This window comes from Panthera tigris, chromosome D1 (assembly GCF_018350195.1).
Source record: "Panthera tigris isolate Pti1 chromosome D1, P.tigris_Pti1_mat1.1, whole genome shotgun sequence".
NCBI lineage: Eukaryota > Metazoa > Chordata > Mammalia > Carnivora > Felidae > Panthera > Panthera tigris.
The window spans coordinates 14499809-14569900 of NC_056669.1; the positions used below are offsets into that span (position 1 = coordinate 14499809).

The window sequence follows — 70092 nt, forward strand, 5'->3', positions numbered from 1 at the left end:
TAAAGGCTTCCCGGAGCAGTAGGGGCATAAAGAGGACACAGAAGGCAAAGCCTCCTCCCTCATGCTGACGTCAGCACCTACTCACTAGATCCTCAGGCGAAGACCCCATACCCTGCAATTCTTATCAGAAAGACCATCTCCTGCAGAAAACTCACCAGAAGCCATCCCATCGCTCAGGCCTCATAGAAGGAGCCCCAGACCACAGACTCCATGAAGTCTCCGCCTATGGGAGACCCCCAATCTCACCAAATTGTTCCCAGTTTAGGGTAAACCAGTAGAAGGAGCCAACCTGTGAGCTAAAAATCCCTCTTGACCTCCAAAAGATCTCCCCCAGGCACAAGCAGCAAGCGCCAGTGGCTCTCCTCACTGGCCAGGGCATTGGCAGAGGCACCGTGGATTCTGATATGGAGAACGTGGTGTGGGCACTAACGGGATGGAGGGGTGAGCTTGAGTGAAAGATACCCTCCCAACTGCTTCAAGCCTCTGCTGCCCTGAGACAGCCTGGGACTGCTGACACACCCCAGGCCACCCTCCCTGTCCCCCTTCCCTTCCCTCAGCAAAGCTCCAGCTCCCCTGCCTTAGGCTAAGCCCTCTCCCCTCTGGACCCGACTTTCCCAAGCAGAATTCAGCCCCCTGAGTAGTAGCCAGAGTGGTCAAGAGCAGACCCCTGACCTCCCACCCAACCTTCTGGAGGCAACAACAAAGAGCAAAGTGGGAAACAACAGAGCACACACAAAACCCATACATGATCACATATGTGTGCAAGTATAATTATATGAAGTATGATATACTTCACATATGATATGCACATATGCACACAGAAAAGTGCATATATCATTAAATGTTTTAATTGAGCATTTACTATGTGACAGGTAAGTAACAGTATTAGCCACATTTTATGAAGAGAGAAACTGAGGTTCAGAGACCCTAACTAATATGTCCAAGATCACACAGCTATTATATGATGGAGAAGAATATGAACCTAGGCAGTCTGTCTGTCTCTAAACTGCCTAAATCCTAAACCTTCCAGTACATGTTTTTCAAAGATTCCACCAAAGTGGGAGTGGGGTGGGGAGGAGATGACTGGGGAGCCAAGATATACTAAAACATTCTTCTCCCCACCCTGTATGGGTAGGACAGCTGCTGCCCAACCCTGGACCAGAGTCACTCCTCCTCTCTTCTGCACCCCCAGGTGGGAGCAGGGCGTCCGAGTGCTTGGTGGGGTGAAGCCAGCCCACCAGCACAGACTCCCTCATCCAGTGCTCCCTGCCCTCTCTGCCCTTCCATCCATGCTCAGAGTAGAGGGACATAGCTAGGGCAGGGGAGGGAAAGGCCCCCACCCGTCTAGTTCACATTTCCCCACCTGCAGAGCTGCTCCCATCCCCCTTCCCGCTGAGTCTGCACTGTTCAAAGTCACCTTGCAAGTGTCTCCCATGCCCGGGAAGGCAGCCAGGGGAAGAGAAGCAGATGGGCAGCTGACATGGGCAGCATATCTACAGCTAGCATGAGGGAGGGGGTAGGGGAGGCTGGCGCTAACCTGGAGCCTGGCGCCCGGGGCTATGGCCAGGGCTGAGGGAAGGGCCAGGGGTGAGCCCAGAACCTCAGACTGTCCCTGGAACTGGGTATATCTGGACCAGTCTGCGGGTCTGGTGGGCTGCGGATAGAGCACCTGACACCTGAAGAGGGGTGTGATCTGACACCTGCAGCCACTTGAGAGCCACAACGTTCCCAGGAACCAGAGCTTCATTCCAAAAGAAGCCTAACCAGTCATAACCCCTTTCCTTCCTTTCCTGGGAACCGAGAAAACAACTGAAACAACTAGCAGGGGGAAGGAAGGAAGCCAGAGACCACTGACCCACCTCTCCCCACCCTATGCATCCCCGCCCCCTGGGATTTGCCTCCTCTGGTTCTCTGCAGGGGTGCAGCAGGACCCAAGAGAGCTGCCCTCAGGTCTCTTCCTGCCACCTAATGACTGGGAAAAATCAGTTCACTTCTCTAAATGAAATGCATAAGACATAGTTGGCACTCAACAGATGTTAGTTTCCTCTCCCTTCCCCTTCCCGCCACTTCCCACTGGAGGGAAGCCCAGGTGTCTTGCAGAGGCTGGGGGCAAAGAACCTCTCTCCCTTCCTGGTGGCAGGGCCCAGAGAGTGGAGGGCAGCAGATCCCCTTCCACTATTCCCAGCTGGCAGTGGTGCGGAGGAGGGGCACTTTGGGAACCGATGAACTCTATTGGAAATCCTGAAGAACACTGGGCTGTTGATACTAGAGTGTTCTGGGATTTCATGAGCGCTGGGGCCTTACAGGGATTCTATCAGAAAGATACTGGGGCATGATAAGAAAGCAATAGGAGTTGCTGGGGACATACTGGAAAGTTACTGGGAAACTCTGGGGTGTCCCAGGGAGCAAAGGCCACATGGGCATTCCTAGGCACTCTGGGATTTCAGAGGGCATCATGCCAACTAAGGACCTTTGGAGATGACGAGGCATTCCCTGTGGGGCATGCATGGGTTCCACTAAGTGCTACAGTCTAGGCTGCCCTTCTCTTGAAAAGGGGCATGGGTGGGTAGGGATGCAGCCTGCCCCAGGGGAGCCGCAGCAGGACTACCCTGCCCTGGAAGAGGGAGTAAGCAACTCTTTGAGCAGCAACCACCAAATTGTGCTTTCCCGGTGTGGTGGCTGCCTCAGGGGAATGTGCAGCCTGGTTTGGAAAATCACCCCTAAAGAGGGGAGCAACTCCCTGCCTGGCATCAGTCCCCTCAAACTCAGGCCCCAGGCCCTACATCTACCCCCAAGGTGAAGGGACATCTGGGGCACAGGGGAGGCAGGACTGAGGCAGTAAGACTCGGTGGGGCTAAGTAGGCACCTTGTCAACAACAAAGGCTCCCAGCATATAATTGGTTCCCACTCTCAGGAAGAGAAATCTGGGGACACACAGGCTGGACCTTTGACTTATGAAAACCTCATTTTCTTAGCCCTGGATGGCAATAGCTGTTAGGAAATCTGGACTCCTTGGGGAAAAAAATAAAGGCTTGGATAACCTACTCCCCTGTTCCCCATCTCCTACCCGCTTTTCTGAGTCCTCCCCATCCTTCAAAGACCAGCTCCCCATCCTAGTCCTCCCCAGAAGCTTTCCCCATGTCCAGCAGACCCTGCTCCTTTGATTGGCAATAGCTCTTCAGCAGGCCTTGACCTCTGCCTTGATCTGTGGTCTTCTCTGGACATGGAAGGCCTTCTCCCTAAGGCCCATGGTGATGGGGGCAGAGCAGCGGGCCACATCAGCCACCTCACCTTAGGCCTGGCCCCAGCTCCCCCTGCTCCTGCTAAGGGCTCAGGGCCTGGCAGGAGGCCACTGTGCTCTAGCTAGCAGGTAGGTTTTGTTAAGGAGAATGCGTCAGCTGTCGCCCTACTTCAGCGGATGGGGCCCAGGATGGCCCGTGCCCTGAAAAGCACCAGTGGCACTGTTGGGACAGAGGAGCTCAGACACTTCTGCCCCCAGCCTAGAACAACAAAGTCAACCGGAGCCAAAGCAGCTGCTAAGCGTGCCCGATCTGGAGGAAGCTTGCACGCAGGCTGGACATGGAGAAGGCAGGTCACTGAGCCCAGGGCCCCGACTTGGTCCCTGTGTGCCCCCCAGAGTCAGGAAAACAAACCCAGAGTAAGCACAAGCCCCCAGGCAACCTCATGCACCTGACTGCCCCTCACTCTCAGGACTGTAGTGATGCTCCATGGGTCCCTTCACTGGACCTCAGGAATCTGCATGGCTGAACCAGGATAAGCCTCCTCACCCTTGCCCCCGGCCCAGATCGGAGGCAGCGGCTGGTCCAGGCCAGCAGAAAGCAGCAGAGAAACTTTGCACTGCACCAGTCCTTCAGGGTGGCCAGCCTGCCTCCCCACAGCCCCACCCCACCCCACCCCACCCCGGCCCTTCCTCATGCTCAGCCAGCTCCCACCTGGCCACGGGGCGGTGAGGAGGAGCAGGAAAGGGACTGAGCACCAGCGCGGCCAGCCCCGGGGCCGGCCGCCCACTCCTCCACCGCTGGCAGCACTGAGCCCCATCATCAGGCACTAATTAAATCCCCCTAATGAGGAAATAAGGATGCAGGAGCCGGCTCCGCCGCGGCCTCCCCGGCCCACCGCCCTCGCCTCTCCATCGGACTTATCGCTCGTCACAGGATGTTTACAATAATTTTTAATTTGTGCAATTATTAATCACTTTTCTATCTGCCTCATTTGCATAATAATTAGTCATCTCACTGTTTGGCATGCCTGTGAATGACAGTGTTTTAAATTGAATTAAGATTTTAATATTCTATTTTCCTGCTTTCTTCCCCCCTCACACGCTAATCAAAGTCAGATTTGGCAGCCAGAGGGAGGGTGGGGAGGAGGCTGGCAGGCACTGGACTTGGCCTGCTCCTCGCTCCTGAGAACTGAGCTGGGAGGAGGGGCAGGTCTGGAGAGGGCAACAGCAACCCACCGGCACCCCAAACCTGGTGCCCAAGGGGTTAACTCAGCCTTGCCTAATGGAGGGAGGCAATGAGTGAGGAGTGGGCAGCGGGCAGTGGGGAGGGCAGGCGTCAGACTGTCTCAGTGGCGCCAGAGAGCAAGAAAAGCACTTTCATTTTCTGTCCAAACAGGCTGCTTTTTGCAAGGGAAGTTGGAAAGCACATTACAGGCCAGTAATTGATCCCTGGTTACTAGTCTAAGTTAACTTTGATGGCTCAAGGTCCCCCAGGTAGAGAAGCAGCTGGAACAGTCCAAAACCCATTGCCATTCTTTGGACGGACTGAGAAAACAAATCTCTGCAGTTGAGTTGGGCTCCCCTCCCCCCTCTAGAGCCACCAGCTCTCCACACACCAGCAGATCCTCTGCCCAGGCTGGGCACTTCACAGAAGCATGCAAGAGAGGGCGGGGTTCCGGCTGACCAGGGGCAACAGGAGGGGGCACACTGGCCTCTGTCAGGGGCAGGGGTGGGTTCATCTCTCTTACCCTCAAGCCCCCCTCTGACCACCCCAGGAATCCTGCTCCAGCCCCACCTCCTCACCACTAGGCTTGCCTTTCGTGTTGCCATGGTAATCCCTGTGGCTACCCTGGATACCCATTGCGGCTCCAGAATTCTCTGCTTAGGCAGAGCAGCTCTACCCACAGCCTGCTTAGAACACCTCCCCTTTTACCATCACTGAGGCCAAAGGTTGAGGAGCTAGGGTATGATCACCAACACATGGTCTGCAAAGTCAGATGCTACTTTTCCCTTAAGGTGAGTAGGGAGAGGAGATGGGACACGGGAGCTGGTGTGAGCCAGTACAGGACATCACAGGCTGGGGACCGGGGGATCAGACTCCAGCCACCAAGGCTTTCCCCAGGCCAGAGTAAAGGAAGGACCTCAGCCTACAGAGATCCGTTCCTCCCACAAGCAACAAGGTCTCCCAACTGTGCACTTAGGAGTCAAGGGAGGGAAGTCCTCCCGGCGGGGCGGATTGGATGGGGGGGGTGGGGACAGGGGGGGACAGGGAGACAGAAATGGAGTCTTGCTGCCAGAGTTAAAAACTAGATGAGGAGAGAGGGCTAGAAGTTTCCAGGAGAGCCCTTCTCCTTCATAGGACTCCATGGCTGGTCTGCATTCTCCATCTACAAGTCAGGCAGGGAAGATTCTAGGTATTCCTACAGTCCCCTCTGACACAGGATGTCCCTGGGCTGACCCCATGAGCCCTCTTGCTGATTCACCTAGGCAGGTGCCAGCCTCGGGAGCTGGTAGTGCCGCAAACCCACTTGCCCAGTCATCGTCTGAAGGGGCAGGACAAAAACTGCCGGGATTCAGGAGAGGCACGGTCCAATCCAGGAATTACAGGGAGCTTTTGAGAAACCAGGCCCGCAGGGGCTTGGGCTTTGTCCCCAGCTCCACTAGAAGGAACACATAGCCTTCTTATTAGTTTGTAAATCAGGCCTAGATGAGCCCAGACTTCACTGTCTCCTACCTCATCAGCAGGGGATGCACCCTTTACCACAACCAGCTTCACCCACCACACCCAGCCTCTGCTCCCCAGCCTTTCCTTCCCGCAACCCCTCAGTGGCAAAGGGAGCTCTCCAGGCTCAGAGACCTGTACACGGACCTGGTGCCACAGTTGCCTCTGCTGGCTGCCTTCACCTTCCACACCTCCCCTAGGGATGAGAGGAAGGCCAGCAGACCCTCAGAACCATGCTCACCATGAATTCCAGCTTACCGGGGACAGTCCTGGTTTACACGTGTTGTCTCGGCATAATTATTAATAGTACATGTGTGCTCATACACACAAACACACCATTTACTCTCAGAAGGGTCCTAGTTTGGACAAGAAAATAAATGGCTTCTCTAATCACAGGCCAGTACAGGGTCCCAGAGAGCCTGGGGAGAAAGTGGAGATGCTCTGAGCATAGAGACAAGCAACATTCTCTCAGTCCCCAAGCAGAGGTGAAGCTACGCCCTTTCAGTCAGCACCAAGAGCGAAAGTCAGAGCCCCTGTCCTGGGCCAGAGCACCAGCATGTCAACAGTCTAGCCTGGGGACAGAAGGGATGCAGGACTTTCCCAAGGCGGGAAGACACCTGACAAAAGGAACAGTAAAAAGGAAGACAGAAGAGCCAGCTCAGCAAAAAGGTAGAAGCCTGAGGGGAGTAAGATGCTATCTTTACATGTGTCCAGCAAATGGCAACAGGGAGCAGCGTGCCTCGGCCCGTCCACGTTGCAGCGGGACAGCCCCATCCAGCTGGCTGCCTCGTACTGCTCTGGCGTGTGTCCTCTTGCCCTTCCGAAAGGCCCACATAGATTGCAAAGCCTCTCTCCTTTACCCGCTTTCCCCAAGATGACTCCTTAGCCTGAATTGCAAAATCAGTACAGACATTTCACAAGCTCCCATCCCCAACCTAAGAGATGAGGAAGAGAAATCGGAGCAGTCAGCCCCAGGGTAGCAGGACTCTTGGATCCCTTCCTTTTGTGCTGTTACCTGATTGATGCAAGGCTCTTAGGGATCCCCCTTCTCTCCACCTAGCTGAGTTGGGATTCCTAAGTTCAGAAGTATAGAGACCACTGTGTTTCTTTGTAGGATGGGAATGGGGTTACAGATATTGGGGAATTTCTATGTCCTATCATCCAGCGAAGTTAATGTAAATTAGCTGCAAAGTAATATACAAATGCATACAATCTACATCAGGAACCAGTAGTTATGCATTCTGGGGACTCAGCAGCAACAGTCCCCACTCCATTTCTCATTGTGCTTTTGATTTGCATTTCCCTGATCATTAGTGATATTGAGCATTTTTTTATGTGTCTGCTGGCCATCTGTATGCCTTCCTTGGAAAAAAGGCTATTCGGATCTTCTGCCCACTACTTCATTGGGGTTTTTTTTCCTATTGAGTTGTATGAGTCCTTTATATATTTTGAATATTAACCCTTTCTCAGATATAAGGTTTGCAAAGGTAGGTGGCCTTTTCACCTTGTTGATGGTTTCCTTTGCTGGACAGATGCTATTTAGTTTGATGTAGTCCCACTTGTTTATTTTTGCTTGTGTTGCCTTTGCTTTTGGAGGTAGATCAAAAAATCATCACCAAGACCTAAGTCAAGGAGCTTACTCCCCGTGTTTTCTCCAGATTTATGGTTTTAGGTCTCACATTCAAGTCTTTAATCCCTTTTGAGTTAAATTTTGTGAATGGTATAAGGTAGTAGTCTAGTTTCATTCTTTTGTATGTGGCTGTCCAATTTTCCCAACACTAGTTATTGAACAAACCGTCTTTTCCTCATTGTATATTCTTACCCCCTTTATCATAAATCAATTCGCCATATATATGTGGGTTTATTTCTGGGCTCTCTATTCTGTTCCATTGACCTATGAGTCTCTTTTTTATGTCAATACCATACTGTTTTGATTACTATAGCTTTGTGATACAGTTTGAAATCAGGGAATGTGATGATTTTCTCTCTCAGTATTGCTTTGGCTATTTGGAGTCTTTTGTGGTTCCATACAAATTTTATGAGTTTGTTCTGTTTCTGTGAAAAATGCCATTGGAATTTTGATAGGGATTGCACTGAATCTTTAGATTGGGGTAGGATGAACATTATGACAATATTAATTCTTCTAACATGAGCACTATAGATCTTTCCATTTATTGGTATCCTCTTCACTTTCTTTCATCAATGTCTTACAGTTTTCACTGTACAGGTCTTTCACCTCCTTGGTTAAACTTATTCCTAGGTGCTTTATTCTCTCTGATGCAATTATAAATAGGATTATTTTCTTAACATCTCTTTCTGCTAGCTTGTTGTTAGTGTATAGAAATCCAACAGATTTTTATAAATTGATTTTTGTATCCTGTGACTTTACTGAATTTATCTACTAGTTCTAATACTGTTTTGGTAGAGTCTTTAGGGCTTTACAAAATCATGTCATCCCCAAATAGTGACAGTTTTACTTCTTCCTTACCAATTTGGAAACCCTTTTATTTATTTTTCTTCTCTAACTGCTCTGGCTAAGACTTCCAATACTAGTTTAATAAAAATGGTGAGACTGGACCTCCTTGTCTTGTACCTCATCTTAGAGGAAAAGCTTTCAGCTTTTCATCATTGCATATGGTGTTGGCTGTGGACTTGTCATGTGTGGCCTTATTATGTCAAGGTACATGGCATCTATCTATACCCATTTTGTTGAGTTTTTAATCATGAATCGAGGTTGAATTTTGTCAAATGCTTTTTCTGTTTCTATTAAGATGATCATATGATTTTTATCCTTCATTTTGTTACTGTGTACCATGTTGATTTGTAGATGTCAAACCATCTTGCAATGATGGGATAAATCCCACTTGGACACTGTGTGTAATTTTTTTAATGTATTGTTGAATTCAGTTTGGTAGTATTTTGTTGAGGATTTTTTTTTTCATCTATGTTCACCAGAGATAATGGCCTGTAAGTTTCTTTTCTTGGTGTGCCCTTGTCAGTTTTTGGTATCAGAGCAATGCTAGCCTTATAAAATGAGTTTGGAGGTGCTCCCTCCTCTTCAATCAATTCATATTTTCTATTTCTTCATGATTTACTCTTGGAATTTTGTATGTTTCTACAACTTATCCACTTCTTCTAGGTTGTCCAGTTTGTTGATGTTCAATTGTTCACAGTAGGCTCTTATGATGCTTTGTATTTGTGGTAACAGTTGCAATGTCTCCTCTTTCATTTCTAATTTTATTTATTTGAGACCTCTTTTTTTTTTTCTTGGTGAGCCTAGCTAAAAGTTTATCAATTTTGTTTCCTTTCAAAGAACCAACTCTTAGTTTCACTGATCTTTTGTATGATCTTTTTAGTCTCTATTTCATTTATTTCCACCCTGATCTGTTATTTTCTTCCTTCTACTAACTTTGGGCTTCATTTGTTCTTTCTCTAGTTCCTTAAAGTGTAAAGTTAGATTGTTTGAGATTTGAGGTAGGCATGTATCACTATGAATTTTCCTCTTAGAACTGCTTTTGCTGCATCCCATAAATTTTGGTATGTTGTATTTTTCCATTTTCATTTGACTCAAGGTAAGTTTTTATTCCTCCTTTGACTTCTTTGTTGACCCACTGGTTCAGTAGCATATTGTTTAATCTCCCCATATTTGTGTTCTTGTTTTCTTTTCTCCAGTTTCCTCTTGTAATTAATTTCTAGTTTCATACCATAGTGGTTAGAAAAGATCCTTGATGTTATTTCAGTCTTCTTAAATTTATTAAGACTTGTTTTGTGGCCTAACATATGATTTATCCTGGAGAATGTTCCATGTGCCCTTGAGAAAAATGTGTATTCTGCTGCTTTTGGATGGGATGTTCTGTATACATAACTATTAAATCCATCTGGTCTAATGTGTCATTTAAGGCCTTATTGATTTTTTTTTAATGTTTATTCATTTTTTGAGAGAGAGAGAGAGAGACAGAGAGACAGAGAGAAAGAATGTGAGTGAGAGAGGCACAGAGAGGGAGGGAGACGCAGAATCTGAAGCAGGCTCCAGGCTCTGAGCTGTCAGCACAGAGCCTGACGCAGGACTCGAACTCATGAACCATGAGGTCATGACCTGGCCAAAGTCAGATGCTCAACCGAGCCACCCAGGCACCCCTCCTTATTGATTTTCTGTCTGGATGATCTATCCATTGGTGTAAATGGGGTATTAAAGGACCCCACTATTATTGTATTGCCATCTATTTCTCCCTTTGGGTCTCTTAATATTTGTTTATTGATTTAGGTGATCCTATGTTGAGTGTATAAATATTTACAAATATTACATAAATAGGAAGCACTTAATTCAGCCATTCTGCCCATAGCAAGGAAGCCAGGGAAAACTCCATAAAGGAAACACTTGATCTGGGATGAGTAAGGTTCTGCTATGGGGAGAAAAAAACAGAATAGCAGAAGCAGCTTGGAAAAACACAGAGATTGGAACCAGTGGTGTTTGATCAAGCAAGTGAGAAGTCCAGAAATTCCAGGGAAAGGGTTGATAGGTCAGGTCACAAAGGACTTTGACAGAATGCTGAGCAGACTCAACACATGTTGTAGATAAAGGCTTCCTCCTCAATTTGCCTCCCACATGACCCTGGAGGCATTCCTATCCTCAGTCTCTCCATCAATACTGGGATAATCATGCTTCCCTTACCCTGTTCCCATGAAAGCTACAAACTCCCTGTCACTGGTACTGGGTTGGTTGGCAGAGCCACTCCATGAATATCTGACAGGAGGTCCATGTACTAATTAAGCATTCATCTAATGCTGCATACATGACAATCAATTATTAGCTCTGCTAATTAGAAACCTCCACTAAGAAGTTTTGGGGAGCAACCGGAAGGCAATGAACCAATTTTGGCCTACTCTTACCCAGAGTAACCACAAGACTTATTCATTCAGTCATTGAGACAAATAGCATAGACTTTAGAAGCTCTGTGGTCTGTAGCCTCAGCTTCCTTGTCTACAAAATGGAAACATTAGCATCAAATTTATTGAGTTTTTATGAAATTAATGTATAGAGGAGAGTGCCTGGCCCATAGCAGCACTAAATAAAGGACAGCTATTAGTTCTAAGGTATAATTCCTTAGTCTAGGAGGTTGGGATTTGAAAATGAGCAGAAGGCCTAAGAAAATAAGAATATGAATAAAAATAAGAAAATGACTAAGAGTCCTGGCCAGAGGACCTCATGATCCACAAAACAGCATGATGAATGTTGACTAAAAAATGCCATGAAAACTCAGAAAAAAGGCTGACTTGGTAAGCTGACCCTGCACTTACAGCAGCAGCACAAGTTTGCATTGTGAGTCCCTAAGCAGAACCGGGCAAGACAAGGCCCTTCTAGCCCCTGCCATATCCCCTAGAGGTCTCCCAGCACCTCAAGTGGTTGTTTGAGTTTGTCTTTGTCAAAAGTTTCTCTAAACTCCACAGTGAAAGACTTTCTAATTTGTAACTCAGAAGTTAAGTCCTCTCCAGCATGAGACCATGTTGGCTGAACCTTAGGAGAAGGAATGGGCCCAGATAACCCCCATTCCAGCCTCCTCCTCTCCTGCACCAAGAAAAACCAGGACAAGGTCCACCATCCCATTACCTTACATGATGAGAAAGTGTCAAAGAGCAAGACAGTGGGATTTCTAGGGGCTGGAGTTAAGTATAGTGGCCCAAAATGCCAACTGCACAAGTAGGCAAAGGGGGTAACGTGGCTCCATCTCCTCTCACAACACGTGTAAAGGAGCAGTGGGAACTTCTGACGATGGTTTTCTCAGTGGGAATCAATGGTGGGATGTGATCACCATGGAAGCTAATTCAACCTTAAATACATTGATTACAATATAACATCTAGATGCAGAGAAGTAACAGTCCTATGATCAGTCCTCTGATCAGAATACCCTGCGCCTTAGGACCCAAGCCAGGTGCTGTACTTTAAAAGGGGCAGCAAACCAGAGTGACTTCAGAGAAGATAGTATGGGACTCAAAGTCACAGTTGAAGAAACTAGACAAAAGTAAGATGGGCCCAGCAGCTTTCCTACAATGTCAACATAACTGTGATATTACTTCCCGATCATAAAGGAGGTGCCACAGTTAAAGGGGAAAATGTCTTACTGTCAGCTACTCAAACACAATAAATTCCAGAGATTCCTCCCTCAGTCCCTGCTTCAGGTTCATGTGATATTCCCCAACCCACACAGCACCTGCAGGATGGCACGTTCAAGAATAGTTTCTCTAGTCTATTCAGTCTGTCCCTGGGCTTCATTTATGACTCTAGGACCCACCTTGAGGCCACCCTCAAAGGTTCACAGTGAACATGCCTCCAGACCATCTGCACTGACCACCTCAGTCCTTCCCTATGGTCCTTCATCCTTTTCCTCCCGCCCCTCCTCTTGTGTCAGCCTCTGGCTGAATTGTCATGCTTCGTTCTGTTGCTGGATTGGGGATGGAGGGGAGGGAAGAGGCCCTATGTGAAGTGTACAGACACAAGTAGACCCTATGTATAAAGATTAATTTCCTACTACCTTTTATGCAAAAATTGTCTGCTTCCTTTCTGATGTAAGTTTCAGTACAAAACTCTCCTTATTACCTTAAACTTATGACTCTAGGAAGAGAAGGAAAAACTTATTTCAACACATTTAAAATGCTGTCAGGTAGAACAGGGGTTACCAATCTGTTTTTGTAAGCCCCAAGATGGAAAATTCAGGCAAATGGTGAAGCCACAGGGTTAACATAACTGCTAGAGTTGTCCAAGAATGGGCTACATATGTCCCCGGAAGTGGTGACAGGGGAGAAAGTGTTCAAACATGGGTAGGAGTGGCACTTCCTGAAATGTGACTTGCCAGGGGACTCCAGCAGTAGAGTGGATGGGAGAATTAGGTCTCTTTAAGACCCTAACTTTGATTCTAGGATTCATATAATTAGCAGTGTATTTCCATAGGACCAAAGGTTGGGATAGCAGTTGAACTAGTAAACTGATGGAAAATACTTTTAAATTAATTGGTGTGGGGAAAGTGTCATGAATAGAAGTTCTTTATGTTATCCTCCACCTCTGACATTCCTGTTTTATGATTCCAGGTTCTGAAAGAGTGTCAGCTACTGGCAAATCCATACAGCTGACAAGATGCAGGTCAACCTTCTGTCTCAGGACAACTGGTGAGTATGTATATATGTGCATGTGTGTGTGTGCGTGTGTGTGTGTGTGTGCGTGTGTGTGTGCGCATAGCGGACATAAGGGCAGGAAACCACAGACGTTTTCTGAAGGGCACATGCACATGCACACACACATCTCCCACACAGTGGAGATCCAGAAGTGGACTTGAGAAATGGTAGCAGAGATAAGATCCAACAATCTTGAGACCTGACCAATTCCAGAATCGCCCCCTCCCCTAGCTGCTGGTCCCAGGAGTCTGTTGTTAGGGAAGTAGCCACTTCCACCTCCCCTCCCAAAGCCAGTAGGGTGGCTTTCATATTCAGTGAGGAGGACCCTGGAAACCTAAGACACCAAACCTCAGAACCAATGCCAATCTGCCAAAGTATGGGCACTCACTCAGGAGCCGGGGACAGACGGCAGGGCTAAGCAAGGATGCTACTCCAATCACAACCCCGAAAGCCAGAAGGCCACAGTGTCCACCTTCGGCCGTATCTGTGAGCTCTCTGACTGTGGCTGAGTGTCCTCTGGTCACCCCCTACCCAGCATCCCCCTTCTCACTCCCCTACCTGTCCCCAAAGCTCCTGTTCTCTGTACAGAGTTGGCAGGCAGAAGACACAGGACACTTCCTGTCCTGGGTACTGCTCTCACCCAGGGCGGCTTATACCTTAATGGCTCAAGGGCAGACCTCCCCACAGAGTTCTTTTTACCTGCTCCCCACTACAGCTGTAGCCTGCCAACATCAACCATCGGTAAAATGGCTCTTTGGCAGGTCCTTTCTCCATCCTGCAGATCACCACACACCCTACCCTGCTTTCTCCACTTCACATTGGCCAGTCCAAAATGATTCTTTCCTCGCCTGCCGAAAAGCTGCTTCTAAAAGGGCAGCAACCCCTTCTCTCCCAATCTCCCACGCTTTAACCAAAAGTGCTGAGTCTAAGTGCAGCCCGTGCAGAGGGCCACCCTGCCTCTCTCTCCCTGAAAGAGTGTCAGCTGCTGGCAAATCCCTGCGGAGGGGCTTCTACAGGTCCTGTGGGGTACATCCTTATGGCTTCGAAGCAAGCAAGGGAACAAACCCCTGACTCAGGTCTAAACCTCTTATGCTCCTGGAGACTACTCTTTCCTCTGCCTCTTAGGAAACATAGACACAGCAACTGTACCAAGCCCTACGGTAGGGCACCCCCCTATCCAGAGTTCGGCCCATCAATCAGTGAGCCCACCAGTAACCAATGTCATCATAAGCCACCTCTCCTGCAACCACCACTACTTTCAAGGCCAAAAAAAGGAAAAGAAAAAAAGACCTGAAATGCTCATTTAAAATAACTGCTGTTGAAATGTCATATGCCCTTACATGCAAAGAAAGCACTGCACATGCTTTCTCACACACACACACACACACACACACACACACACACACCCATCCTGCCCAGTTCTTACTGCTGGGGCCTCAAATAAACTCAGTTTGGGTCCTATCTGAACACCATGGCCACCAGCAACATCCCAGCTCTGCCCTCAGGGGGGTGGGGTAGGGGTAACGGGTAAGGGAAGGCTGCCATGAGGTAAATGGGGAAAACTCACTGGAATAGGTCTATCACTACTCCTACCCCTGCTCTAGATACCCCCTCTCCTGGGAACAGAAGACCCGGCCCACTTGACCACCCTTCCTCAAATAGCACCACCCTCAACCGCACCCAAGCAAGACAGGCTGGCTCTCCAAACCCAGCCAGGGGACAGCCATCCTAGTGTTCAGGTAAGGTGGGGAGTGAGATGAGAGTGGACCCAACAAGGACATGTGCCGCTGATACGGCAGAAACGCTCTTGGAAATATTTTAGTGTTCACATTTTAAGACAAGGTATTATTTATGAAGCGCCTCCTACATGCCAGGCACCATGCTGGATACTTTATCTCAGATCTTCTCCAATAACCCAGGAAGTGAGTTTACAAATAGGTAAATTGTGGCTCAGCGAAGTAAGGGAACTTGCTGGAAAGTAACACATGCCTCGTCTTTGATGACCTCTCACTGTAAGAGACCCATCCCCCAATGACTTCCACAATTAAGATGGAGAGGTAAGAAGGACCCTACTCTGGGAAAGCAGCAGCAGGGGGGTTGCTTTGCAGGAGTCAGAAGCCCAGGAGGAAATAGCCCCAGGAGATATTAAATACCGCCTGGAGCCCCTTCCCAAGGCTCCACTCCAGACGCAACCCCCAAGCTACTCCAACCAGCACAGCAAGCCTCAGTGGCTCCCCTTCAGTACAACCTATGGAGAATGTTATAAGCCCGGGAGGATACAGCCTGTGACTTACCATGGGGAGAAACCCTCCCATTCAGGTGAGACTTAGCTTCATGGCGAAAAGGGTAACAGGATAGATGAGTGGCACTCAGTATAAATCCACCTACCTCACCCTTCCCCCGGGGCACTCCTATCTCCCAGGCTGATCCCAGGGGTGGGAACCACCAGCGCAGGAGAATACAGTAAGCAGTAAAGACCCCAGCCCTGTCTCTTCAAGAGCCCTTCAGGCAATATTTGACTACAAGGCCAGCTAGGAGCACTCTGGGAGGAGACCACACCAACCACCCCATCCTAGCCTACCTTCCTCCCTATTTAGGCTAGACCAGTGGACAGCTCTGTAGTCCAGGTTTTCAAAGCTCTGGTGACCCAAAAAGGGGTGGGAGAATACTCTGGATTCCACACTAAGGATTCTTTAGTTCTGGTCTTGGGGAGACAACCCTAAAGGTCAGATTGGAGGAAGAGGCAATGCTCTTACATTGGGTCTATTATTCCCCTTATGAAAGGTTTGCTTAAATAGAATGAGCCATGCAGGAGCCAAGGCTGGGGTCCAGGTCCTACTGTCAAGATCTTCCCTCTTAAGACTTTCCCACACAGAGGAGGGCCTCTGCACACTTTCTTGCTCCCTTCAGGTGACGACTATATGACCACTACTCATCAGATTTCCTTGCAGAGCCCTCTTCTTGGTCAGTCCACGTTCCCAGTTCATATTCAGGGCAGAAAAATAGGACCAATAGTGCGTCCAGGCCACATGGAGTACACCAGCCAATACCAGAGTGACTTCCAAGCCTCAGGGTGGAATCAAGTCCTCAAAACTGACCCAGACAAAAGAAGCCAGGGGATCAAGTGAGTAACCAGAACTGTTGGCAAGCTGCAGGGTTGCTGTGGGGGAAGGGGCCAGAGGAGGGCTCTATTGCCCAAGAGAAAGGTACTGATGGTCCCCAACTTATGATGGTTTCATTTACAATTTTTCGACTTTCTGACGGTGCAAAGGTGATGCACATTCAGTAGAAACCGTACTTCAAATTTTGCATCTGGATCTTTCCCCACACTAGTGTGACACAGTACGATCCTCTCTGGTGACGCTGAGGGGTGGCAGCGGCCCTCAGCTCCCAGTCAGCCCCGCGATCACGAGGGTCCCCTGACAACATTTCTGCACCCATGCAGCCATTCTGGTTTTCACTTTCAGTACAGTATTCAATACGTGACATGAGCACTTTCTTATAAAATAGGCTTTGTTGCCCAACTATGGGCTAACGTAAGGGTTCTGAGCACGTTTAAGGTAGGCTAGGCTAAGCTATGATGTTCAGTATTTCAGATGCATTAAATGCATTTTCCATTTAAGATATTTCCAACTTACGACAGGTTTATGTAGATGTATCCCCATTATAAGTCAAGCAAGATCTGTAATAATTTAGAACTCAGTCTTCTGTCCAATTCAGAGACATGGCTATAGAAGGCAACAAAGCAAAGGAGTAATTGTTTTAGAATCCTGGATCTTCAACTAGTTCAGATTTATTTCGTCCTCACCTAAGTTTTGGGCAAGGACAAACTGCCTGCTGTTCATAACTGGGGGTAAGTCTCCTCCCCCGTGCATCTCTGAGAGACAGGAGCTCAAACTGCAAGCCAGGAGGTAGAGCAGCCAGGCTTATCTGGTACTCATGAAATTACAGAGATTCGGGCATTCCCCTTGCCCATCCTTGTCCTGGCTTCTCCCCTATTAGAGCTTGCTTTCCTTGGGGGCCCAGCATGGCCCTCTACTTCCCTCTGACTCATCCCTGAAAGGTTAGAAGGCCCAGCTCCAACGCAGAGCCAGGCATATGCGCACAGTGCCACACAAATGTTACAGAAATGTCCTATTCCACAGTGGTAGAGGAAAGGATAACCTTCACTGGGAAGTGAACAGGGATGCGAGCCTAGCAAGTAAGAAAGCTCTTTTCCCCCTTCCCTAACAAACATACCTCCAAGCTCACTTCCCAAGACCACATTCTCTAAGCCAAGCCTCTAGCTGCCTAGCAGGGCGTTCTAGAATGCTTTCCATCACCCTATCCTTTGGCTGCAGGTGTCGCATCATCTCTGCTGGGTCTTAGCATGATAACTAGGGAGTATGAAAAAGAAACAGAGATAAAATTAATTAAAATTTTATTTTCGGAGGAGAAATAAATGTGTATTTGAAATTACCTGAAAACACTCTGTACAGTTTAGGCAGACACACATAGGAAAAGCAAAAAAAACCACGTAGATGGCCCGGTGCCCCTCTATTTGGCATGCCGGGATTGGTTCCCAGGTATAGGTCCTGACCTCTAGAAATGTGTTTACCCCTTGCAGCAAATACACCCAGACTGTGCAGAAAGACAATGCCCCTGGCTGGCAGTCCACTATGCATCAGCATCCGAAACCGAGATGGGTGAAGCAGGAGATGACCATCCTGGGTAGGAAGAGCACTGTCAAGTTTGACGGAGGCACAGTGACCAGGGTAAAGTGCCCAAGCTCTCTGTCTAGAGGTAATCAGCAGGAGGGTCCTAACTACTCCCTCAACCCAAGGAGGGGAATGGGGGTAGACAGGGAACAAAGGAAAACGTTTACCCGACCAGGACACCCCAACCCCACTTGTCTTGAGAAATCCAGAAATTTTACTTTCCTGAATCTGCAGCCACTTATGGACTCTGATATTTGTCCCTGACCACAGAGGTGAGGTACGTATGCACTTAGCATATGCTGGACACGTGGTAAGTACTTAACAAAAGATAGCAATTAAAATCATCATTATTATTATTTCCCCAGACATGCATTCCTCTCTTCCCAGATGTCTTATCTACCTCCTCCCAAATCCCTGGTAAAAAGAGTCAAGGGTAAGTGCCCCTCTAGCACACTCAGGGTCTTCAAAGCCAAGTTACAAACTGAAACTACCAGCAAGCAATTCTTCCAGGACTGTAGAACTCAGCCCCAAGTATGCTACGGAGACCTTCATCACAGAGGCTATGACAAGCCCCTGGTAAGAACTGCTGTGGGCAGAGGACAGACCTCTGGACTACCCCTTCACCTGTCACCTTGCTATCAGGGTGAAGGTGGGTGGGGGGAGAACTGTAGGGAGTGGAGTCTGATGTTTAAACCCTGGATCTTTCCCAACCTAGAGCAATTCTGAGCAAGTTAACCTCTCTGTACAAATGTTTTCTCCTCTGCCAAAAGGAAAAGAAAACAAACCTTGATTACTAGGCACTAGACACTGCATTTCTATCCGTGACTCCTTCTGAGCATAACATGCAGGGAGGGTAAGGTACACTCCTTTTTCAGCTGACTGCTCTCTGTCCCCTCAAGAGTGTGGGTTCACAGGCACCACCTCAGGATCAAACTACCACCAGGACCTCCTACATGCCCTTGTTTTCTGAAAGATTGAACCTCTGTAAGCTCAAGGTCAACAGCAGCAAATGGGAGCCAAACAAAATTTCTCTACTGAGCAAAGGAAAACATTCAGGTACAAAGGAAATTTGTCTTCCCAGATACAATAATGTTTGCATACGGCCAAAAAAAAAAAAAAAAAAAAAAAGCCAGCGTCGTGGGGCAGACATAATTCAGCTCCAGCCTGGCCCCATAATCTCTCTGCCTATTTTTACAGACCAGTCCAGCTGCCTGAAAGCCGGCTCCAGAAGTACTTTTGACAAGAGGACTCAAAATCCCAAAAAAATAATAATAATCGGGAGAAAGAAACCGCCCAAATAACCTATGCAAAAATGCACAGTTGGGCACCCATATCGAACCTTAAAACTGAGGTCCCACCATAACTACCTCATAGCACAGACTCAGTTTTCCCACTGGGATTTCCCAGTCACACCCTGACCCTAATACAACTCTTTGAAACTAACTGAGCAAGGGTGAGTAACCTTTTTAGAAAGGAAGGATGCACTGTGAGTCTTAGAAGGTCAGTGTGTTCCAGGACTCCTGAGGGAAAAAGAGGTCAGACTATTTCCCCCTAACTAATGAATGAATGGCAAAGCATCAAAACTTTTCTTGTCAGTGCCATCAATTAATGACATTCTATTTGAGCTACAGCGTCTGCTCACTGCTGCTTTTTTTCCCTTTACATTCTCTGAGATTATAATTCACATACCATAAAATTTACCCTTTTAAAGTGTATAATCCAGTGGGTTTGAGTATTGCTCACTGCCGCTTAAGTCTAAACTTCAGAGTGGAGAAAGTGGCACGGGAAAGGAAGGAGAACATGAGGGTCTGGATTGATTAAAACAAACAAAATCTTCCACGTAGAGAAAGTATCCAAAGCCTAAGGGAGAATCTCATCAAAGTCTAAACACCAGGTCTCTCTCTTAAAAATACTTACCATATTGAAAACAGGATTACGTTTCTGGTTTCAAAAGAGGGATAAGACATGGAATAGGCAACTGAATTTAGCCACCTATATCCTTGAGAGATGCTAAAACACGGATAAGACCCAGAGGCCTCCTTTCCCCAGTCAGGAAAAGGCATATCACACTGCCCTCTAGTAGTCAGCCTAGGGAATGACAGCCAGCCACCTGCTGAACAGACTTGGAGGTCTCTGCCCTGGAGGATGTGCTGTGCTCACATACACTAAGGCAGAAAAATCGGAGGGAGAAGAAATTCGTAAATTTTCACCAGTGCCTACCAAACACAGAGCTCACCTACAATAAAATCTATCTACTTCCCCTCCACCTAAGTCTCTGCTTGAAAACAGATAGATTCCTTTGTTAAGGAAAAAACAATGTGGTTTAAGGTTTCTAAAACATCTGAGCCTGTCTTAGTCCATTCAAAACAAAATGCTGTAACAAAAATACCCTATACTGGGGAGCTTAAACAACATGCATTTATTTCTCACAGTTCTGGAGGCCTGGGGGTCCAAGATCAAGACATTAGCAGATTGATTTGGTATCTGATGAGGTTCTTCCTGGTTCAGAAGCTAGCTTCTCGCTGTGTCCTCACATGGCAGAAAGAAAACAAGGGAGCTCTCTGGGGCTTCTTTTACAAGGGCACTAATCTCATTCGTGAGGCTCCACCCTCAGGACCTTATCACCTCTTAAAATTCCTACTTCCTAGTATCATCACACTGGGGCTAGGATTTCAACATGGGAATGTGGGGGGCGGGAGGATACAACATTCAGTCCACAACAGCCTCCTAAAGCAAGGTGTTCCTAAGAAAGTGTGGGGCCCCATTAAAATGAAGTTAAAACCTGGGCCCATACGGAAATAAAACCCAGCTGTGTATAAGAGTTGTGACAAACGGCTAGGAGTTGAACGTACTCACTGCCACTTCTGGCCAAGGAAAGGGGATGGCTCACAAAACAGCTTACAAAAGCATAAACTCTGAAGTAGTAAGTTAGAATAGGATCTGGGGCCTATATTCACTGAGGACTTTTTGTAAAATAAGCTTTCTATTTTGGAAAAAATTTAAACTTCTAGCAAACTGTAAAGATAATGTAGAGTTTCGTTTTGTTACTCTTCACCCCAATTTCTCGACTGTTAAACCTCTTACGTGACTACAGTACATTTGTCAAGACTGAGAGATGAACGTTGCACGCCTTTGTAGGAACTAAACTCTGGACTCTATTCAGATTTCACCAGTTTCACCGCTAACGTTCTAACCTTGGGCCTTTTCACAAAATGTTTACATCAAGGAGCCAAAGGACCAGCAAGGCAGAGCGCAACCCAGTAGGACTCTGGGTTCAAGTCCCAACTATGCATCATGCTAACTGTAGAACTTGTTTTCTGAGCTTGTTTCCTATTTAACATACCTCCACCTCTCTGCCTACACATCTCTCTGACAGCCACTGGCTACAGCTGGGGAACAGACCTCTCCAACTTGGCAGTGATTCCAGCTCAGGCTCTCCAGTTAAGAGAAGGGATGGAGTCCCTTTGGGATTTTTAGATTTCAACACTGCTTCAAAATCCACATATGTATCAAATGGCTGGAGGACGGACAGCCTTTCTTTTGGGGCCTGAGATGTGCACACTAGAGCTGGCCAACAAAATCCATTCTCCCCTTCTTCCTGGGTGTGCACTGCATTTCTGGGGCTCTCTTGCATTAAGGAGCACCATGTAAGTAAGTTCTAGCCGTCAGAATAGGAGTCGAAGTCTGTGCTGCTTCTAGAGCTGCCCTGTTGCATCTCCCAAGCGATCTGCCTGGCTCTGCTCAACTCACTAAAATGACAATACCCAAAGCAAGCTTGGAGGCTGTGTTCGCATCAGCATCAGCTTGGTCCCTAAATGGCCCCCAAACAGAGAATGCTCCTCCCACTACGCCAATCTCAAACTACCCTGCACATTACATGTGTGAGGAAGGAGAAAAAACTTCTATTGTGGTAAGGTAGCCCCTTCGGTGGCTGTCATGGCAGTTTAGCCTAACACAGTGAAAAATGTCAATTCTGGTAGAGCAAGACCTTGCTTCTGGATCTGTGCTCAGGGCCTCAGGGGCACAGGACTGAGGTGACCACCTGTCAGAGCCCAGGACACACGATCACATTCATCCACGTAAGGCCTCGCTTTTGTTTCCCTTTCCCTCCCATCCACCGCCATCCCGGTCCCATTCTGTTCCCTCCTACAGACTATTCCAGGGTGTTAAGGTGTATAGATCCTCCTTAGAAAAAATGCTGCTTAGTGTGTTTTAATTTACTTAGCTGGTTTTTGCTGTAAATCGAATCCTCCTTTATTTTCCTCACCTGGAGTCTGTCATGTCACAGCAGTTCCTAACTGCTTGCATCTGACTGCTTTTATATTCTCTCCTATGCACATACCACATTTTACTTATCAATTCCCTCAGGGACAGACATCTAAGTTGCTTCTAGCTTCTTGCTACCCAAACTATACACAGATAAACATCCTTTTATGTAACTCCTTGTGGATCTATCTGCAAGTTTCACTGAAGGATACAGCCAGAAGTAGAGCTGCTTTGATGTAGAGTATATACATACTTAATGCATTAGTTACCTATTGCTGTATAACAAATTACCTCAAAACTTAACAGCTTAAAACAATAACACCCACAGAATGAGAGAACACGTTGGTAAATCATGTATCTGATAAGAGACTTGCAACCAGAATATATCAAGAACTCTACATTAGAGTGTGTGTGTGTGTGTGTGTGTGTGTGTGTGTGCGCCCATGTGCGTGTGCATGCACATATGTAAGTGTGACACACAACCGAACTGAAAAATGGGCAAAGGATTTGAATGAACATTTCTCCAAAGAAGATATATACAAATGTTACACAACATTAGGCATTAGGAAAATGCAGATCAAAACCACAGTGAGATACCGCTTCACACCCACCAACATGGCTAGAATCACGGCAGATAGTTGACAGGTGTTGTCAAAGATGTGGAGAAACTGGAAGTGTCATACACTGCTTTGGAAGTTTGGCAGTTCCTCAAAAAGTTAAACATGGACTTTATGACCTAGCAAACCTACTCCAAGAGAAATGAAAGTGTATGTCCATACAAAAACTTGTACATAAATATTCACAACAGCACCATTCGTAACAGACAGAAAGTAGAAATGACTCAAATGTCTATCAGCTAATGCATGAATAAAATGTGCTATCCATACAAGGGAATATTATTCAGCCATAAAAAGGAATGAAGGACTGAGATGTACCACAACACAGATGAAACTTAAAAACAACACGCTCAGTGGGAAGAGCTAGACACAAAAGGCCACATGTTGTAGGACAGTCCCATTCACATACTACACGAAATGGTCTCTAACAGGCAGATCCAAAGAGACAGAGAGTGGATCAGTAGTTGTCAGGGGATGGGAGAGCTGGGGACACGTGAGCAGCGACCGCTAATGGATTCAAAGTTCTTATATCCAGAGTGATCAAAATGTTTTAAAAACTGTGGTGATAGGTACACAACTCTGTGATATCTAAAAACCACTGAAGCGTACCTCATGGGAAATGAGTTAAGTGTATACTATGTGTGTTATAACTCAATAAAGCTTTTTAAAAAGTGAACACCTACTACCTCACTGTTTCTTTGGGTCAAAAATTCGGAGGTAGGTGATTCTAGCTCAGGATCTCTCATGAGGCCGTGGTCACATGTCGATCAAGGCCACATTCATCTAAAGGTCTGAATGGAGCTAGAATATCCACTTCCAAGGTTGCTCACAGGGATGGGTAACTTGGTGCCATCTATTGGTGAGAGGTCTTAGTTCCTTTCCACATGGACCTCTCCAGAGGGCTGCCTGCGTGTCCTCATGACATAGCAGTTGGCTTCTTCCACAGCAAGGGATCCAAGAAAGTACAAGGCAGAGGTTTCAATGTCTTTTATGACCTAGCCTCAGAAGTAACACATTTCCGGTACATCCTACTGGTTACACAGGACAGCCCTATTCATTACGGGAGGGGACTACAAAGGGCTTGAATACCAGGGGTCAAGGATCATCGGGGGCAATCTTGGAAGCTGGCTATCAACACCTGATGATTAGGAAGACAATAATAATAGCTAACAATTTTCTGACACATACTATGTGCCAAGCACTGTTCTAAGCTCACAATAAACCTACAAAGTAGGTATTATTATCTCCATTTCACAAAAAAGTTAAGTGGCTTACCAAGGTCACACTATTAGTAAAAGACACAGCTGGGATTCAAACTCAGGCAGTATAGCTCCAGAACCACACTCTTAAAAACTATGTAATACTGCATGTCAGGTATTATTTCATTCCAGTGAAGTGTTGCCCATTTGTCTCCGGAATGGATGTACCAGTTGAAACTCCTCATGAGTTTTCATTCCCCATGAGAGCTCAGTCTCCTATTTTTGCCAAACCAATAGATATAAAGTAGAAACACATTAACACTTTAATTTGCGTTTCTCTAATTACCAATGGGGTAATATACTTATTAGTCATTCTGGTTTTCCCTTTAGATTTTACCTATTTATATTCTTTGCCCATTTTTATCTTGTGTTTTGTTTCTCTTCCTGATTTGCAGTAGTACTTTCTATATTCAGTCTTTTATATATGCAATCCCTTGTCAGTTTTAAACATTGCAAATATTTTTTCCTAATCTGTACACATCTTTAACTTTGACTATGAGATGCTTTGTTGACCAGAAATCTTTAGTTACGAAGTAGTCAAAGGTATCAAATCTCATGGATAGTGCTTTGGGGATCTCATTTAAGAAATCTATCCTCACCCCAAAGTCGCAAAGACAGTCTCTGATTTTTCCTACTGGTTTTAACATTTTACCTTTCATTCAGGTCTTTCATCACTTTGGGATGTCTTTGTTTTATATGGTGTGAGGTAGGGATCCAACTTTATTGTTGTCCATATATAAGTCAATTTTCTAAACGCCATTATCTGTTTCTTCTCCACTAATTTGTGACACTACCTTTGACATACACCATGCCTCCAAACAGCTACTTTTATTCCTAAGTCTAGTTTAGCACTAATTCATGTTTTCTAAGAGGAAGGAACTATCACTGCCAAAGTTTTTACTCCCACTGCTTTCTAGATTAATGAAAAATCCAACCATCACCCTCCAAGATCCATGGAGGTTCAACATTAGCTTGTGTTCTTCCCAAAAACAGAATACCCAGTTAAGAGCATGATTGTGAAAAAATAAATGTATGTTTATTAAAAAAGAAAAACCCTAACCAAGAACAAACTCTGGGACACTGAAAATGCAATGCTTCCTCTGAAGGCCAGCAATCACCAGTGTTGGAACACCTGAGAAGTACAGGTGCCTCAGTCCAAACATCAGGTCTCAAAATATTCTTCTGTAGTCAAAACTGGCATTCAGGTTGTTGGTCTGTGTGGACCCTGATTACTAGCATAGACAGCTGTTACAGCTGGATGTCTGGCTGCCCTATGTCCACTACCACAACCCACAGCCGCCCCACAGCCTCAGAAAAGTTACATATCCTCAACACTCCACTTGTAGGCAAGTTCCTCCACCGCCTTCTTGCTGGCAAGCCTGGCAAAGCGCTTCTGTTCAAATCCATTGGATCTGCAATCAAGAGACACTGATCAGCCAGAATCCTGAACTGGACATTCATTTTTGAAAAAAGAGAAGAGTTCACAACCTAATAGATAAGGAGGAAAGTAAGGCAGTCATGTGAAAATATGTAAGGCATATGCAATAGAATCAAAAAGCCAAAATACATCATTCATCCTTTTATTAGTTCTTATTCAGACCCTTCTGCCACTCTTTTGACAACTGTTTCAAACATTTACTACTCTACAGGCCCAACTCCCTCTCAGCTGATGTCTACATCTTATAATTTATCCATTCGTTACACAACATTTAGTGAATTCTTATTACAGGCACCTCTCTAATTGCACTTCACTTTACGACACTTCACAGAATGTATTTTTTACCAACTGAAGATCTGTGGCAACCATGCATCAATTAAGTCTATTGGTGCCACTTTCCAACAGCATTTGCTCACTTCGTGCCTCTGGGTCACATTTTGGTAACTCTTGCAATATTTCACATTTTTTCATTATTTGTTATGGTGATCTTTAATCAGTGATCTTTAACGAAACTATTGTCAACTGTTTTGGGGTGCCACGAATGCATCCATGTAAGACAGCAAACTCAGTTGATAAATGTTGTGTGTGTTCTGACTGCTCCACTGACCGGCCACTCCCCCATCTCTCTCCCTCTCCTCCAGCCTATTCTCTGAGACACAGCAATATTGAAATTAAGCCAATTAATGACCCTACATTGGCCTGTAAGGGTTCAAGTAAAAGAAAGAATCACACGTCTCGCTTTAAGTCAAAAGCTAGAAAAAAGACTAAGTTCAGTGAAGAAGGCAAGTTGCAAGCCAAGATGGGCTAAAAGCTACGCCTCTTGCGCCAGTCAGTCAACTTGTAAATGCAAAGGAAAAGTTACTGAAGAAAATTAAAAGTGCTACTCCAACAAACACAAATGATAAGGAAGCAAAACAGCCTTACTGCTGATATGGAGGAAGTCTGAGTGGTCTCGACAGGGGATCAAACCAGCTATAACATTCCTTTGAGGCAAAGCTTAATCCAGAGCAAGGCCCTGAGTCTCTTCAATTCTGTGAAGACTAAGAGAGGTGGGGAAGCTGCAGAAGAAAGTTTGAAGCTGGCAGAGGTTGGTTCGTGAGATTTAAGCAAAGAAGTTGTCTCCATAACATAAAAGTTTGAGTGAAACAGCAAGTGCCAGTGTAAAGCTGCAGCAAGTTATCTAACAGATCTAGCTACCTAAGACAGTCAGTGAAGGTGGTTACACTAAACAGATTTTCAATATAGATGAAATGGCCCCCTACTGGAAGAAGATGCCACCTGGGACTTTCATAGCTACAGAGGGGAAGTCAATGCCTGGATTTGAAGCTTCAGAGGACAGGCCGACTCTCTTCCTAAAGGGCTAATGCAGCTGGGGACTTTAAATTGAACTTCTTAAAAGAGCTTGTATTCACTGTCTACACCTCCTCACTTTTCATTCACTCCTTAACACATTGGAACCTAGCTTTTGTCTCACCATGGCACAGTTAGCTCTCTTTCAGGCCGCCAGTGACCTTCCCTATTGTCAAATCCAGTGATTTCTCCTTCTGCCCAAGTCAGCCACCAGGTCCTGACACCTCATCCCTGAACACTTCCCTACAGTTCAGAACTCCACCTCCTTTACCCTGACCTACTGCAATAGCCTTTTACCTTGTCTCTCCACTTCCAGATGTGTGCCTTTCAAATGCTTCACATTACTGCCTTAGTGATTCATCTATCTAATACACAAAGCTGCTGTTATTCCTTCAAGGGCCCTCCTTTGCCTTTAGGGTGAAGGCCACACCCATCACAAATGCTTCTAAAGCCTACTGTGACCAGGCCCCTGCTTACCTTTCCAATCTATCACATACACTCCAGGTCACACCTCATGCTCTCCAACAGTAGCAAACTGCTTACGACTGCCCCCCCATAACACTATGATGTCCCATACCCTTATGACTTCACACTTCAACCTCCTTCCTCTTCTTATGTTGGCTGGCGACTGATATCCCTTAAGACAAAGCTCATGTATATTCTAGAAAGCTTCCCCTAACCGCACTCTCCCAAGGCTGAATTTACTCTACCTTTGTGCTCCCAAGCACCCTGAAAATCCTCTATAGTAATACTAAAAAGTAGTATTGAAATTATTTACTTGTGTTTCTGCTCTAGATGGAAAGTAAGTTCCTAAGCTTAGGGACTATCACTACCTGTGAGAGCCCAGCAGCTGGTACACAGCTGCCTCAAGTAATCACATCTTTGCTAAGTGTTACTGAACTGATGGAGAGAACAGGCTTCCTTCCCTCTTTCCTAACACCCTCCCTAAGGGATGAGTAGGATGAATAACAGAGTGTTTTAGGAAGGGAAGCTTACTACAAACAGCTCCATCTCTAACCTCAAAAGCATGCAGGGTATTCTAGAGCACCAAGGAAACCACTGTTTTTTGCCCTGGGGAATAAGTACTTAAGAGAACCAACACTAATATGATCATACAGACGAAGGACATATGAATAACAAACCAAACCCCACAGAATCAAAAAACAAACCACAAGAGAATGCACAGTAGAAAAGCCTTGGACTATAGAATCAGGAGCCCATGATTCTTAATTTTTTTTTAATGTTTTTATTTATTTTTGAGAGAGAGAGAGACAGAGTGCGAGCAGGGGAGGGGCAGAGAGAGGGGAAGACACAGTATCTGAAGTAGGCTCCAGGCTCTGAGCTGTCAGCACACAGCCCGATGCAGGGCTCTAACTCACGAACCGTGAGATCATGACCCGAGCCGAAGTCGGACACTTCACCGACTGAGCCATCCAGGCGCACCAGGAGCCCAGGATTCTAATTCCAGCTTTTTCAGGTGAGCTAAATAACTCGAGGTAAGTAGTTAGATTTATCTGGGCCTTGCTTGTCTTTTAAATAATAATGGGATTAGATTAATTGACCTTATGAGTTTTTCCAACTACAGATATGTTCTAGAAATGTTCACTTGCAATGGGCCAAAACCAGACAAACTAAAAGAGGTGACGAAAGAGTGAATAATGAGAAAGAAAACAAAGATGAGAAAGGGAACTAAAAGGAAAGATGTAAGAAAAAATGCTAAGTGGAAGAAAACTCCTGGGAGAGCTGGAGACAAATCAGATATCAAGAAAATACTAGGTCAGGGAGAGTTCTGAGTGTGGGTCCAAAAAAAAATTTTTTTTAAATAGGAAAAAAAAAAAAGGATGGCCTCAGTGTAGCAGGGAAAATCTCTAGGGTTGTGGCTATAAAAAGATCCACTTCTGGCTATAAGACAAATCAGCATTCTGAAAAATGTCCTGCTACCAAAGAGCCTATATCCAGTGAACTGCAAACCAAAGTAGTAAGCTAGCCTGAAACCACAGCCACCCTGAGGATACCCAGTATCAGGAACTAGAGCCTCAGATTTTGATGGCAGCTTGGGGGACAGAAGACAATGCCTCAGGTCCATAGGAGGTGGGACAATGGATTTCAGTCACAGCAGAGGAACTTGAGCAGACTACTCTATTCTCAGACAGCGATTATAAAATCTGGACAAAATATGAAAGTGCAAGTATCTAAAATTCTTTGAAGGCATGGGAAAGTGACCAAAAGCAGGCAGAACCTGGATGAGTCCATTTGTAAAAAGATTTGTGAGCTTTTTGCCAGAGGGCACTTCCCGGTCTGCACAGCTCATGGAGGCAGAAAGTCACAGGCTTATTAGCTTGAGGTATCAGTGCAAAGAAGGCAGAGCAGCTAGAAAATCAGGAAGGAAACTCTGAAGGGGAGGAAGCTACAAAACAGATGAACCCTGCAATGTACACACAAACAGCACCTAAATCCTTGGCTAACTGCTAAACTGTGCTTGCACAGGGGAACCACACTGGGCCCAGTGAAAAAGCAGCAGCTAGAAATTGAAAGAACTGAGCAGAAATTGTAGCTGCTGCCCACTGCAAAGGAGACAGCTTTCGGAGCTCAAATGCACCCACTTAACAGTCTACTGGAAATAAACATCAACATACTTCAGAGAAATATAACAGAATTCCAAGTTCTGACAATGTATCACTTACAGTATCCAATATATGTGAAAAAAAAAAATGACCAGATATGTCAAGGAATAGTAAAATGTAATCAAACTCAAGAAAAGGCTATTAATAGAAACCAATCCTGAGGTGACCTAAATGTTACAATGAGCAAACAGGACTTCAAAGCACCAATTATAAATATTCTCAAGGAAGAGGGGAATGTCTCATAATGAATGAGCAGATGGAAAATCTCAGCAGAGAAATACAAACTATCAAACAGAAATTCTAGAGTTGAAAAATACAATAAACTAGCTGAAACAAAAAATTCACTGTGTGGGCTTAATAGATTGGAGATGGCAGAAAGTCAATGAAGTGGAAAACAGATCAACAGAAACTATCTGACCTTAAGAACAGACAGAAAAAATGATGCTAGAAAAATGAACAGGACTTTAGGGCTCTGCGGAATAATATTAAGTGGTGGAAAATAACGTAACTGGAGAAGAAGAAACAGTAGTTCAGAAAAAATAACTGATGAAAAAATAGCCAAATACTTCCCAATGGTGAATAACATGAATTTAAAGATCCAGAGAGCATAACAAACCCAAAGCAGGATAAATACAAAGAAAACCACACTGAGGTACATGATAAACTGGCTAAAAACCTAAAACAAGAAGAAAAATCTGCCAGAGAAAAACAATATATTACAATGTGGGGCAGGGAGTAACAATAAAATAAATGAGGACTAAGGATTTACTTCTAATTAGAAACAGTGGAGGCCATGTTTCCGATTCTGTGTCTCCCTCTCTCTCTGCCCCTCCCCCGTTCATGCTCTGTCTCTCTCTGTCCCAAAAATAAATAAAAGACGTTGAAAAAAAAAAAAATTAAAAAAAAAAAAAAAAGAAACAGTGGAGGCCAGAAAATGATGAAACTTTCTTAAAGCGTTGACAAAACTGTCACAGAATTCTGATACTATCAATCCAGAGTTCTATGTGTTGGTTCACAACCTTGTGAGCTTCCTGGGGGAAGTCTGAAATTGGCCCCAGTACGTGGAGGGCAAGAAGAGAACAAAAAAAAAAAAGAGGCAGGCCACTCCACATTGATAGGGGGCAAGTTTAATAGGCAAGGGAACTTACATATGAAGCCTCTCTTGGGCAGCCACCTGGCGAATCTCAAAAACTTATACAGAGGCCTTAACTGGATTCAGCCACATATTTGGCCCAGGTGGTCTCAATAACACCTTACTCTTTCAAGGCTACAACCTTGAAAAGGGTAGGCAGGACACACATTCCAAGGATAAGAGAGCGGGTAAGAGGCCTCTGACTGCCCTGGGTCCAGCTTCTGGGTCAACAAGTGGTAATGTCATCTTGATGACCTCCTCCAATAATACGTCAGTAAAACTATCCTTGAGAAATGAAGGTGAGAAAAATGTCTTTAATTTAATAGAATTGTGCCAATGTCAATCTCCTTATTTTGGTAATGTACTATGGTTATGTTAGGTTATCGTTGGGGGAAGCTGGGTAAAGGGTACGCTGTAACACACTGTACTAATTTTTCAAGTTCTTATCTAAAATTATTTCAAAACTAAAGTTTTTAAAAATTAAAGGTGAAATAAAGACATCTTCACATCAACAAAAACAGAGAATTTGTCACCAATAATCCTACACTAAAGGAATATTAAAAGTTGTTTAAAGAAAAAAAAAAAAAAGAGCACCAGAAATGGTAAATACATGAGTTAAATATTAAATATTAACACTTATATATTTTGTTGTTTTTCCAGGTTTCTTTTTAAATAACTGTAAATAAAAAATTCGAACACTGGAGGGGTGCCTGGGTGGCTCAGTCGGTTAAGCATCTAACTTGGGCTCAAATTATGATCTTACGGTTTGTGAGTTCAAGCCCCACATCAGACTCTGCACTGACAATGCACAGCCTGCTTGGGATTCGCTCTCTCCTTCTCTACCCACCCGCACCCATGCTTTCTCTATCTCTCAAAATAAATAAACTTTTTAAAAAAATTAGAACACTATATTGTGGGGTCTATACCATTTATGTAATATATATGACAACAATAGCACATACAACAGAGGGTAAGTGGAACCTCAGCGTTACATACAAGGTTTGTGTATTTTATGTGAAACAGTACAGTTATAAACTCCCAGTAGGCTGTAATGAGTTAAAGATACATACTGTAATCCTTAGAGCAAACACTAAAAAAGAAAACTGCAGAGAGGTTTAGCTAAACAGATAACAGAGCAATTAAAATTCAATACTAAATGTACACACCTAAAATCCAAAACACTGACAATACCAAAGGCTGGCAAAGGTATGGAGCAACAGGAATCCTCATTCTCTGGTGTAACAAAAAATGGTATAGCCACATTAGAAAACAACTGGCAGTTTCTTATCAAGTTCAACATAGTCTCACCATATATTCCAGCAATCACTGGGTATCTACCCAAATGAACTGAAAACTATGTCCACATAAAAATCTATACACAAATGTTTACTGCGGCTTTATTCAGAGTTGCTAAAAACTGAAGATGTCCTTCAACTGGGGAATAAACAAACTGATACAGCCACATAATGGGATATTCATGCAAGAACACGGATAAACCTCACATGCATTTTGCTAAGTGCAAGAAGTCACTCAAAAGGCTCCATATTGTATGATTCCATTCCTGTGACACTCTGAAAAAGGCAAAACATAGGAACAGAAAGCAGAGCACTCATCACAAGGGTTTGGTGGACAAAGTGTAACTGACTAAAACAGGACTTACAGGGGAAATTTTTCGATGATGTAGCTGTTCCATACGGTAGTAGGGTGGTGAATAAATGACTCCATGCATTTGTCAAACCCCACAGAACTATACACAATAAAAAATAAACACTAACATAAGCAAACTATAAAAAGGAAAAATCACCCAGGAAGTCAGGAGATCCCAGGATAGACGGGGACTATGACAAATGAATCTATATTACAAATGTATGACATAACAGTACTGGGGCAGGGCAGTTGGAAAATGGTTCTTTCACTAGAAATTATAAGGGTAGTAACAAAAGTAACTACACTATATTTTTGTTGGAAATCTGTTTCTGACTTCTGAATCTCTCAATTCTGAAACTGTTTTACATGTATACAGAGATGAGCAAAATGGACGGTACATGCGGGTGCTAGGTTTCTCAATGCTGAAGAGGGAAGTTACAGACAAGCCGGAAGAAAAGGTAATACTCCACTAGAGTCAACATTAGTATGAATTCATATTTACGAATCTGTATACATAAACATGTACATATACAGACACATATGTACAGATAAGTAGGTACAGAAATAATAACAAATATGTGTGCGTACATGAATTACTAGACATGTACTACCTAGCTCTGTCTGCTGGCATAGCCTAGAAACAATGACACCCCAGTAACAAGTACTTCTAGCAGTCAGATCTTGGTTTCTAAATACCATTATCCATTAAAAGCAGCCAGGGCTGCTTGGAGAAATGGCTGATTCTAGGGCTGGGACAAGGAACATACAAGATGAGCCTGGAGCATCTTGCGGTATCAGAAAGTCAGAGAGTACTCAAAAAACAAAAGGACAGGGCATGCAAAAGGGACACCTTAAAGAATTCCCAGTAGCTAAAGAACAGAACCATTTATTTAAATAAATAACAAAATAAATAACGTATTACTGGATTACAATCCACAGTATAAAATATGCATGAATCATTACTGATATAAATAAATAACTGACTAAGCAGATGGGGTGACAAAACAAATCCCTATAGAAAAAGCCCAAATAATAAATGTAGCTATGCCACCTACAGGTCACCTTTTGAGTACAAGCTAAACTCAGTGACTCACTTCTAGAGAACTAAGTATGTACGGAAGGGGAAAAAGAATAACTAAAATGGAGATACCTGGCAAACACTCACTACAGCTGAACCAAGTGACTGAGGTTAACACTAGGGATGTCCTGTTGTTACCAGGTACCGGTTAAATGATGTGATGAGAAGGGCATGCCACCACTGTGGCATTCTTTCCAAAAACCCATAACCGCAGTCTAACCATGAGAAAAACATCAAATGAACCCACTTTGAGGGACATTTTACAAAATAACTGACCATATTCCCAAAAATTGTCATGGTGACAAACAGCAAAGAAAGACTGAGAAACTGTCACAGACCAGAGAAGAATAAGGAGAAATGACAACTAAGTGCAATGTGGGATCCTAAACAGAAAAGGATTTTACTGGAAAAAACTGGTGAAATCCAAGTAAAATCTGGTACATTAATAGCAACATACCAATGTTGTTCTGATAAATAAATGTACCATGGAAATGCAATGAATGATAATAAAACTGGATGAGGAGTGTATAGGAATTCTTTATACTATCTGCAAATTTTCTATAAATCTAAAATTATTCCAAGACAAAAAGTTTACGTTTAAAAAAATACAAAAATTAATTTTCAAAACACTCCCCCAAACAACTGCAGGATACATATTATCCTCATATGCAAATGGACTATTCACCAAGGTCAACCATATACTGGGCCATAAAACACATCTTAATACATTTCAAAAGATCAAAGTATTATGGAGTATATTCTCTGACCTCATCAGAATTAAACTGGAAATCAATAATGGTGAGATACTACAGAAGTCTAAATGTTTGGAATTAAACAATGCATTCCTAAATAACTAACTAATAGATCAAAGAATGAACCAAAATCCAACACACATTCCGGAAAAAAAAAAAAAAACTGTCAGCAAACTAGGAATAGAAAGGAACCTTCTCAACTCAGTGAAGGGAATCTACAAAACACCTATAGCTTACAACATATTTAATGGTAAAACACTGACTGTTGTTCTCCTAAGATTTAGGAAGAAGGCAAAGATGTCTGTTCTTACTACTTCTATTCAACAGCTGCACTGGAAGCTCTAGTTAGTACAATTAAGGTAAGAAAAAGAAACAAAGGGCATTTGGATTGGAAAGGAAGAAGTAAAACTCTATATTCACAGAGGACCTGATCCTCTAGGTACAAAATCTGATGGATTCTACAAAAAAGTTATTGTACAAAAAGCTTTAATTTCAGTAACAACTGACACTTGTCACCAATGATAAAATTCAAGACTTTAAGCATAAATTAGAATTTGAATACACTTGGATCCGCCACCATGAACTTTAGCTTCCTATTAAGATTTTGGTGATGAGATCAGAGGTAACGTTAACAAGTACAAATCACTGATGTTGTATAACGAAAAATGTCAACATTTGGCAGGTCTGAAAAACTCAGCAAGCCACTATTTTCCAAATGACCAGCACATGATGTTATAAAATCACGCACTGGCAAAAGATCCCTACAAAGTGAAAAAAAAAAAAAAAAAAAAAAAAAAAAAAAAAGAAAAAAAAGAATTTTAATGTAACAGTATTAAAAGTTCTTTGATATGGTTTCAGACTCCATGTTATAAATCACCTTTAAGAAACTATCACCTGTTGAATTTCTGTGTAGTACAAAATATAATACACCTTCCTTTTCTAACAACCTATGTATAAGGCTGGGTTGTTTTTTTTTTTTTTTTTTTAAGTAGGCTTCATGCCCAGCCCGGAGCCCAATGCAGGGCTTGTGTTCATGACCCTGAGATCACAACCTGAGCTGAGATCAAGAGTCAGACATTTAACCGACTGAGCCACCCAGGTGCCCCACAGCTGAATTTTCTAAGGCTAAGCTTTCTTTCAATACTCCAACTAAACAAACTGCAACGGACTCAATGCAGAATCCTGCTATCGACTATTAAGCCAAACATTAACGAGATTTGCAAAAATGTAAATCAATGCCATTCTTCTACTTTCTTTGTTTGGAAAATAGTTATTTTTCTTAAAAAATATGGTAATTATATTAACATAATGGCTTTATTATGTTTTTAATGAACTAATTAATAAACACTTTTTAAACTTCTCAGTTTAATTTCTAATAAGGTAAATATTAATACATATAAACCATATAAACAAAAGCTGTTTGGGGTTCTCAAGTATAAAGGGGTCTTGAGATCAAAAAGTTTGAGAACCACTATGGTAAACGCTAGAACAATGTCCTTCCGTAGCAAGAGGAGATGGGATCTACCATGTAAACAGAGAGGCAGACTTTGAACAGAAGCACACAACAGACAGTAAGTTAGAGTAAATGGGTACAGATGCTGGCCGTAGGGGTCAGGAAGATATCGTAAGTAACTCATTCCTAAGTCAGTGAAGAGAAGGTTCAAGGGCTACATTTTAAAGATACAACATATGAAAGACTCCAGACTACCACCCATCACTCATCCCCTCTAAACCTTAGAAAACATCTCTAGAAGTGACCAATGTCAACAACAAAGGGTATCCTATCGGAAGCAGCACAGCTGTTTGTCCAGAGCTTTAAAAAAACACTTTGAAAAGGAAAAACGGAGAAGGAGGAAGAATATTTTAAGCATGGGAAATGGGATTTGGGGACCTCAGAAACAGAAGCAAGCCAACTGCATATTATTAACTTTGTGGTTAGAACAGAGAATGAGGCAGAGTGTAGAGTGATGTAAGAACGGCTAGGAAAGGTTAGGGTCAGATGGAAAAGAAAACAAAAATGTAGGAAATACTCAGGCTTACCTGTCAACTCCATCCCAGCGATATCCAGGCCAGATATTGAATCTGTTGGGAGGAGGGGCAGGACCACTGTAGCGAGGTCTCACTGGTGAGAGGAGAGAGGGAGAAGTTAGTTACCTATATAACTCAATCCAGAGTCAGGTGGCAGTGGGAACAAAAATTTTATACAGAAATCTCTAGTGAGCTGAACGCAAATTTCCAAACACAAGGAACCTAAAAAACTGTATGGGAGAGCCTTCTCTGCACCTGACTATGTATCATCAAGCTAAAGACTATCTCTCTTTACACAAGTCACCTTCATCTCTGACGAGTCCCAGAAGGCTCACCTTTCTTATTCTTGTTCTCCTTAGCCTTATTCTTCTTGATAAAGTTGGCCATGGGGTCCCCCTCTCTTTCCTGTTCTCGCAGCATCCGATCCAGATCTTCATCATCAATGTAGCGCGCCAGAGGCTTTTGCATTTCCTTCACTGCATCCTCCACATTTTGTTGCTGCTGCCGGCTCTGGGCAAGCCTGGGCAAAAAGAACCAAGAGCGTATGCTGTCCCATTTAACATTTGCACTCACACTGAGCGGACCATACTGCTACATTTGGGGAACTTCCTTTTCCCAGCAGCGTCGGCCAAATATTGAAAAGAGCAAAACTAGAATACCAATGCCAAGTATGGAGTACCCCAGTATCTTAGGAGGGAGACCGAGCACACTGAACCTTCCATTCGTGAAACAGCTGTGAAGGTGCAACGAACTAACTCACTGGTCAGAAAAGTAGAGAATGACCTCCTCCAGTCAGCACAGTCTTGTTCTCCATTTCAGTGGTTCTCTTACCCTTTTCCCCATTGAGCATACAGCTCCTCTCTCTCCGAGTCCTTCTCTGCTTTTCTCCTTTGCTCTAAACGTTCCAGTTTCAAATTCCTCTTACGACCAGACTTATCTCGAAATACAGTTTCGGCATACTGGAATTCAGCTGCAAAGGAAAATTATACTTTTAAAGATAAACACCCAGGTATCAGAACTGGGAATAATATTCTAACAGTTGAAATCAACGTGGGATTCTGATGCTGAATAAAAACTTTTGCAGCCAGACTACAAGTAGTTCCTACCAATGTCTAACTAACCTTTGTCAAGAAAGAAAAGAACCACTTGGGACCACTAAGAAGTTAAAATAATGCATAAAACCAGAGCTGAAATTTGATCTCAATTAAAAGTTTAAAATATCAGATACAAGAAGTTACGTTAAAAAAATAAAATAAAATCTACATGAGCCTCGACTGGTCTCTGCATTTTCATTTTTACCTTCAAACGCCGTAGTTTCTTGGTCCCGTTTCTTGAGCTCTTGCTGCTCTCGCTGTATGTCAGTTAACACCAACCCAGTTCTTGCCCCAGAATACATGTGTGCAGCCTATGCAACGGAAAAGGGAGCATCCAACATTAATGAGACGATGTAGCAGCAGGCTCCAGGGTAGACAGGTGCATTTTTGCCTGACGATGAGCAATAACCAAACCAAACGACTCCAACTTTGTATTCTCATTATCGACCACAAGATTCACAAAATAAAAAAGAAATAAAATTGAACTTCATGGCAAATTAATAGTACTACCAAGTTTGAAGAATAAACACAAACACAAACTAACAAAATATTAAAGAAAAAGCTAAGCATCTAAATAGTTCTGACTTTTCAGTATATAAACTGTAGACATGAAGACACATTCTCAGGTCACCTGATCAGAAGCCTGTATCAAGCTCTAAGCCCTTCAGTAGAGACCCACACTAATAAAATATTCCATTTAAACTACAAACTCAAGCAAGTCTAAGGTCCCTCAGTTGTGGATATATTTCAGGATAATGACAAGTTGTGACCAAATCAAACCCTCTTACTAAACCCTATTTCATAGCAAGATAACCAACCAATGCATAAACGGAGTATACAGTGTATTGCGGTATCCTTAAGCAATGTGCTCAATTTAATATGAAACTATCCATGAAGTAAACAGATACCTAAAATGTCAAGGGGTCCAGCTGCAACACAGACCTCACTCTGTTTCCCAGAAAAGAAGAACCCTACTTCCTGGGCCAGGGACACGCTGCCAGGACCATGTGGACTACAGAGGAGACTTGCCTGAAAAGTCTGGGTTGGAGGTAAATGTGCATACTACAGGCTCTATTATTCTCTTTCTTAACCAACTCACTGGAATAAGATTCTTTTCCTAGCACTGGGGTGCTTTACAAAACAACTGCTCCAAGTTCATGCAGATGTTCTGGGCAATTCATGCTTCATCACAGATTTAAAATAAAACACAGACTTCCCAGGTGGTATGATTCGTAAAAGTAATTTTATATTCTAAATGCCTCTTAAGATCTGCAAATGGAGACTGGTAGTCCAATTTATAATAATCAACTGCTTACACTAAAGTCTGACTTTGTTCTGGGCACTGTGCTAAGAGTTTTACTTATACGAGCTAATTTAATTCTCACAAGAACCTCATGAAGTATATACTACTATTATCCCCATTTTACAGATGAAGCAGCTGGGGCTTAGAGATCTCACATATCTTGCTCAAATATCACAGACAGTAAGCAGAAGCAGGAGGATTTGAATGTCATCCAATTAACACAAAGTTTGTTCCAAACTCTACTCTGTAAACTATAGTTCTCAGTTTATTCATGAGAAAATAGGAAGTTTTTCCAGACCCGTTAAAAAATGACATTTGTGGAATAAAGAGGATATAAAGTCAGAAGCTACTTAGGAACCGGTATTTGCAAGTTCATCCGGGCTGGGTCACAGGCAGTCCTGCCTTCAGAAGGAGCAAAGAGCTCCAGAGGTAACTCTGCACTAGATTTACTCTACCAGGAACTACCCCCTCCCTCTCTGGTTTGTATCTCTGAAACTTGTACAGAAATAGAAAAGCGCAGTCACTCTAAGAGAAGGTATGGCTCCTGAAAATTCCTACCTTCTTTCCTAGAGGCTGACTCCTTCGAGGTGGAGACAGATCGGAATCAGAAGATTTGGCCCCCTGTTTCCTCCTTGGTGGAGACAGGTCAGAATCAGAGCTCCGGTATGTAGGTCTATTCCGTGGAGGTGACAGATCTGAATCAGAATCTTTGTGCCCTGAACTCTGCTTTTGCCGTGGAGGAGAAAGATCTGAATCAGAGGCTTTCCGACTATCATCTGGGTAGGAGGAAGAGTCCAACATGTGACTCTGATATCTCCTAGGCGAAGAGTTTGTATGAAATTTCCTATGGCTGGGGGAAGAGTCTAGAAATTAAAAAGTAAAGTCTTTAATCCCATTGGTGGAATCTTAAAAATGGAACTTATCAAGCTAATGTCCAATATTCATTTGGTCCTCCTCTAAAGAGCTATCACTGTCCTAAACACAAGTACAGATGACATGGGAAAAGAGCAGAGTCAGACACAACTTTTACAACCAACAGGCAGGATGTGGGCTTCTATTCCCAAGTTACTAGTGACTGTGACTAGCATGTGAGGCCTCAACATACTCACCTATGTCATATTTATCTGAGCACAGAATGGGAGAAACAATTCACACTCAGATCTCAGGGCTGTGGCAAAAGTTACAACTGTCTAGAATACACTGTGATGTCAGAGACTAAAAGATAACGATATATTTTATTTAAGAATGAAAACAGGGGTGCCTGGGTGGCTCAGTCGGTTGAGTGTCCAACTTTGGCTCAGGTCATGATCTCACGGCTCGTGAGTTCAAGCCCCACGTCGGGCTCTGTGCTGACAGCTCAGAGCCTGGAGGCTGCTTCGGATTCTGTGTCCCTTTCTCGCTCTGCCCCTCCCTCACTCATGCTGTCTCTCTCTCTCAAGAATAAATAAAACAGCAAAAACTATTTAAAAAAAAATGAATGAAAACAGTACCTAGTGAGTAAACAAATCTCACTGCACAGGCCTGAGTTGTAGACAGAAACATCACAAATCACCTCCCAAAGAAGCAATGGGTATCCACAGTCTTAAAACCACACATGCCCCTTAACTAACAAATCAATTTCTACTTTGTTTCCCAGGAAACATACCTAGAAGTACTTAAATTTCCAGGAAATCTATCTAAAAGTAGATAAGGAAATAATCCCGAACAGAGCAATGATTTATCTACAAGGATGTTCATTTTAAAATTATAAAAACAAAATTTATAAATAACCTAAAATATGCACTATTAGGGAAATGGTTAAGTACATTTATGTAACAGAACACCAATAAAGCCCACGTTAATTTATGACACGGCGAAGGTAACATTAAATGAATAAACCAGGCAAGATTACACATATAACATGTATATACTACATAGAAAGGGCTCAACTATATAAAAAATGAATAGAAAAAGGGTTTAAAAAACATTGGCCACAACACTAAGAGCAAATGGCTTTCAACAAATTTTGTACCTTTCTTCTTTGTACATTTCTATACACCCTGAAGTTTCTACATCAAACATGTTGTATTTTCACATGGGGTGGGGAGAAAAAACAAAAAAATATATAAAAATGTCTTCCCTGGGGTGCCTGAGTGACTCAGTTGGTTAAGCGTCCCACTCTTGGTTTTGGCTCAGGTCATGACCTCAAGGTTCATGAGTTCAAGTCCCATGTCAGGTTCTGTGCTAACAGCATAGAGCCTGTTTGGGATTCTCGCACGTGTGCTCTTTCTCTCTGCCCCTTTCCCCCTTAAAATAAAAATAAACTAAAAAAAAAAAAAAAAAGGTCCCCCTTGCCACTGTAAATTTTAACTCCCCTCAGCCCAACCTCTCCTCATTTCCCTACAGTTTTAAAACTTCTCCAAATAAATGCCATTCTCATTTCTAAAGACCACAAGAAGTAAAAGGTCCAAAAGAAAGCACTCAGAATAAGTCCCTCTATGGACAATCAAATGCTTACCTTTAGAATCATGCTTATGGGATTTTGCTTGCTTTTTTCGCGGAGGAGAGAGGTCCGAGTCATACTCATATTTGCTGTTCTTTGGGATTGTGTGAGATGGTCCCCGCCCCTTCGAATGTGGAGAAGTTTTGCTAGAAGCTCTCTCTGGGCCTTTACTGCTTTTGGGTCTGGGCAGTGAATGAGGGACACTAGCAGCCAAATCAGGGGAGTTATGATGGGCCCTCCTGAGCTGCGATGTGTCCAAGGAGTCATGAGTCCTTCTAGGTTGAGATGTGTCAGGTGAGCTATTTTGAGCCCTTCTGGGAACAGAGCTATCTGAGGAATTGTGACAGGCCCTCCTAGGAAGAGATGAATCTGGTGTGTCATGATGGGTTCTCCTAGGAGACATGCCTGAAGAATGACGATGAGGCTTCCTGAGGGGAGAAGGATCCAGAGAAGTATGACGGACCCTCCTTGGGGGAGATGGGTCCGGGGTGTCGTGACGGACCCTCCTGGGGGGAGATGGCTCTGGGGTGTCGTGACGGACCCTCCTGGGGAGAGATGGGTCCGGGGTGTCGTGACGGACCCTCCTGGGGGGAGATGGGTCCGGGGTGTCGTGACGGACCCTCCTGGGGGGAGATGGGTCCGGGGTGTCGTGACGGACCCTCCTGGGGGGAGATGGGTCCGGGGTGTCGTGACGGACCCTCCTGGGGGGAGATGGCTCTGGGGTGTCGTGACGGACCCTCCTGGGGGGGGATGGGTCCGGGGTGTCGTGACGGACCCTCCTTGGGGGAGATGGGTCCGGGGTGTCGTGACGGACCCTCCTTGGGGGAGATGAATCCAGGGAGTCACGACGGAAGTGTCTGTGTGAGGGCAGATCTTCACTGTGACCTAAACACAAATAGCAAAAGTAAGATCCCCACAAATGCCCTATTCACCCTTGATATGCAAAGTTTCAAAAGATGGCCCAGGAGCAAACATCTCAAAACTACTCAGAAATCTTCTGCTTAGGGGCAATAAACCAGCATTCACTCATGAATACCTTAAAAATAACCTCTCCTAGGGGTGCCTGGGTGGCTCAGTCGGTTAAGTGTCCGACTTCGGCTCAGGTCATGATCTCGCAGTTCGTGGAGTTCGAACCCCACATCAGGCTCTGTGCTGACAGTTCCGAGCCTGGAGCCTGATTCAGATTCTGTGTCTCCCTCTCTCTCTGCCCCTCCCCCACTCATGTTCTGTCTCTGTCTCAAAAATAAACATTTAAAAAAATGTTTTAAAGAAAAAAATAAATAACCTCTCCTATCTGCCTAACGAGCCATTTAAATGCATTTTTCGTATTATACCTTTTAAGGTACACTGGGCAGGTATCCTTGTTTCACAGACATGTGAAACAGAGGCTCCAAGGAACTGAGTGATTTCTTACCAAAGGTCACAGCCACTAAGACGAAGAGATAGGCTAACACCCTGATCCTCTCTCAATCCAATGCTCTTCCCAAAACTGTGCCTGTGCAGAGCTCCCAGTCAGAGGCTCCTACTGATATTTAGACTAGGTAACACACAGTTTATACTCACTCTTCTTTCAAAATGCAGACTGACTAAGCCTGTGCCGCATCAAAATGAAATGTAATTAACTATTTGATCAATGTCACCATGCTCTTTACTGGGGGGAGAGCACCAGAAAAAAAGAGGGATCAGCATTTCCTGATCACGTATTACAAGTCCATGGTTTATATGGATTCCCTCACTGAATTCTCACAAGCCTGAAAGATAAATACTGTTATCCCATTTTATAGATGAAGAAGTTGATACTCAGAAACACTAAGTCCTACTGCCAAAGTCACACTGCTAATAAGTGATAGAGGATCCATTCCAGATCTGTTTGACTGTAGAGTCCATGTGCAATCTTTTAAACTAGGCAGCTGAGGAAAGAGTTTGAAACTTCCAGTTTTCAAAGGTATAAGAGAATGAAATGTTTACAGCAACTCAGGACATTTCCAAAATCCAGTATTTCTTATCATTGAGCTCCGCATCCCAAATTCAAATAAATGCTCGGTAGGACCCAATAAATACTTGCTAAGTGGATGAATTAAACCAAGTCAACTCCTTTGCTTTGGGAAATAGTCCTATCTGATTGCAATCACCACTCAGAGAAAAGTACTGATATCTGTGGGACACCTGACAGCAAATCTAATCCATGGCGTTGATAAATTCCATGATATTTACAAAAAGGAAGTAAGAATCAGAGACCAAAGAGGATATTTCCAGTGACAAATGGGGATGGAGCAGTGAGAGTTAAGTAGAAGAAAAACAACTATTCAAGGGTGATGGGGTGGGGGTTCGGTATCTCTTCCTAGACCTATAAATATGGAGACATGAAGATTCTCTGAAAAAAAGGACTGTGGAAAAAAAATAAATAACAACAAAGAAAAAAGAAAAAAGGATTATGGAAAAGATTAGAAACACACCCACAGAGAAAAACAAAATAGTAAGAGTGAACAAGATTCAGATAAAAGAATACATACTGATAATAAACTTTTAATTCACAGAACATAATAATAATATACTGAAAAGTAACTGAGGCAATAGTGATCACTAACCTATAACCAACAGTCACTTTTGTTATGCATGTTTTTCTTATCAGAATTGTAGGATAATTAACATAAGCACAAAATATAAAACAGAAAGAACAAATCTTGTTTAGGAGTTAATTCGTCTACTACTCTGCATGTATGAAAAAGGAACAAGTGTCGAGAGTAAACTGGAGTTAAATGGCTATACAGAAGCAAGATTCCTGATTATGCTAGGTGGGAGAAAGACCAAACCAATTACGAACAGGTCTTGTCAGGGCACCTGGGTGGCTCAGTCGGTTAAGTGGCGGACTTTAGCCCAGGTCATGATCCCACGGTTCGTGAGTCCGAGCCCCGCATCAGGTTCTGTGCTGACAGCTCAGAGCCTAGAGCCTGGAGCCTGTTTCGGATTCTGTGTCTCCCTCTTTCTCTGTCCCTCCCCTGCTTGCACTCTGTCTCTCTGTCTCTCTCTCTCAAAAATAAAAATAAACATTAAAAAAAATTTTTTTTTAAAAAGAACAGGTATTGTCTCCACTCAAGACATGACAAACAAATGTCATTTGTCCATTCTCAAAGAACTCAAAAACTTTTTAAATAGGGAGTTAAATTATTAGCCTAGGGAGAGGGTACACAGTGGGCAAGTGGAGGATAATGCACTGCAAAATACCCATGTTTAAAGGAAGAACGAAGAAAGACTTAACTATATACTAAGTGCTGTCCTATTTGGGCCAGAGGTCAGTGGTTACTGCAAGGCCCCCACATAAGTCACTTCCTGATTTATGTGTAACCTAAGTTAGTAACCCTAACTAATGCCGAAATAGAAGAGAAAATGGGACACCTGGTCTCTCAGTTCCCATGTCTTGCTACCTCCGAAGAAGTTCTGAATTCTTTTTCGCACTGTATTTTTCAGGATTAAGGACACACTAAAACAACCTATATATGCCTCTAAAAAAAAAAGTGTAGAGAAAAAAAAAAAAAGGCTTCCCCTATAAATGGGAAATTTAGATTTATCTACTGTTGAAACTAACCTCCTAGAAGCTTCCATTTGGCACTGGAACGAAAGGCTTCCATCTGCTTTACCTCTTCTGGCCGCTCATCCACAAACTCAGCCACCTGTCAGAGTTAGGACAACTTACGTTGAGAAAATCCACAGGATCCAGTCAAGGAGCACTACTGTTTCAGGAACCTAAAGCTATCACCATTCCCATTCTCAATGCACACGGCACACATGAGTCCAAAACAGCCATGAAGAAACATGTAGAAATATGTAGTGGTCCTCAGTTATGTTTGTCCTATGAGATGTTTATCTGATTGACACTGGATAGTTTAATTATACATCTTTCTCTGACTAATCAATTTTCCTCCAAATGTGAACTTCTTCATTACAAACCTTCTTTATCAACCTGTCAGGTGCACAACTGCCCCAGGGAAGCTAAAAGCTAAATTCCTTTCACCTTTCTACTTTTATGTTATATCCAGAGTGACAATACAGGCCGGCTCCCTGGCACTCCTATCACTCATCAAGGGCTTCAGGCTCCTTATGAAACCTTCGTTGTCAGAGGTAGTCACAATGACAGATCTTCTTAAATCCAACCAAAAGAAATCATTAAGAAGTACACAGAATCACAGAATCTTTAAGGGATAAAAACATTTCAGATCATCGAAATTCCCAAACAAATCTGGAATATTATTGTATCCTTGATAAATGATCACTCACCCAGTCCCTCCCTGACAGGGACCCAATTAATTTACAGACAGGGAACTCATTATATTACAAGATAGTGCATTGTATTTGGGGGCAGTGCTACAAAGTCCTTAGTTTTATTGGACCTGTACCGACTTTCCTGTAACTTCTTTCCAGTAACCCTAGTTCTGACCCTGATGCAACTGATGCCCTTTCCACAAAACAGACTGTCAAAGATGGCTGGTGTTAATAAATTCTAGTTAAAGAATAGCAACCATGTGCCAGGTACTGTGTTTGGGGTTTACTTATATTATCTCACTCAATCCTCACAACAGGCCTGCAAAGAAAGGTTCCACACTAATAAAGAACAAACTAAGACTCAGAGAAGTTAAGTAAATTTCTCAATGTCACAAGCCAGCAAGTGGCAGAACTGAAATCCAAACCCAGGTCATAATTCACCTCTATTTCTCTACATCACTCCTCATGTAACCTGGTTTTGAGATATCTCACCAGGTAATAAAAGCACAGGCTTGAATTCAAGCAAGATGAATTGAGATCTAATCACCAGCTCTGCCACTGAAAATGTGTGCAGCCTTTGGCAAGTTATTTTCTCTAAGCCTCGATTTCCTCATTTGTGAAAGGACTCAAAGGATTGCTATGAGGATTCAGTGAGCTAATTCATGTAAGCTAAGCAGCTTGGGACATGGTAAATGCTCAATAAATTACACCTATTATTCTTGTGCTCCCACTGCTATTGTACTTGTCCTAATTATTTTGCCATTGTTACTGGTGGTGGCGATGGTCTTGCAGTAACAAAAATGAATTCAATAATCAAGACCTGTTTTAACCAGAGTAGAGAGGAGTGGAGCTAAAGCCTTCCTCGTTCAGGTTTTAAGGCAATCATAAGAGCAAAAGACAGTATCGTAAAGGAAAATTAACAGACTTGACTATAGAAATTAAAATTTTTAAATGTCAAAGCTACTATAAATGAAAAAACAAATAATAAAATATATCTATAACAGGTAAGACAAGTAATATATTGTATTACATAAACACCAAATCAATGAAAGAAAATTTTAAGTCCAATTTTCTAAACAATGGAAAAAATACCAAAAAATTCATAAAATACGAATGCCTATAAACATAGGAAAAAAAGTATTCACTATTTTTCTAAGAAACAATACCATTGTTCACCTGCAAACTGGCGTAAGTTCACTATTATTTCTGTTGTTGTAAATAATGCTCCAGTATTGATGAAGAAATGGGGAAAATGGCATTCTCAAACAACTGTAGGGGAAGGAGAAACTGGTACCACCTTTTGGAAAACAATACGAGAATACAGCTCAAAAGGACCATACTTCCTAACCTATTAATTCCACTTTGTGGGGATAGAGAAATAAACAGATTTCTACAATGATTTATGCACAAGAGGTTTCTCAAAGCGCTATATTTCAAAACAGAAAACAATCCATACGTCCAGTAAGAGGACAGGTTAAATTAATGTATACAATGAACTACCACTGAAACCACTAAAAATCACATTCTCAAAGAATATTTTAAAATCTTACTAAAGTATTCACAACATATTATTAAATGAAAGAGCAAGCTCCAAAACCATAATTCAGTATGATCTCAATTATATCTTAAAAAAAATAAATAAAACAGAAGTCTGTATTATCTATGGGTTAAAGAGATGGGCATCCAAATGGGAGCAGTTGCCATCTCTGGATAGTCACAGTATAAGTGATTATTGTATTATTTTCAGAATTGTAAACTTTCTTATAATTTCCAAATATTCTACAATTAATATGTATTGCTTTTGGAGTGCCTAGGTGGCTCAGTCAGTAGAACATGTGACTCTTGATCTGGGGGTTGTGAGTTCGAGCCTCACACTGGGTGTAGAGATTACTTAAAAATAAAAATAAACATTTAAAAAATTATGTATTGCTTTTATAACATAAAAAAAATGTTGTAAACATTAATTGACTGGTTCTGACTGAAACTAAATTGGTCACTTATGATCACTACTTCCCTTCATCCTTTTCTTTTGTTTTTAAAGTAATCTCTATACCCAACATGGGGCTCAAACTCAAAACCCTAAGATCAAAAGCCACTCGCTCTACTGGCTGAGCCAGCCAGGCACCCCACTATTTCCCTTCTAATTACTGATAAATTTTTTCTTAGATGATGTACTACAGAATATGCTAGACATCAACATTCAATATACTCATCAGGAATTCATTTTTACAACTTCAGTGCAATACAGCCCAAGAACAGCTCTCCTTTTCACCTTGTTTCTCAGCAAAGTTTCCATGACGGTACTAATCCAAGATTATTTGCCGATCCGTTTGCCCACTTGGTTCTTACTCATCCTTCAAAACTCAGTTTGGATATTTATTTACTTCCTTAATAGAATCTCCCAGGAGAATAAAAAAATGTGCCAGTTTCCCTGTGCTCTAATAGCACTTGGTACATATGTGAAATGTCTCTCCACCATTTATCACATTGTTGAAATTATTTGAAATTCTGTCTCCCATCTAGGGTATCATCTCTAAAGTACAGACACTAGGTTTTATTAACCTACGTATCCGCAATACTTCGACCAAAGTATACGATTTTAAACTTCGTTGAATCAATGAAAAACAAGGAGCAAATAAGTTTCCTGTAACTGAACCTGAACACTGTTTGCAAGGTACATTCCAATAAACTGAACTATGGCTAATCGTAAACATATTCTATTGCTGATGTTGAGAAATTTTGCCACTCTGGGATTAGTTCCCATTCCCAGGCTAACAGGGCCCTCCATAAACAAAGAAAACAGTGCACAGGCATCATCAAAGAAGACTACTTTAAAGCATCTTTGATGGGCATCTAGGTGGCTCAGTCAGTTAAGTGTCTGACTCTTGACTTCAGCTCAGCTCATGATCTCACGGTTCATGGGTTCGAGCCCTGCATCAGGCTCCAAGCTGACAGTGCAGAGCCTGTGTGGGATTCTCTCTCTATCCCTCTCTCTCTGACCCTCCTGTGTTCTCTCACTTTCTCAAAATAAAAAAATAAAATAAATAAATAAAAATAGCTCTTTGAAAAGTGTCACCCCTTTTCTGCCCTCAACGTTCCCCCTTATAAATCTACCCTGTACTGGGAATGGAGATTGAGAGACAGGCTTGCATTTCAAAGTCCTCAACACAGACTCAAAAGATACATACCACAGGCAAATCTCCATCATCTTCCTCTTCCTCCTTTTCCGGTTTAGTGGTGGAAATAGATGTCCAGCTCACATCATCATCCACGATCCGCATTCTAAATGTTAAAAAAAAAAAAATCAAAAAACAAGAATCAATCTTGGATAACAGCCTACAAACACTACAGATTGTAGCATAGAGCTCAAAATCCTACAAGATTCTGCAAGGTCCAGTCTTTGCCTATACGGCCCACTTCATCTGGTACCCCTGCCTCCACAAGTTCACTACCTCACTTTTGGTGCCTGGAATGAACCAAATTCCTTACCACATCAGTTTTCACATAAGCAGTTCCTTCCCTCTGTCTGACCTACTCTTCTCGTTCTTTACTGGAAAACTCTTACTCATTCTTAAGATCCTAGCATACATTTAACTTCCCGGAGCATGTCTTCCTTAACTTCTCCCCTTATTTCCCTCAACTAAGAACCCGTGTTACACATCCTTGGAATACTTTCACTGCATTAATGCAAAGAAAATAAATCAATTCGTTGTGTAATTAGACGTTTAAAGCCTGTCTCCCCATTAAACAATAAGGTCCACCAGAATGGGGACTAGGCCTTCTCATTCACAGGGATATCCTCAACGCCCTGAAGTAACTGGCATAGGAAGTGCGTACTGAATAAACGTCGGTCACACAAACCATGGATGAGTCCAAATAAATAACAATGACTGCCATAATGTGAACAGTTCTGTTTGAAAAGCCAGTATCACTTTATACATCTCTAAATCTTGTTTAATGTTAATTTATTTTTGAGAGAGAGAGAGAGAGACAGAGTCTGAGTGCCAGCAGAGGAAGGGCAGAGAAAGAGAGACACACAGAAGCTGAAACAGGCTCCAGGCTCTGAGCTGTCAGCACAGAGCCCGAGACAGGGGCCGAACTCACGACTGTGAGGTCATGACCTGAGCCACAATCAGACGCTTGACACATCCAGGCACCTCTACTTTATACACCTCTAATCATAACCATAAAATGCTATCATTATTACTCTCTTTTATTTATCATGGGGTAGCACAGCGGGGGAGGGGCAGAGAGAGGAAGACAGAGGATCTGAAGTGGGCTCTGTGCGGACAGGCTGACAACGGCGAGCCTGATGTGGAGCTCAAACCCGCGAACCATGAGATCACGACCTGAGCTGAAGTCGGAGGCTCAATCGGCTGAGCCACCCAGACGCTCCAGTTATTACTCTATTTTAAAGATGAGGAAACAGGCTTAGAGAGACGACGTGTCCCGCCCACAGCCACACGGCTCACAAAGTGGCACAGCTCGGACTCAAACTGTGGTCTTACTCCAAAGCCCAAGCGAGTTTCACTACGTGGCACTGTGTCCAAAGAATCCACCCAAGTCAGGAGGGCAGGAAGACAGAGAGCGAGAGTAGGCAAGAATCAAATCAGGAAAGGAAATGGATTTGTTCTTTGGAACTGGGCATATTGGTTCCCTAGGGCTGCCTAACAAAGTACCACAAGGTGGGTGGCTCAAAACAACAGAAACTATTCCCTCACCGTTCTGGAGGCTTGAAGTCTAAAGCCAAGGCATCTGCAAGGTAATGCCCACTGGGAAGGCTCTAAGGGAGGACATTTCCTTGACGTCGGATGGCCCCAGGCATACTCTAGCTAGTGGTAGCCTACACCCAGTCCAACCTCAGCCTCCATCTTCACAAGGCTGGGTTCTCCCTATGCCTCCCCCCACGCCCGAGTTTCCCTCTTCTTAAAAGGACACAGTCAGGGGCGCCTGGGTGGCGCAGTCGGTTAAGCGTCCGACTTTAGCCAGGTCACGATCTCACGGTCCGTGAGGTCGAGCCCCGCGTCAGGCTCTGGGCTGATGGCTCAGAGCCTGGAGCCTGTTTCCGATTCTGTGTCTCCCTCTCTCTCTGTCCCTCCCGCGTTCATGCTCTGTCTCTCTCTGTCCCAAAAATAAATAAACGTTGAAAAAAAAAATTAAAAAAAAAAAAAGGACACAGTCATACTGGATTTAGCACCCGTCGTAATCCACTAGGAGCACATCTTAACCAATTACATCTGTAAAGGCACTATTTCCAAAGAATATCACATTCCGAGGCTCTGAGGGGACGTGAACGGGGGAAGGGCACTATTCAACCCAGCACCGCGGGCTACAAAGTTTTCTCATTTGAAAAATGGGGATATTAAGAATACCAACTTCGTGGTTGTATCATAAAGCTTAAATAAATTCATCTACGTCTAAAGTACTTAGAACAGCATCTGGTGCATGACAAGAACTGTTAATAGCAACACTGTGAAGACCAACAGGAAGTAAGCACAGGTCTCTCACTCAGAACCGGAGTCCCTGGGATTGCTGAACCCCACAGACAGGTTCTGGGCCCTAAATACCCAAACACGGAGGCTTTGGATGAGCTCCACCATTATTCTCAAGGCAAGATACTCATTCTCTACTGGAGTGGACGGAACGCTACGAGGGCGGGAAAAGAGGAAAGTTACAGCCGGGCTGGAGACGTCGAAGATACCGCCCAGGGGCGCGAGGGGGGCGCGGGGCGCCAGAGCGGGGCTGCGGGCTCCGGCCGGACGAGCCCTGCGAGGAGCGGGGCGGGCGGCCCGGAGACGGGGAAGCGCCGGCCGAGGGCGGAGTTGGGGAGAGGGGCGGCGAGTCGCCTCCGGCCCCGCCCCGCCAGAGCCAACTCACCCCTTGCCGCCGGCCCCGCCAGGCTTCGGCCGCTTTCTGCGACGCCGGCGACCCGACTCGGGGGCCCCATCGACGCCGGCACCTGCCCCAGACAAATAACGCTTCAGGTACTCGGCCTTGGAGACCGGCGGAGCTGCCGCCATGGCAGCGGCGGGGGCGGAGAGACGGCTCGGCGCTGGGGACAAAATTCTTGAACGCAAGCCGCACGGAGAGGCCTTGAGGAGGCGGGGCCGGGACCGGAAGTGGTGAGGCGCTGTGAGACCGGCCTGGGATGACACGAGAGCGCGTCCGCGGGGTGACGAGGGGCGCAGCCACGTCCGGCGTCCCTCCGCCAACGCAACGATGGTTTTGCGTGCGTCTTATCCATCTGCTCTTCCAACAGGTGGTGCACCAGCACGAGGCCACCACCACGACCCGAACAAGATCTCTGCCCAAGGCAACTTCAGAAGCACCAGTGTCAAGGACATGGGCCCTGGAGGGGCAGAGTATGGAGCCGGGGCTCCGTTGACTTCCTAGCTGTAGGACCTTGGGCAAGTCATTTAACAAAATGGGGAGAATGGCACCTAACTGCGTGGTTGGGAGGAACGAGATACTATTACTGCGTGAAGTGCTTAGAAAAGTGTCTAGCGCACAGTAAACATTACCAGTTATTTGTATTAGCATAGGTTTAGGTGGGAGGGGTTTAGCTCTAATAGGTTTAGCTCTAATAGGCTTCTAAGAATGATTCAAGAGAGGAAGTCAGGAATTCCAAACCCAGTGTAATTACTATGAAAAAACATGGTTTCCAACCCGTGAACTTTCCCGTGTTTGATATCATAGGTGGCCCCTAACTGTCGCTTGCCTAGAATCTTTGCAATGAAAAGGACTTGTTTCTACTTTCAGCATAGCAAACCAGGGAAGCTAGAGAGGTTGAATTCTAATTCTCAAGTATGTTTCACAAACGAGAAAACAGAAGCCTGGTGAGGTTAAGGAAGTTGCCCTAACTTCACACAGCCAAAACATGACCCTTGGGAAGAGAGGCTAGGAAAGTGAGGTGCAAGAGGTAAATCCAAAGTTTTTGAAATAAAATATTAGCTCGTGTATTTTCCTTATCTCATGATAAATTTTTGTCAGTCTGTGACAGTATATTAGTCAAGAAGGCTTGTTATACTTTGTAAGTACTCAGAATTCAGGCTACATGTTCCAAAAATACTTACATGTATTAAAATAGGTGCATGCATGAACTTTTAGCCACTGGCTTATCCCGAGAGGTCCAGTTCAGGCCCAGGAAGGAAGGCAGACTATGTCTCTGAGGGCTTGTGGGAGGGGGATACTGGACTGATCTAGGGCTTCATTAGCTGGAGGGCCCCATGGGTCCCCCTCCAGACACAGCCCTGTGCTGGCTTCTAGTCCACTTCGGTGGATCTAACTGAACAGCAGAGCCCTGCCTCTGCCCTGCTGTCAGCAGGCATCTGAATGCTTCCTCCTCCTGCTCCAACAAGCATTACCAGTATCACCCTCTCCACCCCATCAACCCATCTCCTGCCCATGTCTCCAGTTCTAGCACTCCCTTCCTACTCACTTTGGCCTGCCAAGTCCCAAGCTCAGACCCCAACCCTATCGACCCCAAAGGGCAGTTGAGCAGGATTAAATTTATGCCCAGTGGCACTGTGTGAGCTCTGCCTTCTAGTTTATTAGCTGCATCTGGTAAAGCAAATGCAGGAATTATGCACTTGACCTCAAAAGTCCACTTTAAGCCCCATGGCTGGAGGGCTTTATTTTGTTCAGTTCTGTGGTATGCCTGGCCCAAAGGAAGCACTCAAACATCTACTGAAGGAATGAATGAAATGTCAGCTCCAATCCCCAAATTGGCTACCCTGGGGAAAATTTTTCCTCAGGAAATTGAATTCTACCAGCATAGTATCAAACAAGGACAGAGTGAATTCAGAGGCCAATCCTGCTGGAAAGCCATCATTTTAATGAGAACTTCTCCTGTGCTGACTCCCTCCCCTCAGAAGACTCTTTTCCTGCTGAAAGCCAGTATTTTCTATTCCCCAACCAACTCCCAAACTCCAGATATTGCTGTCTTCCATCTGCAGAGTTCCAACCCTAGCAAGAGCATTATGTGGAGGGACGGTAAAGACTCGACAGGAAAAAAAGCGATGATGACATGCCCCATGGTTCATTTCTGGGTTTCTTCCCAGGCCAATTCAAAACCTCCAAAATACGGTCCAACGGGCTTGCACTTCTGTGACAAACTGTTCACCCACATCTCTGACTCAGACCAGGTGTCCTCCCCCCAACATGGGCAAGGCCTGGTGGGGAGGACACCCCCAGCCTTTCCCAATACTAATAAACAGCCCCTTGGTCTGAGCAGCACTGGAGGCGGGCTCGGGAACCATCCACTACTACCGCTGTGGGGCCAGGCCTGTCTCATAGCCCTCTGTCTTCATGTCGTTGAGCCCTAGCTCCTCGTTTTGGTCAAACGTGCGCTTATAATGCTCCACCTTCATCTCAGGATCATCTTCAGGTGCATACACATTCTGCAAGGTCAAGGACAGACAATCAGCGCCTGTGCCACCCAGCTATCTGCCCCCTCACCCCACCAGGTGGCTTCCAACTCCCGCCTTCCCAAAAACTTAATGAGTGTTTTTATTCTAAAGGCCTCCAATTCCCCATAGCTAGTCTCAACTAGCGAGCAGCAACAGAACCCAACACAGTCCCAAGAATGGGACCCTCCAGCCCTAGGCAGAATTAGGTAACAGTCTGTCTAAAAAACTTTCTATCTGCACCTTCTTATGAAGAGTATAGCAACAGTCTTAACCATAGAGAGACCTTAAACAGTTCTGCCTGACCAACAAAAACTGCTCAATAAATGTTAAAGTTATTATAAATCACCAGAATATCTCTCCAGTCAGTTTAAAGCCTCTCCGGTGTCCTATTTCAGCCTCTGGAGAAGGCACCATTTCTCCTCACTCCACAATTAGATTTGTGCAAAATCTAATTCCATTAGATTAGCAGCAAAATGACAACTCCATTGCTAGGGATAAGAGCTAAACTAGAGAAAGGAGGAGCCTAGGAGCAGCTTCCCCCCCCCCCCCTTGACACACACTTACAGTCTCTCCTGCCTGCCCCCACTTCCTTAGGTCTCAAATTCTAAGAGGTCTCAAATTCTAATATATAAGAGGTTCCTTGATAAAAAGCAGTTCATTTAGAATCACGTCTCCAGCTTCTGGAGAAATAATACATATTCAAGGAAGGTCAGAAAATAGTTCTCTGTTAACTATCAGGGAAGGTCGACCGTACCTGCAAGTAGCTGTTTCCTGCTGGATCATTCATAATAAAGTGGGCCTTCACGTTACCCTCAAGGATCTAAACGAAAGAGAATACAGCACATAAACTTTACATCCCTCCTAGTAAGAAGGGGCTGGTCTACCAGACAAGAACTAACCCAATTTACTGGGTTTGGCAGAATCCCCAAAAGTTTTAGAAATGCTGAAATGAGGTACCTCTCAAAGTGGAGCGGAGAAGACCTAAAATAAAGGCTGTATGAAAGTTACTTAAGAAGCAATGTGACATCCTGGATCTCATCTCCCATTCCACATAGGTCCCTTCTCCCTCCACCCCATCAGAAAACTGCAGGATTCACACTATGGCCTAGGGGGCGCCAGCCTAGTTGAAGGATGGAGGGACAGGAAGCAAGACCGGGAGGTTAAGAACGTGCTGTTATTAGAAACAGACGTACATACCCAGCCCTCTTCCCACACTCAGCTCTCAGAACACTGCCAGCCAAGTTGTCCTCCTCAGGCCAGGAAATGGAATACCCACTGATGGGGTGAGAAGCCCAAGAGGGAAAACCTCATGACACTGGCACTGGGGTTTTATAGCTCAACAAAGGGCTAAGCTAACTCCCCCTACAAGGAGCCCGATGTGAGTGAGATTCACCTCCACGCTGGTGTTTCAGCCCTCTGCTTTTAAGTTGACAAGGACTATCAGCTACCCGAGCAAAGCCCCAACCTTTGAAAGACAGAAAGTTAAATGGAAAAAAAAAAAAAAAAAAAAAAAAAAAAAAAACTTAAAAGGAAATGGAAACTATGCAAGGAAAATAAAACATCAAAAAAATACAACCAACATCAACATTCTCATGAGAAAAAAAACACTACATCCTTAAAACAACAGGATGCTACTTGGAAAAGGGAGGAGGGAGAGTATTCCAAAACCCGAAAAAAAAAAACAAAAAAACAACTCTTGGAAAAGTAGTATAAATGAAAAACATGAAAAACCCAACTACAGCTACTAAAGCGCTCCAACAAAACAAGGGAGAAAACCAAGAAAGAAGAGGACACGGCCTATCGGAAACCAGGAGAATCCCCAACAAGTTGGTTAGATGTTTAGAAGGTGGCAGGACAGGGTATGCGGCCTCTTGCCCACTGGCACCCCAGGACCACACGCACCGAAGGGCCAGAATCAACTCACCTGGTCTAACTTCTGGCTGAACTCCCGCAGTTTCTCCATCTGGTCAGGATTGGAACTGTCACCCAGTGTGAAGGGGTTCTTGGTCACCTGCAATAATCGGCATCCAAACTGCTAGAATACCAGGTTTGACCATTAAGCTCGTGGGGAATGGCAGGACGGGGCCCAGTTGGGGAAGCCTACGTTTCCACACCACCATCCTGACCTAGGCGGCCACTGCTAAGAATACAGAGATTAACCTGCCAAGATGACAACTGGCAATATGAAGCACAAACTATAAAATGTCCTGACGGCACAAACTCTCGTTCCAGTTTGAAAAAGAAATGCAAAGTATAATTTATAAAGACAAAATGCCTGACAACTGAGAATCAGGTAAGTGAAATGACTCAAGAGAATAAATATATGGGCTAAATCAACACACATGCCTATACATGTTGGGGAGTTTCAGGTTCTGGAAGGACCCTCCTCCCCGCATTTTATAGTGAAATGAGTGACTTACCCAAAACTACAAAATACCTACATTGTTCCAGAGGTAAGCCTGAGAGTTTCCATTCAGAATTTCCCGTCAACTTATCTTCACAACCCAAACTAATATTTAAGTCTCTCAAAATCAGCTTTAAGGCAAAGACACCCCCAGTTAAGAGCTCCAAAAACCAGGGCGCGTGAAGCCTTCTAGCCCCCTCCTCACAACCACACTGCTGAAGCGGCCTTGCGCTATACTCAGGCAACTCACCAGTTCCCGGATGTCTTTCAGTAGCCCCTCCAGTGTGGTGAACTTGCCCCCGAGGACGGCCATTCCCAGTTCAAATTCCAGCTCTGGGATTTCCACACTACACGTCTCAGACTGGGAGATGAGAGTCAAATTAGGCTTGAGAACAGAAGCCTCTTAGAAAAAGCTAACCAGAGTCCTCCTGCCAAATTAATACTGCCAGTGACAGTCTGGGGAAAAACCTGCCCCGTTCTCTCCGACTCTCCAGTTAAAGCCAGGCTCATGCCTCTCCGTGTAAACCACAGAAATGGAACCACCCTAATAAAGCGACATTCTGAGTCATGGCTCCAAGTTGCCAAGTATCCTGTCATTAAAGACCAGAGACAAGAGCCCTTACAGACACTGGAGGCATAAAGCTGCCAAGTCATCAGAGAGAGTTTATGGGTCACCTTCTGAATCTGTACTTCCTAGCATGGATTAACTCTACTCAGGGATCCTGAAACCCAGGGAAGTTAGGTGGTACCACACGATCCCAGGATGTAATTTTAAAAAGACAATTTCCCCTAGATAGAGACAGCTATGCGAGGCAGACAGACACTTTTCCAAGCAGGATGTTACCTTGAGCACGTCTCTGGTCAAATCTGAGGGATGTGTGATGTGGAAGGTGATCCTGGTGCCCAAGGGTTCTACTGCACCTCCAGATTTCACCTGCACAGACAACAGCGGTCAGGAACAGCAGCAGAGAAGATGGGATCCTCCCCTGGGGCCTGGGAGACCTCAGAAGGGCGGGGGGTTTAGACCTCCAATCAGGCCCACTAACAGCTACCAAGGACAGAGCCTTGTAAACTAGCAGGGGTGGCAGTCACCCAAACTGAAGCCACCAAGAGCCGGCCAGGAGCCTGCCAAAACTTACCCCAAATTGCCACCAAACTCTAAATTTGCCTTTGAAAAAAAACTGACTCTTCAGGTTGAAAGGGACTTTCAACTGCATGTAACATGTGGATGCACCTTACAATATTCTGGGTTCAGAATTTAAATAGCTTTAAAAACAGTAAGAATTTAACCAGCTTATGCTTGGGTACACTCAGGGAAAGGTAATGTACAACCCTCCAAGGCAGGCAATTCTGTTTTCAGAAAGAGCTAGAAAGTTTTTTATTATTGAGTCAAAATCTGTTTCCCTGCACTTCCAATCCTTTAAGAGGTGGGTCAAAAAAAGGGTCTCTCAAATAAAAAAAAAAAAAAAAAAGAGCGAGCACACCTCTCTCTTCCATATAACCAATCTTTAATGTCTTAAATGAGTTATAGTATCTCTAACTTTTTTTCTTAATTCCCAGTTCCTTCAAGGACTCCTCACCCTGCCTTAAATCCAAGAGAAAGACCCAACTTCCTCCCACTTCATCCCAAAGCAGATTCAGGACAGATCGAAGTTAAACAGGGGTTACCTCATTGGTCCGATGGCCACAGCTGTCACAATTGGTAGCCATGATGATAACCTCCTTAAAGTGGGGGATTTCTGGAAGATGGGAGTTAAGGAAGTCTGCTTCCAGGATAGCAAGAGCACCTTCTGGGGAAGAACAAATCCAAACCTTCAACACAGTTGCTAGTCCTAGGACTGTAGGAAATAGGTCACAAGCAGTAGCCTAACTCAGACAGTTCTACAGAAGAAGGCAACATTGCAACCCACGGCAATCCTTGTTCACAGATAATTGAAGACAGGACTCAGGTCAAACACAGGACCCTAAAAACCATGGCCTCATGCTCTCTTTGAACCCAAAAGCCACGGTGCACAGTCTCATCAAAGGCAACACCTTCCTCATCGCTTGGAATAAAACACATGCTTTCCCTGAAGGGAGGACTCCTCCCCAGCCCGCATACGCTCTTGGTGCCCGAGTCACAGGAGGAGCAGCCCAACTGCCTGACAAAAGATACGAACTAGTTTCATGTTGGTCTGAGCTGGAGCATTGCATTCTGGACAGTTTGTGTTGAACTGCAGCACCTGCAACACAACATGGGGACGGAGGGTGAGCCCAGCTCCGGCTAAAACCACGCAGTAGGTGAACGAGCACGCAGTCACCGCCTGCGTTGGTGGTGAGGGACTGAGCAGCACCAGTCTCCGCCCACAGCTGTGCTCCCTCCTCCGCAGCAGCCCATGGCACTCACTTCGTTTCTGAGATCTTCCTCTTCTGGCTTCTCCTCTGGTGCCTCAGCCTAGCGTAGCAGAGATACAAATCACACGCTGGCACATACACCCCAGCTTCCCAACACCCTGCCTCGGAGTGAGAGAAAATATTCTGGCCTGTGTATGTCGGCTGGCCATATGCGTTTAACAGAGAAACCAGGAAGCAAAGCCCCAGTCCACGGAAGAACAGAGCTTAAGATAGGATCACAGTCACCAGCAACCTTTGTTGTACAGTTTATCCTAAGTCTTTTTAAAAAAAAATTTTTTTTTTTGCATTTATTTATTTTTGAGAGACAGAGAGAGATAAGAACACAAGTGGGGAAGGGCAGGGAGAGAGGGAGACACAGAATCCAAAGCAGGCTCCAGGCTCTGAGCTGTCAGCACAGAGCCTGATGCGGGGCTCGAACTCATGAATTTGGAGATCATGACCTGAGCCGAAGTCGGACGCTTAACCGACTGAGCCACCCCAGCACCCCTAGTTTATCCTAAGTCTTGACATGAGCTAAGAGACACACAGACATGCGGAGATAGGGTACGCAGGGCAGCAATGACAAAGGAAGATTCCACTGATTCCAAGCAATCCAGAGAGCAAGATAATGCCAGAGCATTCTGCCGGCTTCTTCCTTCTACTTACCTGGAGCCCCAGCATCTCTTCCTGTTGTACAGTCCGGTTATAGTGTGTGATCACCAGGGCATGATCTTTCTGGGGAGCATGTGGGTTTTCCACAAAGCTGTTTCCTGAGGGATCATCAATGATCTGATGGAGGGAGTCATTACAACAAGAAATTACATATGCTCTTCCACCTACCATCAGACCTTTCCGGCACCAGTGGAACAATCCCAGTCTTAAGGGTCTCTCGTCCCCTAAATCTAGGGAACCCAATGTTCCTCAGTACTCACCAGAGTGAAAGGAGAGGCCACTCGCTTTAGCTCTTTCAGTCTGACAATGAACTCATCAATTCTTTCAGCTACGGCTTCTTCGTTTGCCTGACATGAACAGATGGTAAAAAGCATTGGCCCTGCTGACAGACCCCACTCCCTGTCAATCCCACACCACCTCCATCAGGAAGTCACCACCTGTCTTAGTATAAGTGGGAACAGAGAGACTCAGACTTCACAAGAAGATACAGCATGTAAGTTTGGTTGTGCCAAACAAGATCCAATTTCTCACTCATTCAACCATGTATAGAGCCCAGGCTCTCACGCCAGTTTAGAAATACAACAGTAAATAAAGCAGAGTCCTCTCACGGGGCTCCTCAGCCAGTTAGGAAGACACATGACTAAATATGCAATTATATTACTTCCTTTACAATAAATATAAGGTACGGTGGAACGCTCAGGAAGTAGAGATGAACCCAAGGGGATTAGGAAAGGCTCTTCAGAGGTAGTACCATCCTACCTGTCTGAGATGAGGTCTGAATCTACACTGGGAAAAGGGAAGTAGAAAAGATAGTAGATGCAAAATAGACAACATCCCGGCAGCTACAGCATCACCATGTGCTTCCCCCAAAAGTTCTCCAACATTTAATCAGAGACAGTTCAGCTACATGGGAAGCTGAACACTCTGTTTGGATACATAAATATACGTATACACACACACACACATATATATATATACATATACACATATATATACGTACATACATACGTATGTATGTACGTATATATATGTATATATGTCGTTATTGCTCGAGTTGCTGCAATCAGAAAGCCCCAGCTTACCCTTCGTGTGGGCTGATCCTGCTCCAAGCCAGAGATAGCACGGCTGATCAACCCTTCAACGGTGGTCAGGGCTAGTGAATAAGAAAAAAAGACAAGAGAGTCTTGACTATGCTATCAAATGCCTGTATGACTCTGAGCAATTCACTTGAATTCTCTGGGCTTTGATTTCAACTGTAAGACGAGGAGGCCTGGAACAAGGTTCTATTCATTTGTAACAACAGTGACGCTAACATTCTGTAATATGCACATTACAGTCTATCACACTCTACTGTCTCAAGCTGTTTTATCTTAGCTTTCAGTTTATGTTGAACCAATGAAGACCACAGCAATACCACACCCAAACCCATATACTAGCCACCAGGCCCAGCACTAGGGTTCTTGCAAGAAAGCAAGATTGTAGCCAGGCATGAACAATGAACAGTCCAACCACCCTGGTCTTATACCTACCTCCCTTCTGAGTGAAGGCAGGAATTTCAAAATCCAGCTCCGGGATGCTTGTGGTGGCAGAGTCCGTTTTCACCACTTCTCTGTTCATGTCCTGGGCAGAAAAATTTTCAGTCCAGAGAGGTCAACAGTACAGCTTCTCGGGAAATACCCAGCAGTTTCTTCCTCTGTCCATAGCAGGGGTCCGGACGACTCCCACCAAATAGGCCATGCATGAGCCCAGCTGCCCAAATGCTGAGAGTACTATTCATAACAACTACTACTCACTTCATTCCCTCTGACAAAATAAAATGACAAAGCACTTTCACAAGCCTTATCTGAACATCTGACAGCACCAACATCATTTTACAAAGGAGGAAACTCAGGCTTGGGCACCTAGAGGTATTCATTCGCGGCCGCGCCGCCTAGACCAGAGCTGTGACTCCAGTCCCCAAGCCCTCTCTTGGACACTAGGCTACCTGCTCTAGGCTCCTCTCACCTCCTGGGTCCTGACGGTCAAAGCGTAGCGCACTCCCTGATCCTGGATCCTGCCTGCCGAGTGGATCTCCGTGTTGTTCCAGCCACAGTGCTCACAGGAAAAGGAGCTCACGATTATTTCTCTGAAGAAGGGCACCTTGGTGAGCAGGAGGCGCGTCGTGCCCTGAGAAAGCAGAAAGCAGCTAGAAAGAACCAACGAAGCTCCAGTTCCCCGTCTAGCGACCCGCGGGCGTGCCTCGCCTCCGGGTCTCCAACTGGGCCTACCTGGGTCGCCGACCCCACCGCCCTTCCCCGCTTCAGCTCAACCTCCCGCCGCCCGGGGCCGCGCCCCCGCCTCACGTTGCGGTAACAGTTCATGCACAGCGACTCGATCTCAGTGGGCTGCTGCTCCTCATCCTCGGCGCTGATGGGCCGGAACAAGTGCTCGGGGGCTGGAGCCTGGGCCGGGGCGGGTGAGGGGGCTGCAGTAGCCGCCGCGGCCCCAAGCTCGACAGCCCCGCTAGCCGCCATCGCCACCACGCGCAGCTCACGCCCCCACTTCCGCCTTCCGCTCTTTTCGTGGCCCCACCCCCTTCCGTCACTTCCGCTAGCTGTCAACCCGTCTTTTCTTAAAGAGGCCGCAGATTTGGGACCCTAGGGAACAGTGTCTGGCAAGGTTTCCTCTCTGCTGGGATTCTATGGTCCAGACTTCCAAAGCCAGCCGGATTCAGGCTTTGCCTCCACCTCAGTTCAGGCGTTGCTTCCCCGCAGGACGTCCTCTCAGACCCAGGGCACTGTTTGGCTCCTTCGCAATAGCTCCATCCTACAGGGTTCTAACTATTGTCCGTAAATACAAGAGCCTTGATGGCAAGAGGCTTGGCTTGTCCCTCCGTACCCACAAGGAGGTGCGGTCCAACCTGGGCTCTGGCTCCACTCCATTGTTGGGCCAGACATTTGCTTTGGCTATAGATCCCCCTCCCTCAGTCCCTCAATCCCTCTCTCCCTTTCTGTTCTCACTCCCGATTTCTGTCCTTATAAACACCTGCCCAAATTCCAACCTCAAATACACAGCCCTCATTTTTACTCCCGCCCCCTCATCCCCAACACATCAAACCCCGGCTGACTCACCCCTCCTAGTTTCCTAATTAACAACAAAAACAACTCTTTTTTTGGTAAACTTTCCTTTCTGGTATCTCCTCTCCCTGGGCACCTCTCCTCCAGTTCTGTTGCTAAATCTAGGGTGTCAGGGAAGAGGTCCAGCCTGTGGGTATGATTAGGCCAAATTCATATGGGGTACTGAGAACCCTGTGCCAGGCAGGCTGCATGGGGAGGAAAAGGTGTTGGACAGGACATTTCCAAAGGTGCCAGACGGGGAGTATTTACCCTTTCCTCTTCCCCCCACTTCACCCATCCCTAATTTCAAGTTCCCAGAAGGATCTACGAGGACATTTGTTGTCCCTGAGTGAGTATGTACATGGGGAACAGGGGCTTAAGATTTGGAAGTCCCAAGAAAAGGGTCCATCATAAAAAAGCCATTCAAATCTGGAACAGCAGAAGCAAGGGAGACAGGCCATCTCGGGAGCCTGCAATTCATGCACACTATCCTGTGATAAGGTTGGCGAACAATGCAGGTGCAGAGGAAGGGTCTGTAACCCAGGCCGACACCCAGGCATGACAGACAGCAGTCATCTAAGGCAGGGCCTAGCTAAAGCCAGAACCCTCTGACAGACCTGGACTGGGAGGGGGTCCATGAGACAGAGCATTGAGGGACTGGAATGAGTGATGGGTGCGAGGCCACTGCTTTCAGACACAGCCCAAATAAGAGTCACACCAGACAAATATGCATCCACCATACACCTCTATTTCATTTGAATCAGAAGTCTAGGCTTCAGCCTGGGAGTCAGAAGTGAGGGGCCCCAGATGGAGAGGACACAGAGTAGGCTTCCCTGTGGGTTAAAGAAGCCCACAGAGTCTGGAGGGTTTGGTCAGCTGTTTCCATGTAGAGCTATATAAGGAAATACAGGCTCTGCTCCCTCTCATCACAGCCCCCAGCACCTGTACCCACCGGCATCAGAGCCAGCAGGGGTATAGACACACCTTCATATGCTCTTACATATTTTTCTCCCTTTTCCCTTTCCATTCCCCAACAGAAGCTGTCATGGCAGCCCTGGCGAGAAAAGAGCTCCTCTCTGTAGACCAACTGTAGCGGCGGCCACCAGGCGGCCAGAAGTGATCGGAGTCAAGTCCCAGGAAGAAGAGGCACAGGCTTCCGGCACCATGGCAACAGGCTTGCACAAAATTACCTGCACACAGAATGCCTCTCTCCCTCCCCACTCCCACCATCCTGGAATGGAGCAACTTATGAGGATTCCCAAATGAACACGGGAAGCTGGGTTTGCAAAGCCTGGTGAGTATAATGCATCCGGATGGGGGAATCGCCAAGAGGCTGAATATTCCAGGAACAACAGTCCCTTTGGAGGCCACGCCTATCCTGTGCAGGGCCCCCCACCCTCTGCCCAACAGGCCACTGTCAAGGACTGAGCCACACCTGGTGGGGGCTCAGATCCTGAGCTCTGACAAGAAGCCTGGAAGTGGGCCTGGACAAGTAGACAATCAGGGCTCCTCTTGATGGCCGAGACCATGGTCGTGAAGGCTGTAGTTGATGTCTTCCCACAGGTCTTCGAGACGGGCCTGCAGCTTGCTCAGGGCCTTGCCACTGTCCGCTTGGAGAAACTCTGGGGTGAAGGCACTGTGACCTGGAGGGGGCGGCGCCAGCTGCAGCTGGACCTCCTCGGTCTCCCGGTCAATGGCACGGGTGAAGGCGGCGATCTGCAGGAAGGTGTCGTGGCGGAAGGCCTGGAGTCGCTGACGCACCTCCTGGGACAGCACCTGGGGGTCCCGGCTGGTCCCTTCAACCGCGCCATCAGCGCGGGCGCCGGCAGAGGCGCTGAGCTCTTCCCGCAGCTGGTCCAGGTTCTGCCGGATGCGCGCGTGCAGCGCCTTGGCCTTGAGCGTGAGTCTGCGCGAGAGCGTCTGCACGCAGCGGCTGAGGCGCGCGGGACTGGCGACGGCGTGCGGGGCCACGCTGCGGTGCAGCTCCTGCACGTGGCGCCCGATGCCGCTCACCAGGCGCTGGGCGTAGGGGTGGAAGAGCGCCCGGACGCGGCCCGTGTGGTGCGCCACGAGGTTCTGCAGCTCCCGCAGCAGGCCCCGCGCCTCGTCCACGCCGCCCAGCAGCTGGGCCTTGGCGCCCTCTCCGACCACGCGCAACTGTTCCTGCAGCTCCTGTACGCGCAGCGCCACCTGCTCCATCAGCTCCGCGGTGTAGGGCTTCAGCTGCCGCCGCAAGCCCTCCAGGTTCCAGCCCACTTGCTCGTGCGCCTCTGCCATGTAGGGCTCTAGGCGCGCCCTCACCTCCACCAGCTCCTCCTGCAGCTGCCGCCGCATGTCCGCCGGGTCCTGGGGGAGCGCAGGAGGCTCCCTCGCCTGCCCACTGAGAGGGCCCAGCCTTTCCAGGAACTTGTCTATATTGCCGAGGTCTTGCTCAAGGCTGTCTTTCAGGCTCCTGGGGAAGGGGACAGACACGCAAGTCGTCAGACTTCTAGCCCCATCATCGCCTTTACTGCGGACACATCACTCACTGATCATCTGCGGAAACCGAGGATGCAGGGCGGTGGCTCTAGTCCTACCTGCGGGCCAACCACACAACCCCTCGCACGGAAGTACGAACACACACGGCGCGTGCACATCCAGACCAAAACTGCGCCCGGAAACACAGAGGCACCCGGACTCTCGCGTATTCCTTTCATTCTGGGAACACGGCCTGGGGGAGGGGGGGGGAGGGCTATTTGCAGCTCCCGGGTCCCACCCCTCAGCGGACAGGGGCAGCAGCCATCAGTGAGAGCAAGGCGGACGTGGGGGCGCTGCTGCTGGCAGAGGGGGCTGCACAACCCAGGAAGTCTGGACGGGATAAAACTAGCACAATTCGGTTCCTCTGGGCCAGTGAGGACTAAGGAGGTTGAGGAATCAGAGGCGGCACACCACAGCTCAGCTGTCTCCTCCCTGCACCCACACCCCTTGTCCTACTAGCCACTCACGTGGGTTCCCATGCCAGCTTCTGCCGCTGGACCTGCTCGGCCTTGCCTTTGTCCCCGCTGCTCTGGCTGAAGTAGTCCCAGAAGCCTTTCTGTGTCTGGGCACTTGCAAGCGCTGTGAACAGGGATGTGGTAGTTAGGGGCTGTGTTTCCTTCCCCAGGGTGGATGGGGGACCATCAGTCCAGCCTCCACCCACCGCTCGGCGTCGAAGTCGGGCCGAGACCCACCTGGGAGCAGAGCCAAAGCCCAGGTCAGAAGTGCAGTCATGCTGGCCATTATCTACTCAGAAGGAGGATGAAACGAGGCCTGGTTAGGATGAAGAAGCCAAGGAAGGGACATCTCCCAGATTTGCACCAGGGACCCTGCTCCAGGGGCAACCTGCCCCATCTGTTAACCCTTCCCTGGGGTGTGTGGAGCACAAGGCTGTTGGGGCTGATGAGGGCTGATCTAGGTGAGCATGGCTGGGAGAGGAAAGGGGGGTTCGGGGAGGAGGACTTCTTTATCACCTGGGCCACACAGCATGGCGTGTGGAGCTCTAACTGCTTTGTAAAGCCCCACCGCCACCCCCCAAGCCCCCAGGAGAAGCCCCTTCAGCCACTTCTGCCACCACCCACCCCCTTGCTCACCCACCTTCCTGCCTCCCACCGTATGGTACACCTTATGGAGTACCCCACGGGGGAAGAAGCAATCCTGCCAGAGTGCTCCGAGAGGATGCCCTTGGTCCTTACTTTCTGCCCCCAGCTCTCTGCTGAGACCCCTGCAGTCCCCTCCCTTGGGACTCTGACCCACATCCCTCCACCCAGCCTCTGCTCACCTGCTCGGTTCTGGGCACAGAGAGCAGACATTCAGCTTTATACTCCAGGGGCCTGGGCCTCTGGCAACAGTTGCCCTGAGTAAATACCACGTGGAGGTTCAAAGAAGGATGACCTCAGCTGCCTCCCAGCACTCACCTCCTGCCCTTCCCTGGCACCCAGAGGGTTAATGAGTGCCCTGGTATCAGGGGGGCTCTCCAGGAGAAGAGTGAGGAGTGAGGCCGAACTCCTCACCCAGTTCCCCCCAAGCCCTGTGACCTTCAACCGTCCCACTGACCAGCCAGCTGGCCCACCAACAGAGAAGAGCCTCTCTGCTAAGGGCCCTGCTCTTACTCAACTGCCCGAGGCCCTGTGCCCCAGCTAGACGGGGACGACGTCCAGGGGCCCGGCAGAACCTGAGCAGCTCTGGCCGGCTCCATCACTGGCTACTCAGGCAGCCTGGCGAGAGCCAGATTTATAGAGTTAAGGACACTCCCATCCTCCATGAAATAATCCTGGAACTGCTGGGAAGTCAGATGTGACAGGGGGAAGATGAGATGGTTAGAGGCACCTGGGTCCAAAGAATTAGAGCAAGAGGAGGATTCTTCCCACAGGAATACTCCACCCACAGGGCTTCGGAGGAGGGGAAGCCAGAGAGCCCAGACCTTTGTCCGACGTCACTCCCACTCCATAGACTTAGCCACACATTCCTGAACTCCTGATTTTTTTATCCTAAATGTACCTTGAATCGGCCCCCTCTCCTCCATTTCTACTACCAGTCACATCACAGCCCCTCTTGCCTCTCACCTCCATCACATCCATAGCCTCAGACAAGTCTCTCTGCCAAAGTCCTGCCTACTCAGTGTATTCTCTGCTGTGGCTCATCCCAACCCACTCTGGTCTCATCTCCTACCACACAACACCCTTGGCATTCTCCAAGCACACGGTCTCTTTCAGGACCCTCAGCCTTCATACATGCTGTTCCCTCAGTTTGAAATTTCCTATCCCTTGGTGAACTTATGTTCTCTCTCTCTCTCTCTCTCTTTTTTTTTTTTCCCAGACTTAGTTTGTATGAGTTAGGATTAGTTAGAATTACAATCCCACTTTTGGGTATACACCCAAAAGAGTTGAAAGCAGGAATTAGAGCAGATATCTGTATGCCCATGTTCATAGCAGCATTATTCACAACAGTCAAAAGGTGGAAACAGCCCCAACTGTCCATTGGCAGATCAGTGGATATGCAAAACGTGGTATAGATACACAATGGAGCATTATGTAGCCTTAAAAGGGAAGGAAATTCTGATATATGTTATAACATGGATGAATCTTGATGACATTACGCTAAGTGTAATAAACGAGACACAAAAGGACAAATCTTGTATGCGTCCACTTAAATGGAATACTTAAAATAGGCAGAGGCCGAAAGTAGATTAGAGGTGACCAGGGGCTGGGAGAGGGAGGACAAAGAGATAAATTGTTTAATGGCATAGAGCTTCTGTTTGGGAAGATGCCAAAGTTACTGGTGGTCGTTGCACAACAATGTGAATGTACTTAATACCATTGAATAGTTGTGCACTTAAAAATGATAACTTTCAGGGTGGCTGGGTGGCTCAGTCGGTTAAGCATCCAACTCTTGCTTTTGGCTCAGTTCATGAGCTCACGGCCATGGGATGGAGCCCTGTGTAGGGTTCTGTGCTGAGCGTGGAGCCTGCTTAGGATTCTCTCTCCCTCTCTCTGCCCTTCCCCATTCTCAAAAATAAATGAACATTTTTTTAATGATGATTTTCATGTTATGCATATCTTCCCATATATTTTTTGAAAAAGCATTTTCGTACTCTATTGGTTTTCGGAGAGGCTATGATATAAAACATAGCTGCACTATAGTTTCTGTTTGCAAGTTAGTATCATCACCACCCTTCCAAGGTCTTGTCCGTAATGCAGAAGAGACACCTGGAACCATATTTCCCAGAATCCCCTTTCTCCCATAGGCCTAGGTTAGAGTCAGTGTGAGAGGCAAGAGGAGAGACTGTTACTCTTCACTGGTAGTTGCAGGAAGATGCATAGGCAGACGGGTCTTAAAACAGCTTCAGGATGACCTTGTTAAGAAGCACACCCATTGGTTTCACAGACTAAGACAATTAGGTGAGCTTCTCGTTTGTAGCTACTAACAGGTGAACTTTTTTGAGCGTCTCTCCTTCAAGCACAAGCTGAGACGGTCACTCCTCCAGCACTTCCAACAGCTTTATCAACCTTTAATTCTCTGTATGAAAGCCTTTCATACTTGAAATACATAGAGTGGCTTCTGTTTTTTTCTGACTGAATCTACATTAATACAATAGGTGGATACAAGACACACTCGTGCTTCCCTATTTGCTACCATCGTATGGTTTTAGTTTCTGTAACATTTGGGTTGGTTGGCGGTCTTTGCACATGTGTATGTGTTACAAGCTTTGTGTGTGGAACCATTTGAAATAATGGTAGACAGCAAACATCTCCTAAGAATAAAGACAATTCTTTTTTTTTTTTAAAGAAGTTATCCTTATTTTTAAAATTTTTTAACGTTTATTTTTGAGAGAGAGTGACAGAACGCGAGCAGGGGAGGGCAGAGAGAGAGGGAGACATAGAATCCAAAGCAGGTTCCAGGCTCTGAGCTGTCAGCACCGAGCCCAACGTGGGGCTCGAACTCATGAGATCATGAGATCATGATCATGACCTGAGTCAAAGTCAGAGGCTTAACTGACTGAACCACCCAGGCGCCCCAAGAATAAAGACAATTTTACATAAATACTATTATCACACCATGACAGTTAACATTCTTTAGTGTCACCTAACATAAACTGAATATTCAAATTTTCCCAATTCTCCCAAAATGCCATTTGTATCTATTTTTTCCTTCTTTATTTTTCTTTTTGAATTCAGTATCCAGCACACCATATCAGATTGTCATGCCCCTATGGTCTTTTTTCATTTAGAACAGTACTCCCTAACCCTTGACATTCACTTCTTTCAAAGAGTCCAGGGGAGATGTCTTATTAAATGTTCTGGATTTGACTGACTGTTTCCTTATCATTACATTCAGGTTAAACATTTTTTGTTTTGCATCTTTGGATGTGAAAACAAGTTTCCTACAAGCCCTTTCTTACAGAAGAAATCAGCTACTACATGTAGATGGGATGATATAGTCTTTTTTAAAAATTACGTTTTTTGCTGTCCTCAGATAATTGATTCAAGCAAGGATCATCAATGACTGGTAAAACCATAAGGTGAAAAATTATTGGGCAAAGGGATGCTCACATGCCTTCAAAGTATCACCCCACAGATGGATGACTCACCAATTACTAAGATGTGCTTTTACAATGAAGAAATCTGGTGGATCATTTTAACCAAGTGATCAAACTTGGCGTCACCAAATAGCGGGAAAACCTAACATTTTGTACCCCCAGATGTGGTGAAATGAGAAGGGCCCAGCTATGAAATATTTTAAACCAGATAATTTCCACATGAACTTGTTTGCATTTCCTTTTTCTTCATGTTTCTTTGTTGCTTAGTATCTGATGTTCTCAGCTGAATTTTTAGAAGAGAATTACCCATTTGGTTTTTTTTTTTTAATCCAGGAATTGCCAACATAATCTGGGTATCAAGTAAAAATAATTTTAAAATGTGTATTTGTAAAGATTAAAAGGTACCTTATTCTTTAATGTTCTGTATTAGCAGTTTTGCTATGAACACATGAAATACACAGGTATATGGATTTCAAATAAAATCTCAACATGCACCAAATGAGAAGATTTCTTAGGCAGTCTTCCTCATGTGACCTGTCATTTAAAGGGACATTAGTGACTCCTTACTCTAAATACAGAATTTCCAGACTTATGGAGTTACCTCTTAATAAACGCATCCCAAACTGAAAATGGTTGTGGTAAGTCAAACTTGCTGCAAACTGTCCTCCTTCAGTCTTGTCTTCCAATAACTCAGGTGTAAACTGAGATAAAGCAGTTGTTACTCAGTGTGACCGCAGTTCCCAGGTTCCGTCTCAGAACACACCAGGGACGGGGGTAAAACAGAGTAAGCATTCATGATGGATCCATTTTATGTGGTTTATAGTGCTCTCACCAGGCCTAAATGGAAGTCTGTTTAAAAAACAATAGCAAATATATACCTCACATGCACTAAAAAAAAAAACCCAAAAGGTATTTAACATGGCATTGAA

The 70092-nt window shown here is 45.3% G+C and overlaps 4 protein-coding genes across 29 annotated transcripts; 1 reads left to right on the forward strand and 3 right to left on the reverse strand.

The window, feature by feature from the left end:
• The first annotated feature begins 5106 nt into the window (after positions 1-5106).
• Positions 5107-19410, forward strand: LOC102953396. 25 transcript variants are annotated; one of them, XR_006208795.1, is made up of 11 exons: positions 5107-5257; positions 13047-13124; positions 14735-14869; positions 15239-15449; positions 16041-16254; positions 17737-17912; positions 18003-18104; positions 18193-18260; positions 18338-18403; positions 18703-18883; positions 19025-19410. XR_006208795.1 is itself a non-coding variant. In XM_042959690.1 (11 exons), the coding sequence occupies exons 5-11, from the start codon at positions 15426-15428 to the stop codon at positions 19126-19128; spliced, it is 888 nt and encodes a 295-aa protein (XP_042815624.1). In that variant the 5' UTR covers positions 5107-5257; positions 6360-6632; positions 13047-13124; positions 14735-14869; positions 15239-15425; the 3' UTR covers positions 19129-19410. The 25 variants fall into 25 exon arrangements, 10 of the variants coding, with proteins under 10 accessions (XP_042815624.1, XP_042815623.1, XP_042815628.1 ...); XR_006208793.1 differs by having other exon boundaries at positions 18727-18883; XR_006208802.1 differs by having other exon boundaries at positions 18742-18883.
• Positions 19411-24983: 5573 nt separating this feature from the next.
• BUD13 (BUD13 homolog) lies at positions 24984-51206 on the reverse strand. Of its 2 annotated transcripts, XM_042959687.1 has the most exons (11): positions 51035-51206; positions 48346-48439; positions 44484-44568; positions 41492-41782; positions 40913-41374; positions 38974-39278; positions 37318-37423; positions 36850-36988; positions 36354-36538; positions 36031-36112; positions 24984-25381 (listed from the first exon to the last, which is right to left on the reverse strand). In XM_042959687.1, exons 1-11 carry the CDS (start codon positions 51175-51177, stop codon positions 25288-25290), a joined length of 1986 nt encoding a protein of 661 aa, XP_042815621.1. In that variant the 5' UTR covers positions 51178-51206; the 3' UTR covers positions 24984-25287. The 2 variants fall into 2 exon arrangements, with proteins under 2 accessions (XP_042815621.1, XP_042815620.1); XM_042959686.1 differs by having other exon boundaries at positions 40913-41782.
• Positions 51207-52971: 1765 nt separating this feature from the next.
• Positions 52972-61570, reverse strand: ZPR1 (ZPR1 zinc finger). The gene is made up of 14 exons (XM_042959688.1): positions 61357-61570; positions 61019-61180; positions 60544-60634; positions 60097-60167; positions 59275-59361; positions 59009-59131; positions 58356-58403; positions 58125-58191; positions 57638-57708; positions 56814-56903; positions 56220-56330; positions 55490-55576; positions 54320-54385; positions 52972-53556 (listed from the first exon to the last, which is right to left on the reverse strand). Exons 1-14 carry the CDS (start codon positions 61525-61527, stop codon positions 53422-53424), a joined length of 1380 nt encoding a protein of 459 aa, XP_042815622.1. The 5' UTR covers positions 61528-61570; the 3' UTR covers positions 52972-53421.
• A 1323-nt stretch (positions 61571-62893) lies between these two features.
• APOA5 (apolipoprotein A5) lies at positions 62894-65367 on the reverse strand. The gene is made up of 3 exons (XM_042958493.1): positions 65319-65367; positions 65094-65205; positions 62894-64561 (listed from the first exon to the last, which is right to left on the reverse strand). Exons 1-3 carry the CDS (start codon positions 65365-65367, stop codon positions 63610-63612), a joined length of 1113 nt encoding a protein of 370 aa, XP_042814427.1. The 3' UTR covers positions 62894-63609.
• Positions 65368-70092: the final 4725 nt, after the last annotated feature.

What these genes read in the sequence shown, in the direction of transcription:
- LOC102953396 (XM_042959690.1), top strand. Translation starts at nt 15,426, where the DNA reads ATGGGGAGAAACCCTCCCATTCAG. An exon ending in AAAAGAAGCCAGGGGATCAA is followed by an intron (nt 16,255 to 17,736) that starts GTGAGTAACCAG and finishes TACCCCTTGCAG; the next exon opens with CAAATACACCCAGACTGTGC. An exon ending in GAGCAAAGGAAAACATTCAG is followed by an intron (nt 18,884 to 19,024) that starts GTACAAAGGAAA and finishes CTATTTTTACAG; the next exon opens with ACCAGTCCAGCTGCCTGAAA.
- BUD13 (XM_042959686.1), bottom strand. Translation starts at nt 51,177, where the DNA reads ATGGCGGCAGCTCCGCCGGTCTCCAAGGCCGAGTACCTGAAGCGTTAT. An exon ending in GGAGAACAAGAATAAGAAAG is followed by an intron (nt 36,113 to 36,353) that starts GTGAGCCTTCTG and finishes TCCTCTCACCAG; the next exon opens with TGAGACCTCGCTACAGTGGT. An exon ending in CGCTGGGATGGAGTTGACAG is followed by an intron (nt 25,382 to 36,030) that starts GTAAGCCTGAGT and finishes TCTTGATTGCAG; the next exon opens with ATCCAATGGATTTGAACAGA.
- ZPR1 (XM_042959688.1), bottom strand. Translation starts at nt 61,527, where the DNA reads ATGGCGGCTAGCGGGGCTGTCGAGCTTGGGGCCGCGGCGGCTACTGCA. An exon ending in GCATGAACTGTTACCGCAAC is followed by an intron (nt 61,181 to 61,356) that starts GTGAGGCGGGGG and finishes CTGCTTTCTCAG; the next exon opens with GGCACGACGCGCCTCCTGCT. An exon ending in TGCCTTCACTCAGAAGGGAG is followed by an intron (nt 60,168 to 60,543) that starts GTAGGTATAAGA and finishes CTTATTCACTAG; the next exon opens with CCCTGACCACCGTTGAAGGG.
- APOA5 (XM_042958493.1), bottom strand. Translation starts at nt 65,367, where the DNA reads ATGGCCAGCATGACTGCACTTCTGACCTGGGCTTTGGCTCTGCTCCCA. An exon ending in GGCTTTGGCTCTGCTCCCAG is followed by an intron (nt 65,206 to 65,318) that starts GTGGGTCTCGGC and finishes CCCTGTTCACAG; the next exon opens with CGCTTGCAAGTGCCCAGACA. An exon ending in AAGCTGGCATGGGAACCCAC is followed by an intron (nt 64,562 to 65,093) that starts GTGAGTGGCTAG and finishes CCCCTTCCCCAG; the next exon opens with GAGCCTGAAAGACAGCCTTG.